The sequence below is a fragment of the Nelumbo nucifera genome, chromosome 1 (genome assembly GCF_055504915.1).
Source record: "Nelumbo nucifera cultivar China Antique chromosome 1, China Antique-T2T, whole genome shotgun sequence".
Taxonomy (NCBI): Eukaryota; Viridiplantae; Streptophyta; class Magnoliopsida; order Proteales; family Nelumbonaceae; genus Nelumbo; species Nelumbo nucifera.
The window spans coordinates 129567677-129630017 of record NC_142649.1 but is presented as its reverse complement, the minus strand read 5'-3'; the positions used below and the strand labels follow the sequence as shown (position 1 = coordinate 129630017).

The 62341-nt window shown below is 40.2% G+C and overlaps 1 protein-coding gene across 1 annotated transcript; it reads right to left on the bottom strand.

The window, feature by feature from the left end:
- Positions 1–7186: 7186 nt before the first annotated feature.
- Positions 7187–44101, bottom strand: LOC104613189 (acyl-coenzyme A oxidase 3, peroxisomal-like). Its single transcript, XM_010280913.3, has 13 exons — positions 43411–44101; positions 23664–23781; positions 22946–23053; positions 22676–22848; positions 22456–22555; positions 22127–22201; positions 21863–21993; positions 15236–15371; positions 15036–15155; positions 12941–13087; positions 12752–12856; positions 10849–10950; positions 7187–7754 (listed from the first exon to the last, which is right to left on the bottom strand). The coding sequence occupies exons 1-13, from the start codon at positions 43899–43901 to the stop codon at positions 7506–7508; spliced, it is 2055 nt and encodes a 684-aa protein (XP_010279215.1). The 5' UTR covers positions 43902–44101; the 3' UTR covers positions 7187–7505.
- Between the last annotated feature and the right edge of the window lie 18240 nt (positions 44102–62341).

Below are 62341 nucleotides of genomic sequence, written 5' to 3'. Positions count from 1 at the left end.
GATAATATTTACATTTTATAATTATATATGTAATTTAAAAATAATTAGATTTTTTAAGTTTTTGGTGATTTAAAACAAGATAATTGCGGATTAAATTTGAATCTATTCAGAAATCCAACATATCGGATACAAAACAGATGCAGATCAGGTTTGATAATTAGATGCCGGATCCGATCCAAATCCAATCTTCTCAAAAACGTCTAAAATACAAAAGTTTTTGACAATTATAAAATTAACAAAAACTTCCCTTAAATTTTAAAAAAAATTAAGCTCAGACGGAAAACATTTACCGATGTATAACTTTTTTTCCAAATGTCTATTTTACCTTTTTATAAACTGGCCATTCAAATCAACGATGGAGTTAGTGGTGGGCATCGAAGATGGATGCGATTGCTTGCCTCATGGCCACGACCACGACGACGATATACTATCAGAGTGTAAAGTGTAGTCTTAAGCTGAACTTTATTGCTAAGTTTAACGTAAACAAGGAATTCCCGATCAATGGTATTGGCTCCAACAGTGAACAACCATGGGGAAACGTTGGAAACAAAACCAGTGTCGGGTCTTGAATTGCCAGCAAAGGTGACCACAACGATATGCTGTTCTTGATGGAATGGAAGGCTCCAATTGAAATGCCGTCCTGGAAATAGTCAGAAGGGGCTCCGCTGAGAAAGATGGAAATGAAATCGACGCCATCGTAGATGGCAGATAAGATATAGATGGCTATAGAAACTTTAAGGGAGGTTTTTTGTATTTTACCCAAAAAAAAAAAACTAAAGAACATTGTCTGTTTTCAAAATAGAATTGGATTAGATAACATGATAATTAATATCATGTTTAAAAAGATCATATACAATGCATGTATTCCAAAATATGATAATTAATACGCCCCCTTAAGTTAAGTTGTAGCATGTGGATTAACAATGCCCAATTTAGAAATCAAAGTCCGAAATTGCTCATGTCCCAGTGCCTTTTTAAAAATGTCAGCTGGTTAGGATTTTATAAGTATGTGGGTAGTAGTAATGAGTCCAAATAGAAGATGGTCACTTATGAAATGACAATCTATCTTGATGTGCTTGGTCCTTTTGTAGAATACTGGGTTGGCTGCAATGTAGAGAGAAGCTTTGTTATCACAATACAATTCCATGGGCTGAGAATGGATTAGACTCAAATCTTTGAACAATCGTCGTAGCCAGATTAACTCACTAGTAGCAGCAGCTATGGATCGATACCTTGCCTCGGCCAAGGAGCGAGAAACGATGTTTTGCTTCTTGCTTTTCCAAAAGAGTGGTGATTGACCAAGTGTGACAAAGTAATTGGTAGTAGAACGATATATGGATGGGCAGCCAGCCCAGTCCGAATCACAATAAGCCCGTAAGACAAGGTCACTATTGGTTGATAGTTGGATACCTTGATCAGGACACGACTTAAGGTATTGAAAAATTCGTAATGCAGTATCCATGTGCGGCTGGCAGGGCTTGTTCATGAATTGACTGAGAATATGAACCGGATAAATAATCTCAGGCCGAGTGGTAGTCAAATAAATGAGTCTTCCTACTAGCCGACGGTATTGATCAGGATGGCTAATGAGTGTACCCATATCAGGTTCAATGCCCAAAAAATATTTTAGTTGGCCTAGATCTTTAATTGGAAAACACCTTCAAAAATATTGTTTAAGACCTACAATTTGAGCATGATCTCTTCCCATGGTGAGTAAGTCATCCACATATGCCAATACAGCAAGAGTAAAGTTGGGACCATGTAAAGTGAAGAGGGTATTATCAGCTGATGACTAACTAAAACCCCTTTGTTTGAGTTCTCAAGCCAATGTAAAGAACCAGTTCCTTGATGCCTGTTCGAGCCCATAAATTGATTTGTTAAGTTGACAGACCCCTGGATCTTGTGTGGACAGTAATCCAGGAGGCAGAAGCATGTAGATTTCCTCTTGAAGTTCCCCATGAAGAAATGCATTGTTAGCATCCATTTGATGAACTTCCCAATGATGAGCAGCTACCAAAGTGAAAAGGCATCGAACTATGACAAGTTTTGCAATTGGGGCATAGGTTTCAATGTCATCTATTCCTTCAGCTTGGGTATAGCCTTTGTCCACTAAGCGGGCTTTTAATCTCTCAACTAATCTATCCGGGTTAAGCTTGACTTTATACATCCACTTACAACGGATAACTTTTTTTCCTGGAGGTAGTAAAGTTAAGGTCTATGTATTGGTCTTATTAAGAGTATCAAACTCATTTTGCATTGCTTGTCTCCAACATGCATGTTTCTTGGCTTGATCATAAGTGGTGGGTTCAAAAGGGATGCAATGCTTGTATCCAAAGATGAGTAGTTGGAAATGGGATAACAAATTGTAGGGCACTCAATGTCAAAGAGAAGAGTCGGTGCTTTTTGAGTGTGAGTGGACCTTAGTAAACAATTTCATGTGCATAGATTGAAGGTTGTGTGTTTGTTAGACTTGGCTCATTGACATGAATGGGCAGGGTTGCTTCAGGTTCAAAGTTGGATTCATGATTAAGTGGCATGGACCTGTCATAGGCTAACGAAGAGGTATTAGTCTCACAAGTAAGAGGGAAGAGGGCTGCCATGTGGAACTGTAGATTCAACTATTGGTTCTGAGACTGGTAAGGGAATTATTGGACTTGATTTTGTAGGTTCAGCATGGGAAAGGTATGTTGCAAAGGGAAAAATATGACAACTTTGGAAACAAAAAAAAAATCTTTGGTTTCCAAGTTGTAGAGACGATACCCCTTTGGATGATGAGGATACCTAATGAATGTGGATTTAATGGATCAAGAAGCAAATTTTTCACACCCCTATATAACGTGTGGACATAACACAAACATCCAAAAACTCTTAGATGGTTGTAATCCGATGGCTTCTTGAATAAAACTTCATAAGGTGTTTTGTTGGACAGAACTAGAGTCGACAGATAATTGATTATGTGTGTTGCTGCCAATATGCATTCTCCCCAAAATTCTATGGGAGGGTGGGCCTAAAATCATAAACTCTTGCAACTTCAAGCAAATGTCTGTGTTTTCTTTCTACAATCCCATTCTATTGTGGAGTTTCAACACAAGATCTTTGATGATCAATGCCATGTTCACGTAGATAGGCTAGCATTGGTTTTGATAAGAATTTTGACCCATTATCAGATCTTACACACTCGATATTGGTATTAAACTGATTTTGAACAATCATAGAGAACGTGATAAAGAAAGGATAAGCATCTAATTTACATTTAAGTAGGTATACCCAAGTAGCTTGTGAAAAATCATCCAATATGGTTAAGAAATAGTGAGCACCACTATGTGACGGGGTACGACACCCCCCCCCCCCCCAAATGTCACTATGTACATTTGGTATTAAGGATAATATACTATATGAGGCATGCCCTAGCCTCGAATGCCATGTAGGAGAGCTAACAAAGGTGGTAGTGGACTAAAGAGCTACGGTGGGTGACAAAGTTGGTTATGAGGTAAAGTGATAGAGTCTATTATGCATTGTGCTCACCCCCAAACACTTTCTTGGTAGCTAGGTCCTATAGTACACAAAAATCAGGAAAAAAATAAGAGCACACAATTGCATTTTGATGCAAGTATGCTTACAGAAATCAGGTTGCACTTGAAGCCATGTATATGAAGACTTTATGCAAAGTCATGTTTAAAGAGAGAGTGATTTCTCTCTTAGAAGTGGCTGGTACATGGGAACCATTAGGTAGCAAGACAGGATTGCAAGTTGTAAGGTTGCTAGAATTAGCCATGTCTAGGCAGGTCATATGGTCTGAATCTCCACTTTCAAGGAGCCAAGACTTTGAATTGATAGATTCTTGAAAAATCAGTGACTTACCAGCAAAATTTTCTACATTATTCTAGTTGTTACTAATGAGGAAATTCATGAGTTGACGATAATGCTCATTTGACAATCTAGGGATAGGTAAGGCATCATCAATAGTTGTAGAGGATGTAAAAGCCACAACCTAATTAGAGGAAGATCTCTATTTCTTGTTGACACCATTCTTGTATGAATTCTTACTTCTCATTTCTCAATTTGGTGGATATTCCACAAGTTCATAACACTAGGCTTTGATATGCCCTATTTTCTTGCAATGGTCACACTGGGGCCTTGAATTATCCTTCTATTGCATTGATCCATTTTTCTGTATGTTCCCGATGGCTTGAAATGCAACACTCTCAACAATAGGTGTAGTTGATCCAATAAGAGAAAGATGTTTCTCTTCTTGACTGTAGGTAGTAGATCCATACTTAGGATGCTAGATCTGATGGTGTTGTATTGTTCATTGAGTCCTAACAAGAACTGATAGACTTGTCCTTTCTCTTTCTCGATCATGAACTCTTTTGTAGCATCAACACAACTGCAAACTGGAGGAATTGTACAAATTGCGATTTCATCCCAAATGCCTTTCAATTTGGTGTAATAAACAACAATGGAGATATTTTCTTATCGCAGCATGGCTAATTCCCGCTTCAACTGAAACATGTGAGGTGGATTGTCCTGTGAATATCTCTTCTAGGTCCTTCCAGATATCCCTGGCTACACTTGGATGTAAATCCCTGGCTAAAGCATTAAAGATCCATGATATAACCATGGAGTTACATTTGGACCAAGCGGATATTTCTACAAGGCTAGAATGATCAGGCTTCAAGATTGATCCATCACCAAACCCTGTTTTGTTCTTGGCGTAGAGCGCATTAAGCATTGCCTGCCGCCAAGTTGAGTATATGTCTTCGGTCAGTGAGCAAGAGACGGGGACGACACTTGGATTATCCGATGGATGAAGATAATATTCAGAAGATGGATCTGAGAGTGAATCCATTCTGACAAATCCACCGGATCTGGTTTCAAACGCCATGAAAAAGATTGCAGAGGAGTTTAACAAAACAGAAAAAACAGTTACCTAGGCTATGATACCATCTAAAATTTGGAATACAACGGTACAATTTGAAATTCATTCATGTCTTAAATAATATAAATAATATAGATGGAAGCTTCTAAGAAACAAAGAAACACATGTCGAATGCAACTTGTATAGCTAACTAACTAACTAACTAATTCAATAGCAGTCAATAACAGATTCTAGAACTTAGTATTGTAATAATGCATGTATTCCAAAATTTGTTTCTTATTTCAGATTCTGTTATTTGGTGGTTTAAAAAAACATGGATGGATTTTTTTTTTAAACAAAACCGATTTATTTTTCTTCTTAAAACAAAATATAATTCGATAATATTTTTCATTTTTTTGCATGTAATACAATTTTAAAAGCAAATGAAAACAAAGACAATAATGAAGACCCCCTAAAATTTCGGAATTTAATTTTGGCAAATGAATCTAGAGGCCAACTATGGTGGAGAACCTGCACAATAAATTTAAAAAAAAAAAAAAAGATCACTATGTGCACGATCTACATTTCATTGGTTCACAATTCTTAGGGTGTAATTAGTAATCATGTTAAAGATGTAACCTACGACGTTTCACTTTATCACTAATTCATTGTTTTACTTCAAAATGCAATTTTTACATTATTGATTTTGCAATAAATTAGATAATATCATGTTTACTGCAACTAACAAATTACATTCAATTACATTATGCTTAACACATAATTCTTTTCAAAGTACCATAGTCATCTTTTATTCCTCTTTTTTTCCTGATTTCCAAACTTAATTGTGGTATAAAGAATTCAAGTCCAATAAGGTTTAGGGCCATTTGATAACAATTGAAGTAGCTGCACTAGATGACTTATTGCTTTAATTTTTAGTGAATAAGTTATTTAGGAGGTTGAAAGTTCTTTAATGGTGGAAAATGAAGTTAGGTTAGTTACTCTACCCCCAAAATTTTCAGATAATTTGGCTATTTTTTATAGTAATAATTTATTATATGTACTTATTTAAGTATATATTAAGATGTAAACCCCAAGAAAATTAGTGGGGACTTGGGGCCTAATAAATCGACTTAAGCAATTTTCTTTTTCATCCTCATCATTGTAAAAATTTTAGAAGATAGCAGAATATAGACATATCAATAAATATTGCATGTGTTTCTTAACTTCTTATTTGAATTTTAACATAATTACATGAGAATTTCAGAGGGGAAAACATATGGAATTGTTTTAGATTGAAATTCATCATCTACTCTAACAAAATCATAATTTTTTAAAACAAAAAAAAAAGATCATGAAGAGTTGAAAAGTCAAATGAGAACCCAAATAAGATCTACGCCTTCTAGTTTAATGAATAAAAAAAAAAGAACATACCAGCTTTAAAATAATTATTTGTAGCAGTTTTTTACACAAAAATGGTACTGTATTTTGAGCGACTTTCATGATGCCAGTGAGTTTATTATTTTGAAAACTTTTGTACTATTAAATATATTCATGAGATTCAATGCTACATGAGATGAATTCATCTCTAATCGAGGTTACATCTTGGAGAATAAATTTAATAGCTAAAAAGAATTTTTTTATTGGCTAAAACTAAATTGTTCCGGTTGTTAACAAGTTATTGGAATGGGACTATTTCGGGATTTTTAAAAATCAAGTAATCAACACATCTCTCGTGATACAAATTTACAAATGCTGCATCCAAGCAGGAATATAATATTTATAACATTTTGGTGCATCACCACCCTTAAATACTAATATTCAAGTTCACATATTACAACGTAATTACAATTCTTTGTTGATTTTCACTCCAAATTTCAGCTTTGCCTGCTTTGGAAGAGTATTAAACCCAAATCGTCCAATTTAAATTGAGATATGATTCCTCTGACAAAGTACAATATCTTCTTTATTTTTCTTGATTTGGTGGCAGAGAAATTGTAGTTTAACTATTATATTTAACACGATACATCCATGGAAAAAAAAAAAAGAAAAGAAAAAACAAATGACGAAGTTTGCTAAACTGATAAAATCAGTTATGTTTCCCATTATGGTACCGGTTAGGTATGGTACCTGAAAATTTAATAACCATTCATATGGGGTTTCTGATTGATTAAAGTTTTTCAGGTACCATGTCTTTCCCTAAAATAAAGATGGAGAGCTTTCCTTGGAAAAAGAATTCTAAAGTCTAAAAAAGGCACGCATCTCCTCCAGAAGTGAGGATATGTTTGACCAAATGGCTCTATATTTCAAGAATTTTCCCAAATAAATGACTTGTAATAACAACCCATCAACATGATTATACACAACAAACTTCATTATTGTCTTTTTCCAATGGTACGATCCTGTATAAGTTGGGCAGAATTTCCATATAAACACCAATAGAGAACAAGAAAGACCCCCATTTGGATGGGCCTACTTCAGATAATGCCAATAAAGCATTGGGTTTATTAAGTGTATGGTATAACTTTACAGTAGAGTAGCCTTAGCCTTGAACAATTGGAAGCAGAAAATCAACATAGGCACCTTATTGACACAAGCCTATAAGCAATTTCTATTCTGCTTCAAGCATGAGAAATATGTCGGCCCTTATCTAGTTATGAACTGAAGACCATGAATTAGACTCAATCCAGTTGAAAGCTATTGGGCTGAGAAAAGCATCAGGAATACCAAAGGAACTGACCAAAGAAAGTGCGTGGGATCTCAGTTCACTGCAGAGCTTCATCACTTCTTTCCTCACAGCAGCATCATTTTCAGTTGACATGTAACCATATCGGAGGAATGATGCATCCTCTTCCAAGCTAACCATGGCATACATTGACCTCAAAAGACCCAACACATTCTGCAAAGAAAATTTAGAGGTGAACAGTCAGTTTCTTCCCTCCCCTGAGAGCTGAGATGTCCAATAACAATCACGTGCAGCAAAGGAAAATTCCAAAATACATGGCCTTTTTTTTTTGGCTCCATGGACTAAACTACAGGGGTTGCCCATCACCATACCCACAATCCCCCAACAATGGTGAAGGTGGAACTTGATCCCAAGTCACTGCTACAATCAGATAGGGACCTTATCAACTGAGCCAGTTGGCACCTTCTAAAATACATGGCATTTGAACTAACAAGATCACATCCAGTTAATACGAAGACTTTGTCGTCTTTGCTAAACAAGCCATCATTATTTAACCTTAAATAGTAACTGAAGTTTTCATACTCCTTAAGGGTCGCATCGAAACACTTTTCAATGGCTTGTGAATAAGTGTTTGATGATACTAAAAGCAACCTTGTTCCCTATTAAAACACACCAATTTGGTGCTCTTTTTTCTTAGAAGGTGGATTCAAGGCTTAAAATATTGATATGATACACCCAATACAGGGAGGGCATATTGTATCAGTTTACAAGGTGAGTAACATGTGGCACAGGTGGAATGGCCCAACATTGATGCATTCTTCCTGTGATCTCTATTACCCGTATTAGGCTTGTAATGGTTTGTATCCGCCAATACATAGGTACATATGGTGCATTGGTGCTGATGCAAACCATGCTCTTGAAATTCAAGATTGTGTCATTAGTTTTCTTTTAAGTTTAACCTATTTAATCTCACTATTTACTTCTCATTAATTGTGGCTTTTTTCCATCTTTTCATACCCCCATTAATTTGGTGCTTTTAAATTTCTAATTTAAGATCTTAAATCTTACCACTTAATCCCATTAACTGTGGCTTTTCAAATCCCGCCATTCAATCTCTCTCATTAAAGTTTTTTTTTTTTTTTTTCTTTTTGATAATTGAAGAGGAATTTTATTAAGACAATATGATAACTGTTACAATCATCTTACTGAGAGGCACGAGGTGCGACCTCCCTTAAAGAGTGAAAATCATTTAGCACTATAGATCAAGATTACAAGGTAGCCCAGTACAAATGTTCCCTCAAAACCCCTTGTTTAGCAAGATAATCTGCCATAGCATTTGCAGACCTGCCAACCCACTGTATATTAACTAACATTCATGTTTCTTAATAACCAGCTGGCCTTCTTTGAGAGGTTCTTGTAGCACCAAATGACTAAGCTCGGATCTGTTAACCAACCTACAACAATCTTGGAGTAACTTTCAATTTGAAAGTTCTCAACACCAAATTGATTAGCAATCTGAATACCTTGTAAAGCTGCCAACAACTCAGCCCTATTTGACTCTCCCATTCCCGCTGGACCCGAATACAAGGCTAAGATATTACCATCCTTATCTCTCAAGATCCCTCCTATACCCTGAGGAACTCTCTCGTTAAAGATTAAACACAGACTTAAAAAATTAAATATTTTTAATAGGGTTTAAACCCAGGTCTTCCATTTTAAAGGTATAACTATTCACTACTGAACCATTGCCCAAATAATGTGGTAATAGCTAAAATAACAGGCTTTATTTAACTTGAGGACCACATTCAATTCAAATAAATAGTTTTATATATGATTGTTCAACCAGAAAAATTGATCATTAAAATCAGTATTTATAGATATTAATGAAATATATGATATATGGATGATCTCAGAAACTGTTTTTTTTTTTAATTTATTGATAATTTACAGGAATAAAAAACCATAAAATAGAATAATTATTTTAGTAATTAAAATTTATGAACTGCATATAATATGTATCTTAGAAATTCTAATGGCTTTGATATATTTTTTAAATAAATATTATATAGGTCTGTAACTTATTAAGTAATGATTTAATTTACAATAAAAAGTAAAAACAACATATTTATTATTTACATAAAAAAATATTATTTACAAAACTAACTTAATTTACATTAATAAATAATAACTTTTAAAAAGTTATATAGCCATTATCTGGAACATTAAGAATTTAAGATAAAGCTGAGCTATTATTATGGTATCATCCAAAAGTAAAATTAATAAAATATAGAATAATTGATTTGGTAATTAAAATGTAATAGTTACATAGGATTTTTGTATTGGACTCTTGGATTTATGGATCTTCTACATTCTCATTGATTTAATATATTTTTAAATCAATTATATATTGTCAAATTATTAATTAATAATTTATCTTAAATAAATAACAGCATATTAATGGCCTCATACATGTAGTAATTTGTAAATAGCAATATTTGTAAGTCTATTGGACCCATGGTTGAGGCATTATTACTGTAGTCATTGTATCATATCTACATGTCATGGTATGTTGATTATAATCTATTTTCTTCATAAACCATTAAAGTATGTTTTTTCTTATGTGTTTTTACCATATTCATAGTCATTTCAACCTTAGATTTAGTGTTATTAATGTATTTGTGAGATTTTTGAGAGCTTTCTTAATGTTTCCATGTGTATCCAAAATTTTCCACCATATCCATACACATCCAAAGCATATTGTAATACACATCCATTTCCTATCTTAGTGATATGCTTTCTGATACCAATATTTTGAACCTTGGGTAGATTACCAGTCTTCATACCAAGATGGGAAGAAGAGGACGATGGGTTTGGTTTTAATTAATTTAAAAGTCCACTTTTCCTCTTTCAAACATCAGCAGTAAAATTGAGGTCCGAGTGCATTATCAAGGAGGAAATTGGCGGTGGTTAATAGTTGATGGGTATTTAGGATGTGTAAGATTGAGGCTTCAATAGCTGGCTTAAAGACAGGCAAACAATTTCTTCTTTTTTTTTTTTTTTGACAAAGAGACAGGTAAACAATTTCTTAATCCATATTTATTTTTTCTTTTTCCAGTGACCAGACTTTATATCAATTTTTACTCTCTTAAAAACTTGATTTTGTCTCATTAACTATTTACACCAAAAATCTGTTATCCTACTTTAATCCAAATGGCCCACTGGTGTTTAGATATTCAGGAAACAACCATTTAACAGCCATTTTGACTGAAGCATCACACATATGACAAGAAGTAGTTTTAACAGTTACCTTTAGTGAACCAACAGATAGGCTGGCCTCAGATTCTAAAAAGTTTTGTAGTATTGCTCGTTCTGAGAAAGCTCTAGCCAAATCTTCTGCAAGTTGATAGCTCTGGTTGCACAGAAGTGAAAGAAAATTGAAATAAGATTACAGGAAAAAAACAGAAAGAATAAAAGAATAAATTGTTGAATATATTGAAAGGCTCAGATCTGGGGCTAGATGACCCATAGATCAGTTAATCTGTAATATGCCACCTGTTCCTTTTTTTGGGAAACTTATGGTTTGCCCCACCTCATGAACTTTTATTGTTTTCTGGGTTTTATTCACCCAAATCCCCACCTATGATAGAGTACCCCCCCCCCCCCCCCCGCCCTGTATTTTGATAGATTCCACCACCTGTCACTGTTCCCAACTGTACAAACTACAAACCAATAAAAATTTACGAGGTGGGGGAATCAATAAAAACCGTTTTTTTAAATAACATTGAATATTTTATTAAAGGAAACATCATGCTGCACACAGGAAACATGCAGCAGGCCACAAGTACAAAACAGGACTCCCAACAAGGATCTGGAAGACTGGAACACCATTAACTAGATTTTGAAATGAAACTTAACTTGGTCATGAATATTAATTAAAGGAAATGAAACTTAACATTGAATATTTTATTAAAGGAAACATCATGCTGCACACAGGAAACATGCAGCAGGCCATAAGTACAAAACAGGACTCCCAACAAGGATCTGGAAGACTGGAACATCATTAACTAGATTTTGAAATGAAACTTAACTTGGTCATGAATATTAATTTTGATGGTAGTTCTCTAGGGACCCAGCCACTCAGGCCAGTCCAGGGTCAGGGGAGCTTTCAGAGATCACTGCAATAATATATTGTTGAGATATTCAGGTCCAGCAAAGGTTGGGAATTTTGTAAGAGCTGAACTCAAACTCATAGCTCTTCTTTATGGACTGAGATTTTCAAAGGAAAGGGTGTGAAATGGTTTGTTTGTTGAAGGAGATTATCTAGTAGGGATTAATTGTCTGATATCAAGGTGGAAGGACCTTAGCGTTTAAGACATGAAACAAGAGAAACTTCGGCATCATTTACTAACCTGAACTACCTAGGTCTGCAAACACCTTAGCAGAAAGCCTAGCAGGATTGGGAGTCAATAGAAATAAACTAGAGTGTGAAGTACCAGAGTCCAGAGGTTCTCAGAAACCTACTTCTCTATCTAATTGGATAGTGGGACATCTGTATGTTCTCTTTTTATTATGCAATAAACTAATTGTTAATTTAATGATAAAAAAATGAGACAGCCTATGTGATTATGCACTCTCTTAGGTAGAGTTGTCAGTGGGTCTGACCAGGTCCGGGACAGGGTTGAACCAGTCCAATTATAATTGGGACATAAACTTAGAACCAGAACTAAACCAATTATTAATCAGGAGAATTGGATCTGACATGATTATACTTGACATATATAATTACCTATAATATGATAACTTGAGACTTCATTTTTGAAAATATAACCTTAATAAAAATGATAGTAAATAGTAAACTGTTTATATGTTCATAATACACGTGTTTCAACTAAAATTATCTTATATACTGTGTATGAAATCTACCCTTTTAGACAAAAAATAACAAAAATTACAAGAAAATCATGAGACCTTTATAAATTATTAACTACATAATTGGTTCGGAATGGAAAAACCCAGTCCCAACACAATTATAATCTAGAGATTTAGGACACAAAACTCAAACCAGAACTGGTATAATCAGTTTAGTTCTATCAGGTAGACCCAACCCATTGACAACTCAACTCTTAAGTAGGACCTCCGAATGGTGAAACTTGATTCTTTGAATAGGTAGAACATGCAGATGGATTAATGTTGGATGTTCTTTTACTTACCATTAGGAATGCATACTCTCTGCTTTCTCCCTGTGCTTGACGCTCTGCTACTTGAGAAGCTAAACGGTTCAATAAATCTCGCTCTCTCAAGCAAAAAATGTCAACCTGATAATAATCAGATGGTCAAATATTTCTACCTTTCAAGACATGTCAAAAAAGCATCTACTAATAATTATATATTTATATTACCTGGAACTTGCTGCTTCTAAGGACAGAGCTTGAGAGTTGAGCTGGAATTACAGGGCAAGAATCATTCATGTGTTCTAATCCCAACCCTTTAAATGGCTTCTTCTTTTTCTTAGCTGCTATATATTCAGATAGGAGTGCCTTACTGACCTGATTTTTTACAAACCATAAAGCCCATATGGATCAGACCAATAAAAAAGAAATATGAAGCTTAATATGATTTTTGTCATTCCAATAATAGTTTTGCCTCCATCTATAGATGAAATCATTCCACGTTCTTATCAAGAAATCACATCACGTCTCAGATGGATTACAGCACAAAAATTGACAATTATAAAGGTCCAAAAATTGAACCATTCTGCCAAGTGCCAACTATTATTCCTACTATGATTTAATATCCTAGTCTACATGGACACTTCACAATGGGGGTCCTACCAATGTCAGATACATGCATACATCAACATGACACTTTAAGCAACTTTTCTTTTTGTCAAGTTTGTAATGCGTGACCAAATCAAAAGATAACTTCCATAATTTATCTCCCATCTCCCAGCATGAATTTAACATAAGAGTTTGAAGTTACTTAATAGATTATGGAAAAATTTAAGGAATAGAAGAGAGATCTCCGTTTGGTATTTGTTGACTTAGAGAAAGGCATAGTCTATATCTTTTTTGCACTAGTCATTGATGAAGTAACTAGACATTTACAGTTGAAGGTCCCATGGTGCATGTTATCTTCTGACAAGGCTAAAAATGGGTTCAATGCAAAGTTATAACCATGGAGAGATGCTTTAGTATCAAAAGGTTTCAATATAAGTAGAACAAAGACAAAATACATGCATTGCAATTTTACTAAAATTATTAGCAAACTTGGGGCAATCAAGACTGATGATCAAGAGAAACTCCAACTAATCACTTATAGTATCTTGGATTAATCATCCATAATGAGGGAGAAATTAATGAGGATGTTTCCTATAGGATTAGAAAGCAAGGTGGTTGAAGTGGAGCAGTGCATCCAATGTGCCATTTGATCAGTATATACCAATAAAACTAAAAAGTAAATTCTATAAGACAGTTATAAGATCAGCATTGTTATATGGGACCAATGTTACATGGACATGGACATGACAATCAAAATTTGATGTGCATCTGGGAGTCTGATCGGAAAAATGAAGAAATAAGGATTAATTAATATTACTTGTTGAATTTTAATATTACAAAACTAAAAGAGGTCTAAAAGATTTCTTTGTTACTTAATTATGGAAAAAATGACATCCGTGTACATTACCTGTTCATTTATATAGAATAAGCAAAGAGAACAGAAAAATGTTACATAGAAGTTTCCTTTAAGAATCCATGGAGTGTTGGAATCTCATGCATATCTAACATAGACATTTCATCCATTTAGGAGAGTCCATGCAACACTGTATGGGACAGATTGTTTGGCAATCAAGAAACATATACAAAAAATGAATGTATAAGATGAGGATGTTGAGATGATTGAATGAAAGACTAAAATGGAAAAAATCAGAAATGAACACATCAAAAGGACTTATGAGAAGCTCCAATTAATGACAGGATGAGGAAAAGTCGACTAACATGGTTTGGTAATGTGCATAGACAACCAATGACTACACTAGCGAGGAATGAATTGGCATGAGTACAAAGCTCTAAAAGAGCAAGAGAATGACAAAAGAAAACGTAATCTAAAATGGTAAAAGTGATTTAAAGACTTGTAATTTGACAAGAAAACATAGATGATTGAAATAGTTGGGTTTAAAGCTGAGTTGAGTTTTATACATGATAATTAGTACAATCAATTATAAATTATTTTGTTCGCTTAGTGTCATTTCTTTTGGTCAACAATTCTATATTTAATTTATTTTTATTTTCAACAATTATTCCATCATCTAAATAACGTAAAAATTATATCACTTAAAGATTAAAGTATAGCTAGTTACTACATGAATACCATTTTTTGCACTTGCCAAATTTGACATACACACATTTCAGACTCTGATTCCGTTATTGATACTAAAAGAAATAACACCAAATATCTATTTCTTTTTCCCTCAACTATACGTATTTTTGACATTACCTGTTGCATCAGCACATTGTTGTCCCCCTCAAAGGTGGACTTCACATCATTTTCACTTTTCAACTGACCAATACGGTTTTCTGTCTTCAGGCCCTGCCCTCCACATGCTTCACGACATTCCTGATGTATGTATTGTTAAGGTAGAGTGAGAGCAAAGCCCATAACTAATCAACTAAATATTAAATTTCATAGCATCTAACCTGAAGAGTCTTCATGTCATGCCAAGTGAATGTAGCTTTGTATGCACTAGAAAGAATATGGATGGTTTTGTTTGCTGCAGGGGTCCTCTTCACATACACTGCTTTCAAGTAATTTGCTGCAAAGCTCATAGCATATCTGTAGGACAAATGAAAGAAATATCTAGGAACAGAAACTCCATTTATCTAACAAATTTCATGCATTAGAAAATGCAGCAGCATAGAAGTGGTTAGGACTGTTAGATTTAAAGATCTTATATACTTCACTCATTTATCAGAAACACCATTTTTTCTAGGAAGAAGATTTTATCCCAGTTAATGAGCAAAATCTAAAAGGGCATATCAGGGATAACCTTACACATCCAAGTGTTAAAAAAAAAGGATAATTCTCAAGAAAGAGAGAGAGAATGCCTAAACAACTAATCAAATTTTATAAATATCAGTATTTAAATGTGTTGAAGATTAATCAGTTTTGTGTTGTTTTATGAGTAGATGTTTTATGTTAGTTGTTAGATAGGTGGTGGGGACCACAGTAGTTATGTGAGTCCAAATTTTATTATGTTTTTGAGTCTTATATATGCTATTTTATGTTATGCCGCCCTATAAGGGCATAGTTGTCTTTGTATTGCTCTTATATTTTTAGTATAAATAATAAGTGAAGGGGGTGGCCAGATTATTGCTCTCTTTTCTTTTCAATATCTCTTCTTCTCTTCTTCTCCTTCTCTCTTCAAGAAACTACTTTTTCTGTTCATATTTTTGAATTCAGCAGATTTCTACTTGGTATCAGAGCCATCAGCTAGGGTTTCTTGAAGCATTCTCATGCAGCCCTAGATCGGCCGACTGCATGAAGTAACAAAGGGCTGATCGATCTGCTATAGATTGCCCAGTTCTTGGATTTTTTGGTGGGATCTAGTCATCAGCGGCATCAAAATCAGGAAGAACTGGAGTATGGGGAAGAGTCCTAGAAAAGTTGGACTCTTTGTTTTTTATCTAATCTTGGGCGCCCAGGTATTGTTAGTTTTCTTTTGTCATTCTGAAGAGGGCAGTTAAGTTTCTAGATTTTTCTGAGCCTCCTAGAGTGATCGATTCACTCTTCTCTCTGTTGGGAGGCATGGGAAGGAGAGAGATTTCTCTCCAAATAGGGTTTTCTTCTTCCGAAAGGGTTGGTTTTTGTATGTGTGATATTGAATTGCTTTTGGAAGATCTCCAATCTATTTTTTCCTTTCTATTGAACTGTTTGAAGTAAGATGGAGAGTTGGAGTACCAAGGTGAAATCCACTGGTACCATGGGACTGGGCGTTGGAGGTAGTAGTGATATTTTTGGGTCTAGAATCATTACTACAATAAAACTTGATGGTACAAATTATTCAGAGTTACATCACTGGGGAGGAGAAGAAACCTTATACAGATTCTTCCCGATGGGTGCAAGAGAATTATATGGTAATGTCTTGGCTATGTAATTCTATGTTACCTCGTATTGGAAAAAATTTCCTATGGGCTAATACTGCTAAGGAGATTTGGGATGGAGTGACTGAAACCTACTCTCATAAGCAAAACGTAGCCAGAGCCTATCAGTTAAGGAATCAGGTGATTAGTATAAAACAGGGAGAAAAACCCCTTGCCATGTATTTCTCCATGCTAAAAACCCTTTGGTAGGAAATAAATCACTTAGAAACTGTGGTATGGGAAAGTGTAAATGATGCAACAACCTATCAAAAACTGGTAGAGAAAAATAGGGTTTTTGAGTTCTTGGCAGGGTTGAACCCTGAATTTGACATTGCTAGGCAGCATATTCTTTCTAGGGAGAGTGTGACACTCTCTCAAGCTTATGCCTTTGTTTCTGGAGAGAAGAGCAAGAGGAATGTCATGCTGAGACAACCTGGGATTGACCAGTCGACTATGGTTAGTACAACCAAACCTAAGTCAAATGGAGACAGGGGGAGCAGTGAGACTAGAAGGGAGGATAAGGACTTGGTGTGTGATTATTGTAAGAAGCCTAAGCATACCAGGGATACTTGTTGGAAGCTTCATCCAAATCTTATGCCTGCCCAAATAAGGAACAAGAAGGGAAATGCAAATGTGGCCACTACAGGAGACTCTTCGGCCCCTCTTTCCCAAACTGATTGGGAATCCATTGCAGTAGTAGTAGTGAGAACAGAATTGGAGAGGTTTGGACAGATTAGGAGTAAGAAAGATACAACTAGCTCTAGCCTTCCAGATGGACAACAAAGTGTAGGAGCCAACTACACCACTTCTTTTGCACATACAGGTAATTCATATGCAACTGCAAATCTTGCATCCACTTCAGATAAGGAGGGACCTCCCTGAATTATAGACTCAGGAGCATTTGAGCACATGACTAATGTTCCTACCCTTTTCAGTTCCTATCAGTTGTGCTCTAGTAGAGACAGACAGCAAATGGTTCACATATCCCCATTGTTGGGAAGGGGACAGTCAGAGTGACTAATGATATTACTTTATCTTTTGTCTTACATGTCCCTAGACTTCATACCAACCTACTTTCTATTAGTTCTTTGACAAAAAATTTGAATTGTTTAATGACCTTTCTTCCTGGTAATTGTGTTTTGCAGGATCTGTAGTCAAAGAAGATGATTGGGAGTGGTCGTGAGGTGAATGGAGTCTACCTTCTGGATGAGATTCCGAGACATCAGAGCCATCATGTTAGTAGCAGCAGTAGTAGTGGGTCAAAGTCAGTGAGCCAGATTATGCTTTGGCACAATCGCTTGGGACATATTTCTTTTAGTTCATTGAAGTTTCTTTTCCTAAAGTTATTTAAGTCTGTTCAGTTATCCACCTTAGAGTGTGAGAGTTGTCAGTTAGGAAAGCATTGTAGACATTCTTTTAGACCAAGTAATAAAAGAAGTACTTTTGCTTTTAATATTGTTCACACTGATGTATGGGGGCCATATCATATTACTTCCATGGGAGGAAATCGTTATTTTCTCTTGTTTGTGGATGATTATACACGGTATTCTTGGATATATTTGATGAGATCACGAGATGAGGTTCCTAACTTAGTATGACAGTTCCACCGAATGGTTCTCACACAATTTGGAATGAGAACTAAGACCTTTAGATCGGATAATGCCAGAGAGTATTTTGAGAAGGACCTGACCACATATTTCTTGGAGCATGGTATAATCTATCAGAGCAGTTGTACATATACACCGCAACAAAAATGGAGTAGCTGAGAGGAAAAACAGACACATTGTGGAGGTGGCAAGAAGTCTTATGGTGTGTGCTTCAGTTCATGTGCATTTTTTGGGAGATGCAGTTCTTACAACCATGCATTTGATTAACAGTGTTCCTTCACGGACTTTGGGGTTTAAGGTGCCATTTAGCCTTCTTTTTCCATATGGAGAAATATTTCACATACCTCTGAGGGTTTTTTGTTGTGTTTCCTTTGTTCACATTCTTGGCCCCTATCGCAAGAAATTGGATCCTAAGGCCAAGAAATGTGTTTTCCTTGGGTATGCTCAGAACCAAAAGGGGTATTGCTGTTATGATCATGTGTCGAGGAGCAGATTTGTCACTATGGATGTTACCTTTTTTGAATCCACCTTCTTCTTCTCGAGTGGTTCTCCTCAGGAGGAGAGTTTTGGGGAGGAGAACTTACAGTCTGTTCCTCTTCCTGTTTCTTTTGTGCCTCCATCAATTCCATCAGCACCTCCATCAGTTTCATTGCCTGAACCACTACGGGTAACCTCACAGAAATATCAGCATCGACAGACGATGGTTGACTCCACACATCCTCAACCCACACCACTCTCTATCAGTCCTTCTAAAGCTCCAGATTCAACAAATACATTTCCAGGTATTCCCCTTGAGCCTAAGCCTGTTATGTTTTCTAATGATAATGTTCTTATACCTAACACCATTGTTGCAGCTGATCCCACTGACCTTGATCTTCCATTGCACTTCGCAAAGGGAAGAGAAAGTGTACAACCCATTGCATTTCACACCATCTTTCCTACAGTGCCTTATCACCCTCCTACCGAGCTTTCCTTTCTTCCCTGGATTCTGTGTCTATACCCAGGAATGTTACTAAGGCTCTATCCAAAGCTGAGTTGAAAGCAGCCATGCAAGAAGAGATTGAAGCCTTGGTTAAAAACCAAACTTGGGAAATTGTTGATCTCCCTCCAGACAAGGAGACAGTCGGATGTAGATGGGTATTCACTGTAAAGTACAGGGCCGATGGCAAGATAGAGAGGTACAAGGCAAGGTTGGTAGCAAAAGGGTATCCTCAGACCTATGGTGTTGATTATCTAGAAACCTTTGCACCAGTAGCTAAGATGAGTTCAGTTCGTATTCTTTTATCTCTGGCAGCCACCTATTCATGGCCCTTGTTTCGGTTTGATGTTAAAAATGCATTCCTCAATGGTGATTTATAGGAGGTATATATGGACATTCCAGCAGTTTTTTATGAAAATGTTGGTAAAGGAAAGGTGTGCAAACTCAGAAAATCATTGTATGGCCTGGAACAAGCACCTAGGGCTTGGTTTGACAGGTTCAGAGGGGCACTTATCCGTTTTGGGTACACTCAAACCCAATCTGATCACACCCTCTTTATAGAGAGGAGAGATGCTCTGGTGTAAATTCTAATTGTGTATGTGGATGATATAGTGGTTACAGGAAATGATTTGGAGGAGATTGATGATCTCAAAAAATCATTGTAGCAAGAATTTGAGATCAAAGATCTTGGTAAGATCAAATACTTCCTAGGGATTAAAGTTGCAAGATCCAAGCATGGGATCTTCATCTCTCAAAGAAAGTATGTACTTGACCTACTACAGGAGACTGGGAAGCTGGGGACCAAACCAGCAGACACTCCTATTGATCCAAATCATAGAATTAATGTTGTGGATGGTGAGCTGGTAAAAAATGTGGGAAGATATCAAAGAATGGTGGGCCAACTACTATATTTGTGTATGAACAACCATCTATTTCCTATGCTATCAAGTATTGAGAGAATACTTGCATATTTGAAAAAGCACCTTGGCAGAGGGATTCTTTTCTCAAATCATGAAAATCTGAAGCTAGAATTCTATACAGATGCAGACTGGGCAGGGTGCTTAGATGGCAGGAGGTCTACATCAAGGGTGTGTACCTTTGTAGGTGGAAACTTGATCTCATGGAAGAGTAAGAAACAAGCGGTTGTGGCAAGGTCAAAGGCTAAGTATAGATCCATGGCTCATGGTGTCTCAAAACTTCTTTGGGTTAGATCTCTTTTGAGTGAGATTGGGTCAGAGGAACTTATGATGTTGTACTATGACAATCAGGCTGCAATCAATATTGCCCACAATCCAATTCAGCATGATAGGAAAAAGCACATTGAAGTTGACAGACACTTCATAAAAGAAAAAGTAACAACTGGAGAAGTCTACTTGCCTTATGTCTCTTCAGAGTTGCAGTTGGCTGATGTCCTCACTAATGGCAAAGAACAAGCTTGAACATGATCTATGCAAGTTGGGAATGTGTGACATTTACTCCCAACTTGAGGGGGAGTGTTGAAGATTAATCAATTTTGTGTTGTTTTATGAGTAGATGTTTTATATTAGTTGTTAGATAGGTGGTGGGGACCACAGTAGTTATGTGAGTCCAAATTTTATTATGTTTTTGAGTCTTGTATATGCGGTTTTATGTTATACCACCCTATAAGGGCATAGTTGTCTTTGTATTGCTCTTATATTTTTAGTATAAATAATAAGTGAAGGGGCAACCAGATTATTGCTCTCTTTTCTTTTCAATATCTCTTCTTCTCCTTCTCTCTTCAAGAAACTACTTTTTCTATTCGTATTTTTGAATTCAGCAGATTTTTACTAAATGGCACATGGGTGACTTATCTCAAGATGGTTCAAGGTCAACCTCAGTTTGGTTGACTCTGAAGCTTTGTCATTATCTGATTCTCAACTTAATCAAGGTTCTGGAAATTACACTTCGAAAAGAAATTAGATGGCATGCTACTAAGTATCCATTATGTGAACCGTAATTAACATTTACTCGTAAAGACCCATTAAGCTAATAATTGTTTTTCTTTTTCTTTAACACTAAGCTGGGAACGACCACACAAGCTCCTCATTGCCGCACAGGAAGGTGACCAATTAATCCAATCAAGTAAGGTGAGCAGAACCAGAAATAATCTAGCAAGAAAGTAGTTGACATAAATGTATAGCAGATGTAGTTCAGAAAGAGTACAATTCTTCAAGTAATGCCAGCCAGGGAGAGAATAATGTGCATCACATACAAACAATCAGCAGAAAAACCAATTTTTTATGCCAATCATGGAGAAAACAAATACATGCAGAAAAGTCACAATGTAAAAGGACAATTATAGAGAAAAGACATCATCAGCATTCCTTACTCATACCCTACGAGATGCACAATTAAAAGCAGGTTTGTTAAATCCATCATTAAACATCACTAGACCATTGTCACATGTTCAGAAATATATAAAGGGAGACAAGGAGGTGAAAAATATTATAAAATAAGAAAATGTAAAACTTAACACATATAGAATAATATAATATGCAAAGCAACATCAGCAATTCTAGAAAAAAAATCATTAACAAAATTTTTAATAGAAGAAAATTCTCTAAGCAAGATAATTACGTCTTTGCCAGGAGAGGTAAGAGTCGTCGCTGATGACTTGGATAATCAAGCAAAAGGATTTCAGGCCCATTTGGTGATACAGAGAAAGCACGTCTTGTCAACGAGTACCTTATAGCAATTGCTAAGCTAATCTGGAAATATAGTAAATACCACAATGTATTAATAACAAACTGAATTTGATATAAATGGTCAGCATCCTGGTGCTACTCCAAAAGAAAACTACATAAACATCCAACAAAAAATTGTTGGCAAAAAATCCTGTACCTTTGTTGAGTAAATAGAGCTGAGTGCAATGGTTACTCGACCAGATGTTAGTGGAGACAGAAAAGCAGCAAATCTCTGAAAGATAAACATGTAAAGCATTTGCTTACAGTCCATACATTCAATAGATGAGGAAAGTAAAACCTTCATCCTGAGAATCATTTCATTTTCTTTGGTGCATAAGACGAGGATAGACAGGAAAGAAGTCACCAAAATGGCTACACTAAATCAGAAAAATAAAGAAATTCACACCATCTAATATCCTTGGCAACAATCCTAGAGAGAGAAGGAGAATAGCAAAAGAAAGGAAGAATTTCAAAAGCCAATTCCACCTGATCTGGATCTTTTATTGCACTCAGATATTGTCCATCTTGAGAGACATCAGCAACAGAATTGAGCAAGTTCTCACGAGGGATCCGGACATTGTCAAACCTGAAAACAAGTTTTTGCAATACCATGTAAAAACAGAGCTTAAATATATAGAAAGTTGTCGTGCCCAATATGAACTGGTAAAAGCAGGGGACAAAGGGGGGTTAAAAATGATAATTTTACCATATTCTACCATTATCTACACCATTTAATCCAATTTTATGGCCACAATCAGCTATACGTATGTTTGGGCATATATTTCCGTTTGCATCTCTGATCTGGGTGATGAATGCATGAACCCCTTCACTTTTCCCATTTATATGGAGCTGTGAGAAAACTATTGTATATGTGGCATGCTACATATCATTACAAAAAAGATATTTCAGTACAAAATTGAAGGAACAGAAAACACAAAAGCAGGAAAATGTCTTTATAATCAAAATATTTCCTTACATTAGCGGCTCCTCCAATCCAGTACTTCTGAGCTGATTCACAAGGAGTGTTAATGACAAATTCTCCAGTACTAGTGTCATAAGTGGTGATGGTTTCAATCCCTCGAACCTGAAGAAATGGGCCAGGAAGCAAAGCAACCACTGAATTCTTTTGGTAGTAAAATAAAATTTAGTAAAATAAAAGAAAATTAAAAGAAAGGTGACCAAAAGTCACCCATGACCGTGAGGAGAAAAGAAAGATCCACTCCACCCACAATCCTACACTCCAGAATCTGAAACACTACCACAACTGAGAAAAAGCCCCCACATCAACTGATCCAACAAACCAGAAAACATAAATCCTACCCTCCCAATCCAACCTTACCACAGACACAGGGAATCTAACTTGAATAAACCCAAAACAAGACAGGTCCAGTCCATAGAGTATATCTCATGTATTATGAAATAAACTTGTGAACTTAAATAATTTAAGCATATAATAAAAGCATAGAAAGAGCTCATTTCAAGAAAATTATATGTGGAAATTTGGTAATAGTTGAAAACAAGAAACTTGTGATAAAATTAAGAACTTGATAGATTTTTTAAGAACTGAATAGATGGGGTAACATGTTTCTGATAAGGCCAAACTTTACATCACAGAAGAGGTGGGGTGCATCTGATAAAGCCAAATTTCAGATAAAGTTAACCCTTAATTCATAGCTTGAAACCCTACTACATACATTACTTCCATGGCCCAACTCAGTCATGGCAAAGCAACCCTTTATCACATAGCTTTCAGTATCCTTCAGCCACTTGTCGTGATGTCGCTTTGTTCCAAAGAATTGGATAGCACCACCCCTGAATCAGCAAGGAAAGAAACCACATAGTTAAAAACTTAAAATCCACCCTCTTTAAGACAGTAACCACACACACTACTAAAAAACATAATAATAGGCAGGATGACATAGGTTTCTGAACACACAGATTGCATCATTAGAATATATCAGTAAACTAGCATGATATTCCACAGAGATCCACAGCAGGAAGCTCGGTGATGAATAACAATTAGACAAAGGGTTTTCTTTTTGATAATTGAATAAATTTTATTAGATACCAAAGGTAAGAAGTACAAGCATCCCAAGGAGAGGCACGAGATGCTACCTCTCCAGAATATTCAGATACAGCTTTCCCTACTTACTAGAATAAGTTACAAAGATGCCCAAAAAGACCTTCCCTGGATACCCCTTGCTTGGCCAAAGAATCAGCCACAGTGTTTGCCGACCTGCTTACCCATTTAACATCCACTCTCATAGTTTTAGTCAGCCACTTCACTCTTTTGAGATCTCTATATCCCCATATGGCAGTGTTTGGATTTAACAGCAACCCTACTACCAGCTGAGAATCTCCTTCAATTAGAAGATGTTCCACTTCCACCCCAAGCTGGTTAGCAACCTGAATCCCTTGAACAGAAGCTAGTAACTCAGCTCTTGTAGAGTCTCCCACTCCCACCGGTCCTGAGAATAATGAGATAATGTTGTTGTCCTTATTCCTTAGCACACCCCCTACTCCCGAAGGCCCAGGATTACCTTGTCTGCTCCCGTCAAAGTTCAATTTAATGACACCTTCTGGGGGAGGTTCCCACTCTACCACACTTCTATTCTTTCTAGTGGAAGTGTTAGCCACTTCTAGCCAGTTTCTCCAAAGATCATTGAAAGAGAATTCAGCAAGCAGGGACAAGGCCTTCAACCAATGGATTACTCTAGTTAAGATACAGTCCTTCACTTCAGCCAAGCTTCTTTCCTTCTCTAGGAAGGTTCTAGCATTCCTTTCCTCCCAAACAGTCCATAGTATAGCTTCCCTGATACACTTCCACATGATTTTACCTCTTCTTGTGTGCCACCCAAAGGTAGATGGATTAAACAACATACTTACATCAGACAGTGGGTTCCACCTACACCCAAATAAACTAAAACTCCAACTCCATAAGGCTGTAGCAAAGGAGCACGAAATTAGTAGATGGAAACAGTTCTCATTCTGGGCCTTGCACAGGAAACACCAATTAGGGGAAAGGCATAGAAAAGGTCTCTTCTTTTGCAAGTTTACCAAAGTATTGATTCTCCCGTAGAAAACTTCCCAACAGAAAACAGCAATTTTGGGGGGAATAGGCCTTATCCAAACTTCTTTAATAGGGAACACCCAAGGGTTAAGGTTGGCCAAGAGGGATTTTAGAAAGAAAGCACAAGTGAAGGTTCCTTTTGGAAGGGGGGTCCTAACTCTTTGATCAAATTTAGTGGGGTCCAAACAAACCGATTCGAGTAAAAGAAGCAACTCAGAAACACAAACCAGCTCATCATCCCTTAAACCCCTACAAAAGCCAAAGTCCCAACTTAAAGACAAAGGAAGCATTGGACTAGGGAGAAACTCGGAAATTGGCTCATTTTTGTAAAGGGAGAGAAAGAAGAGAAAGGGGAAAAGATCCTTGAGAGGTTGGGTACCCACCCAAACATCCTCCCAAAAACAAATAGAAATGCCAGAGCAAGCTTCGTACCTGATAAACTTGAGGAAGCGAGGGAGAATACCATGTATAGCCTTCCAAGGTGTTTTGAGAGTCGCTCGATGAGATATCCCAGCATCCCAACCATTCTCTGAGCAGCAATGTATGCTTGACACCACCTCATTAATGCCATAATCTCTCTCTCTCTCTCTCTCTCTCTCTCTCTCGGCCATCTCCATAGCCACTTCCCTAAAAGAGCTTCATTCTTCTGAACTATGTTCCCTATCCCCAAGCTCCCTTCTTCTTTGCTTCTATTGACTATCTCCCATCTGATTAGATGATCATTCTTCGCCACTCCTGGTTTCCACAAGAAATCCCTCATTAGTTTTTCCAATTTCTTAGCCTCCCTTGGGGGATCCTAAAGACTAAGAGGAAGTAGGTTGGAAGGTTAGCAAGTGTTGCCCTAATCAAGGTTACTCTACTCCCTATAGAGATGTAATTCTTTTTCCAGGCCGTCAAACATTTGCCAAATTTCTCCACAATAAGGGACTAGAAACTACTCTCTTTAGGGTTTGCACCTAAGGGAAGCCCTAAGTATGTTAAAGACCAAGAAGAGATAGCACAACCTAAGCACACTACAATAGACTCTACCTCCCCACCCTCCAAGTTTATTCCAGCTACACTACTTTTATCAAGGTTTATCATCAAATTTGATGCATTCTCAAAATCCCTTATTAGATTCTTAAGATTTTCCACCTTCCTTAAGTCACTCCCCCCACAAAAAATGATAATATCATCAACAATTGAAGGTGGGTCACCGAAATGCTTCTTCTACCCAGTCTCCAACCCTTTATTAGCTCTTGCCCATTTGCTTTTGAGATCAATCTACTAAACACATCAGCAACAAGTGTGAAAAGCAAGGGAGAGAGTGGGTCACCTTGTCTTATGCCTCTACTGGCTAGGAAGAAGTCCTTAACCACCCCGTTCACTAGGATTGAGTAATGATAGGAAGTTAGACAACCACTTATCCAATTACACCATTTGTCCCCAAAGCCTCACCTTCTTAACACCTCTAATAAAAAACTCTAATCCACTAAATCATAAGCCTTTTCTAAATCCAATTTGCACACAAAACCATGATGGCCCAATCTCTTCATTTCCTCCACACTTTCATTTGCTATGAGGACTTGATCTATAATTTGTCTACCCTATACAAAAGCTCCTTGTGCTTGAATAATGAGAGTAGATAAAACTACCTTGATCCTCCTTGAGAGCACTCTTGCCAATATCTTATAGATACCAGTCACCAGGCTAATCGGCCTAAAATCTTTGGGATGTTTAGCACCAGTCTATTTGGGAACAAGAGCTAGGAATGTAGCTGTAGAGAAGATGGGCCAAATGGCCCATAGGTTGTTTATTCTTTCTTGTTTTTTATGTTTCTTTTCTGTAATGGGCCTTATTCTGGGCCCATTCTGTCAATATTAAGTTCTTTGTAAATTCTTGCCCAACTAAGGGCCTCCTTGTAATTATTCAAATATATCTAAATAAAATAGTGTTAGGGTGCTGAGAGAGGGTATGTTCGAAACTCTCTTCTCAGACCCTCATTGCCGAACTCTCAGCTCTCCTCTCTTCAGTTTTCTTCATGGTATCAGAGCATACCTGAACTTCAATATCCTAGGGCTGGAAGCTTAACTCGTGTTGCCTGATTCTTGGAGGTCATTGGAAGTGCCCAAGACTCGAATCTCTTGGAGAAGTGGTTCGGTGGCCAGGAGGAATCAGAGAAAAGAAAAGAAGGGGAAGGGGAACAGCTCGGTTCTGGTTTGAAGCTCGAAACTGTAAGTTGTGCTTAGATTTCTAGGTTCAGTTTTCTTCTGGTTGTTCTGTATTGCTTTCGAATGTCTTTGAACTGTTGAAGTGTCCGAAAATTCTGGTTGTTCTGTACTACCTTCGACTGCCATTGAATCTGGTTTAACCCAGAAATTTCTGGGCTGTTTTTCACTCCTTCTTGGACTGTTAAAACTGCCGAAACATCCTTGTAACAAGACTGTGGATTGTTACTTATACTTGGCTGTTTTAGGGGGGGCTGTACGAACTGTTCTTGAGGCCTGTTTTTTTTCTTTTTGACAGTGGGGTTGTCTCTATTGCCCACACTGTGTTTGTAAAAAGGGCTATTTCAGCAATACCAAGTGGTATTTACCTTGAAGTCCAGATTTGGAAAGGTACTTCGACTGAGTGCCTAGAAGTTTCTGTTTACTTCTTGAAGGCTGAACTCAGTGTGTTGCCTTCTTGTGGTCGGCTGAACTCAGTGTGTTGCCTTCTTGTGGTTGGCTGAACTCTGTTATTGCTTGTCTTTATTCAGTATACTTGTAGAAGTCATCTGAAATCATATTTGGAGTGTTTACATGATGTACTCCTCAAAATTTGAAAACAAAAGTGGTGCTGAATATGGACTGGTTCAGGGGACTCCAAGTGATTCCTTATTGACTGTGACCACAGTTAAACTAGATGGAACTAATTATCTGGCATGGTCACAATCAGTAAAGATTCATGTATGTAGTAGAGGAAAGTGGGGGTTCATTTTCCAGGAGTAAGAAGGTTCCCCCAGAAGATGATCCATCCTACGAGAAGTGGATGCAAGAAAATTACACTGTCATTGGGTGGCTTGTGAACTCAATGCAGCCACAAATCAGTCAACGCTACCTATGGATGAATTCAGCAAAAGAAATTTGGGACAGTGTTGCAGAAACCTATTCCCAAAAACTCAATGTGGCCCAGGCATATAAATTGAGAAGTGATGTAAAGAATTTAAGGCAAGGGGAGAAACCTCTTGCTGTATATTTCTCAACCCTAAAGTCCCTATGGCAAGAGATTGACCTAATAGAAGCTGTAACTTGGGACACCACCAATGATGCAGAGACCTACAGAAAATTGATTGAAAGGAACAGGGTATTTGAGTTCTTAACTAGACTATACCCAGAATATGATATCACAAAACAAAATATTCTTTCCAAGGAGTGTGTCTCTTTGTCACAAGCTTATGCATTGGTGAGTAGTGAAGAGAGCAGAAGGGTTGTCCAGGTTCAAGGGGCTGATATTAATGATCACTTTGCCAATATGGGAATTAAACCTAAAGGGAATGCTAGAACTTCTGGTGGCATAGGAAAGAAAGAAGTTGTTATATGTGAGTTACTGCAAGAAGCCGAAGCACACCAAAGACAAGTGCTGGAAATTACATCCTAATCTTGTTCCCATTCGGTTTCAAAAGAAACATGATAGTAAAAGATCAGGAAGTGCAAATGTAGCTGTCGGGCTAGATAGTGAAGAGATGTCTGCTTCTGCACAGTTGGCAGCCATGAGAGCAGAATATGAAAAGTTTGGGAAGATGATCAGTCAGCTGAGTGATGTGACCTCTCCTTCCAACCCTTCAGGAAATTTTACTACTTCAGCATTTGCTCATTCAGGTATAAGGGCTTCTACCAATCATGCTACCACTTCAGGTAATCTCAAGATCCCTTGGATTATTGACTCAGGTGCTTCTGACCATATGACCAATCTGTCTACCTTGTTTGTTTCATATGACTTACTTCCTGGACGTGATAAAATCACTTTACCTGATGGCTCACTTGCCCCTATCTCTGGTAAGGGAACCATCAAGGCTACGGATTCCTTGTTCCTACCTTCTGCCCTCCATGTACCTAAACTAAATACAAATCTGTTGTCTGTGAGTAGTTTAACCAAGTCACTAAACTGTTGTGTAACCTTTTTTCCTTCCTACTGTGTTTTTCAGGATCTGGAGTCTCAGAAGGTGATTGGGAGTGGCCATGAGGCGAATGGAATATACCTGCTTGACACTCCGGGACAATGCACTGATCATCTTGGGAATGTTGCTCTCGGATCTGTCTCTTCAGAGTCTGTTAGTCGGATTATGTTGTGTCATTGTCGTTTTGGTCATCTGTCTTTTTCTGCCTTGAGTCATTTATTCCCTGAACTGTTTAAGGGAATTAGTTTGTCCAGTCTTCATTGTGAGTCTTGTGAATTGTCAAGGCATTGTAGAAACAGTTATCCTTTGAGCAATAAAAGATCTTTTGTTCCTTTAAATATTGTGCATTCTGATGTGTGGGGACCTTACCACTTACCCTCCATGGGTGGCTACAAATATTTTATCCTGTTTATTGATGATTTTTCTCGGTTCACTTGGATATTCCTGATGAAATCCCGTGATGAAGTTCCAAGACTTGCAAAACAATTCCATGAATTTGTCCTAACCCAATTTGATACCAGGATTAAAATCTTCAGATCGGACAATGCAAAAGAATACTTTGAGAAAAACCTATCCTGCTATCTTTCTGACATGGGGGTTATTCACCAAAGCTCATGTGCTAGGACCCCAGAACAGAATGGGGTTGCTGAGAGGAAAAATAGGCATATTGTTGAAGTTGTAAGAAGTATCTTATTTGCCTCACATGTTCCTACCAGGTTTTGGGGTGATGTTGTTCTTACTGCTACCTACCTTATAAACCGTATGCCATCCAGGGTTTTGGGGTTTAAGTCTCCCTTCACCCTTCTTCATCCGGACAAGGACCTTTTTCCTGTTCCTATTCGTGTCTTTGGCCGCACCTATTATGTTCATGTTCCAAGTGTCCAAAGGCATAAATTTGAACCCAAAGCTCAAAAGTGTATCTTCCTTGGTTATTCCCCCACACAGAATGGTTATTGTTGTTTTGATCCAAAGTTTGGCAATCGGTATGTCTCAATGGATGTCACCTTTGATGAGCTTTCCCCCTTTTATGGTTCCTCTCCAGAAGGACATTGTCCACAGGGGGAGGATTTGTCACAGGTGTTTGCTCTTCCTCTTCCTATCCCTGTTGAGTCTCTTGATGTGTCTGCCTCTCCTTCAAATGCATCAAGGGTGGATCAATCGTTCCATTCTCCTTGTCCCAGTACTCTACCTCCTCGTCCTATCCTCAATTCCAAGGTGTATCAAAGGCAAAGATCCAGAAATGTGCAGGTTGTTTCTTCTACAACACATGAGCCTCATACACTTTCATTCACAGAAGAGACAACAGGTACTGTTTCAGCACGTTTGATTCATCCTTCCCTGACCTTGATATTCCCATTGCTGTTAGAAAAGGAAAACGGAAGTGCACTGCACACTACATTTCCAAGCACCTTTCTTACAGTTTGCTTTCACTTTCATACTTTGCCTATCTCTCTTCTGTTGCTTCTCACCCTATTCCCAGGTCTGTGTCAGAAGCTCTTAAGATTCCAGAATGGAGGGATGTTATGAGATCTGAAATCGATGCCCTACACAAGAATGACACATGAGAAGTGGTGGATTTGTCTGAAGGGAAGGATCCAGTTGGTTGCAAGTGGGTCTTTACTATCAAATACCGAGCTGATGGCACCATTGAAAGGTACAAGGCCAGGCTGGTTGCAAAAGGCTATACACAGACATATGGGATTGATTATTTAGAGACCTTTGCACCTGTTACCAAGATGACATCTGTGAGGGTTCTTCTATCTTTAGCTACTCACTTTGACTGGCCCCTTTACCAATTGGATGTGAAGAATGCATTTCTGAATGGTGAATTACATGAGGAGATTTACATGTCTCTTCCTCCAGGGATGTATGGAACTGATATGAAAGGGAATGTATGCAAGCTGAAGAAATCTCTTTATGGACTAAAACAGTCCCCTAGAGCATGGTTTGAGAGATTTAGAACAGCACTTGTTAACTTTGGTTATGTGCAGACACAGTCCGATCATACTCTTTTTGTGAAGAGGAAGTGGACCTCTGGCAGTATACCTCATTGTGTATGTATGTAGATGATATTGTAGTGACTGGTAATGATGTTTCAGGAATTCATGATCTAAAATCTTTTCTCCATACAGAGTTTGAGATTAAAGATTTGGGGGAATTGAGATACTTTCTTGGCATAGAAGTGGCTCGATCCAAGGATGGGATTCTTATCTCCCAAAGGAAGTATGTTCTTGACTTGCTCTCTGAAACTGGAAAGATGGGTGCTAGACCAGTTGCTACTCCTATTGATACGAGTCATAAACTCTCAGCCTCAGAAGGGACATTGTTAGAAGACAAAGAAATCTTTCAGAGACTTCTTGGGAAACTTTTGTACCTGAAAGCTAAATTACTGTAGCCGAAGTAGCAGAAAAGAGAAGAAGAAGAAGAAGAAGAAGAAGAGATGCTGGAATGTCGAACTGCACTGCTCTGTCGACAGTACTATTATTTATATTATGATGTAGTACAATGATACAGGAAGTTACTAGAATGCCCCTGATTAGTGATGGGACACCTAGACAACTTAAAACATTAAACAGGATTAGGCCCATTAACAAAGGCCCAGTACACGACAACTTAAACTTAAGTATAGGTTAATAAGAACTCTTATCAGCCGAATACTCATACATACAAAGACTTCAATCCAACACTCCCCCTCAAGCTAAGCATGGATATCAATCATGTTTAGCTTGCCAAGCATGTCCCTAAACTTTGCTGCTGCCACCCCTTTAGTCAGTACATCTGCAATTTGTATCTCAGATGGAGTATAAGGCACACAGAGTTCACCCGAGACAATTCTTTCTCTAACAAAGTGCCGATCAATCTCAATATGTTTTGTCCTGTCATGCTGCACGGGATTGTTGGCAATGTTGATGGCAGCTTTATTGTCACAATACAGCCTGAGAGGACCTTCAGCCTTAATGCCAAGTTCATTAAGAAGAGTTCTGAGCCATAAGAGTTCAACAACCCCATGGGCCATAGCTCGATACTCTGCTTCTACACTTGATCTAGCCACTACATTCTGCTTCTTACTACGCCATGTGACCAGGTTTCCTCCCACAAATGTACAGTAACCCGAGGTTGACTTCCTATCTCCAACAGACCCAGCCCAATCTGCATCAGTGTAGGCTTCAATTTCAATTCTATTGTTTTTCCTGAAGAGAATTCCCTTCCCTGGGCAAGTCTTCAAGTACCTGAGAATCCTTTCAATTGCTTTCATATGAGGGATCTTTGGAGAGTGCATAAATTGACTGACAACATGCACAGCATAAGCAATATCTGGCCGAGTGAGGGATAAGTATATCAGCTTCCCCACCAATTTTTGGTATCTCACTTTATCACAGTAGTCCTCCCCTACTGATTCCTGCAGGCCATGATTCTGTTCCATTGAAGTATCTGCTGGTCTGCACCCCATCATGCCTGTTTCCTCTAGGAGGTCAAGAACATACTTCCGCTGACATATGTAGATTCCCTCTCTTGACCTGGCAACTTCAATCCCAAGAAAATATCTCAAATGACCCAAGTCTTTGATCTCAAATTCAGAAGCTAGAAACTCCTTCAGTCTTTTTATCTCTTCCAAGTCATTCCCGGTAATTACCATATCATCCACATAAACAATGAGTGCAGTAAGTTTGCTATCCTGTCTCCTTATGAACAAGGTATGGTCTGCATCACTCTGAGTGTACCCCACCTTCTTCATGGCCCCATAGAGCCTCTCAAACCATGCACGGGGAGATTGCTTCAACCCATATAATGCTTTCCTCAGTTTGCACACCTTTCTACTAAAGTCATAGCCTAGTGGAGGTTCCATAAATACCTCTTCATGAAGGTCACCATTTAAGAAGGCATTCTTCACATCCAGCTGATGAAGTTCCCATGAAAAATTTGCTGCTAGTGACAATAGAACCCGAATTGTGTTGAGTTTTGCTACTGGGGCAAAGGTTTCTTTGTAGTTAATTCCTTCTTTCTGAGTAAACCCCTTTGCCACAAGTCTGGCCTTGTACCTTTCAATGGACCCATCCTCCCTGTGCTTTACAGTAAATACCCACTTGCACCCAACAGTGGTCTTCCCCTCTGGCAGATCCATTAATTCCCAAGTTCTTGCTTTCATTAGGGCTTTCATCTCTTCATTCATAGCTTCTTTCCACCTTGGATCAGACACAGCCTCTGAGTACCTAAAAGGAACACGCATAGAGGAAAGAGCAGACACAAGGGAGTGATAGGCAGGAGATAAATGCGAGTAAGAAACAAAATCAGCAACGGGGTGCCGGGTGGTGCAAGAGTGGATAGGCTTACGGAGAGCAATAGGAAGATCCAAATCAGAAGTATGAGAGTTGAAATTACCATGGATTGTAGAGACAGATTGATCCGAGTCCAACTGGTTGCTGTCATGAGGTTGAGGGCCCCTTTTTCTTCTGTTGTATGTAAGTATCTCTTTTTGTTGCCTACCGGAGCCTTCAGGAACATCTGCAGCATCAGGAGAGGTAACCGGCATAGTGGGAGCCTCACTGGGTTGACCCGGAATGTCACAACAAGGAGTAGGAGGAGAGGATGGAAGACCCGAGGCAGATAGGGGAACAAAAAAAGAGGGAGAATGAGAATCCTCTTCCATCCTACTAATCTCCCCCTGAAGAGGATTCTGAGAAGACTTAAAATAGGGTTGAGACTCAAAGAAGACCACATCTCTGGTGACATACTTTCTCTTGGAGACAGGGTCATAACACTTGTAACCCTTTTGTGTAGGAGAGTACCCCAAGAATATTCCCTTTGTAGCCTTAGGATCCAGCTTGGTCTTCTTTGGATCCTTCACATGTATGAAACATATACAGCCAAAGACCCGAGGAGGAAGGGGAAAGTCTGGAAGAGTGGGGCACAAAACAGAGAAAGGGGTTTTCATACCCAACACCTTAGATGGCATCCGGTTTATCAGATATGATGCAGAAAGTACAGCTTGAGACCAGTATTGCTTGGGGACTTTGTGCTGGAATAGTAAGGCTCGAGCTGTCTCCAATAGATGTCTATTCTTGCGCTCAGCAACCCCATTCTGCTGAGGAGTATAAGCACAGGATGACTGATTGTAGTATGCCAGCATCTTCCATGAATAAGTTCAAGGTTTTTTCAAAGTATTCAACAGCATTGTCTGACCTGAATTGCTTAATCTTCTTATTAAACTGTGTTTCAATCATCTTGCAAAATGCCATGGTTATCCGTGGTACTTCATCCCATCCTTTTAACAGGTAGATCCATGTACAACGAGAGTAGTGGTCAATAAAACTGATAAAGTACTAGAAGCCATCAAAGGAAACAATGGGTGAAGGGCCCCAGACATCAGAATGAACCAAATCAAAAGGAGCACAAATTTCATTGGTGGAAATTGGATACACAGTTCTACATTGTTTTGACATTTGACATACTTCACAGGTTAGACTCTGACTTGGAATGCCCTTAAACAATTCGGGAAACAACATTTCTAATGAGGAGAAAGACACATGACCTAGCCTAGCATGCCAAAGATGCAGCTTAGCTATTGACTCCACACTTTCCGGATTACTAGCAGCAGATGCTTGTAAGGCTGAGCCGATGTCTGCATCAAGGTAGTAGAGGCCTCCATACTCATGACCGCACCCAATCGTTCTCCTTGTCAATCTGTCCTGGAAGACACAATGAGTAGGAAAAAAGGTTATACTACAGTTCAAATTTTTGGTAAGTTTTGAAACAGATAAAAGATTTGAGGTAAGATTGGGAACATGTAAAATTGATTTAAGAGAGAGGTCCTTGCTTAGGTCAACAATTCCCTTTCCAGAGATAGTGGAGAAAGACCCGTCAGCAACTCTCATCTTACCCTGACCAGACAACAAATGATATGAAGAGAATAGGGAAGACATATGTGTCATATGGTCAGTAGCACCGGAATCAATAACCCAAGAAGTAGAGTCAATAGAGCCAGTGGCACTAAAGGCAGAGGCTGTACCTGATCTAGCAAGAGATGTAGAAGCAAAAGAATTATTTCTTGGACAGGCTAATGCCCTGCTAAGGACCTCAACCTCACTAGCAGTGAAGCCCAAAGTACCAGTTCCAGAGGAATCAGCAACCTATCCCATAGTAGAAGAAGACACTGTTGGTGTATTTTGTGAGTTGTCATCATTGTTGCTGGTGACAAAATTCCCACTTGCCGCAGGCCTGTTATCTCTAGAAGAAACATCTCTGGGTATTGAAGACATCTTGACTGCAGCCACTGTGTAGGTGACACTGATTAAGACTAGCCGAAGCAGTTCTGAAGGTTCTGAACCAGTTCTGGAGCAGATCTGATTAGCTGAAATGATCACAGCAGGTTCTGACAGCACTCGACACAGTTTCAGACTTGCCAAGACTGTCACAGTTCTGAAACAGTTCAATTACAACAGCAAGCAAGGAGTTCTGGGCTGGTAACCGACCTGAAGCTAAGGGTTCTCAACTATGGTGCTATGCAGACTCCACTTGAACTTCGAGTACTGCAACTGTAAAGAGAGTGCCCTTCCTTGCAGCCAATACTAGGACTGCTGACATCAGTCCTCAACTAGGGTTCACAGTGCTGAACAATCTGGAGCTGGCAGCTCCCTAGGTAATCTCACAGCAGTGGTGAGGGGTTTCGGACTGATAACCACCCTGAACTTGGAGCTGTTTGCCACATTGCTATGCTGGTAGAAGTGTTCACAGTGCTGGTAGAACACTAAATAGACTTCACTTGGGCTGAACCAAAAACTGCAACAGTTCGGGTACAGTAGCGAGTGAACAGTTCGAGGCTGCAACAGTAGCAAGTGAACAGTTCGAGGCTGCAACAGTTCGGGAAAGAAGCTAAGTCTGTGCGAGTCTTGCTGAAGCACCGAAGCTGCAACTGTAGAAGTAGCTAAGCCCCTTTCGGCTAGTGCTAGGACTGCTGAAATCAGTCCTCAACTAGGTCTATCCTACACAAACCTCTCTTAGTAGCCAAATAGCTACTATTTGCTAGAAATAACCTAGTAGGACATCTACTTCTGGGTCTTACTTCCCTTGAGTCCTACAACCAAGAGAAACCCTAGGTTCGAACTTGCTTTACTCTCTTACACCCCTAGGTCTTCACTGCAGCAACCCAGAAAAGGAAGAGAGAAGATGAAAAGACAGCAAGAGAAGAGAGTGCGTGCCGGCTGAAACCAGGAAGAAGCTAATGCTCTGATACCATGAAAGCTAAATTACTGTAGCCGAAGTAGCAGAAAAGAGAAGAAGAAGAAGAAGAGATGCTGGAATGTCGAACTGCACTACTCAGTCAACAGTACTATTATTTATATTATGATGTAGTACAATGATACAGGAAGTTAATAGAATGCCCCTGATTAATGATGGGACACCCAGACAACTTAAAACATTAAACAGGATTAGGCCCAGTACAGGACAACTTAAACTTAAGTATAGACTAATAAGAACTCTTATTAGCCGAATACTCATACATACAAAGACTTCAATCCAACAGTACCTATGCATGACTCGGCCAGATATTGCATATGCAGTCAGTTGCATTAGCCAATTCATGCATGCTCCCCGAGACACTCATATGGCAGCTGCAGACAGAATCCTATGTTATTTGAAGGGCTCCCCAGGAAAGGGTATTCTGTTTGCCAAGCATGGTCATATGAAACTTGAAGCCTACACCGATGCTGACTGGGCCGGGAACATTGATGACAGAAGATCTACTTCTGGGTATTGCAGCTTGGTAGCTGGTAATGTTGTTTCTTGGAGAAGCAAGAAACAATCGGTTGTTGCTCGGTCTTCTGCTGAAGCAGAATACAGGGCCATGGCACATGGAGTTTCTGAATTATTATGGCTCAAATCTTTGATGGAAGAACTTGGAGTTGAATATGACAAGCCAATGATGCTGTACTGTGATAATCAGGCTGCCATCAACATTGCTCACAACCCAGTGCAACATGATAGAACCAAGCATATTGAAGTTGATCGACACTTCATTAGGGAAAGGGTCTCTTCGGGTGAAGTGTGTCTTCCTTTCATCACATCTGAAGGACAGTTGGCAGATTTTCTCACCAAAGGCATTCCCAAGGCAAAACTTCAGCATGATACCAGCAAGCTTGGCATGATTGACATCTATGCTCAGCTTGAGGGGGAGTGTAGAGAAGATGGGCTGAATGGCCCATAGGTTGTTTATTCTTTCTTGTTTTTTATGTTTCTTTTCTGTAATGGGCCTTATTCTGGGCCCATCCTATCAATATTAAGTTCTTTGTAAATTCTTGCCCAACTAAGGGCCTCCTTGTAATTATTCAAATATATCTAAATAAAATAGTGTTAGGGTGCTGAGAGAGGGTATGTTCGAAACTCTCTTCTCAGACCCTCATTGCCGAACTCTCAGCTTTCCTCTCTTCAGTTTTCTTCAGTAGCATTTACTCCAGGACTCACCACATGTTTTTCCTCAAATTCCCCTATGACCCCTATCAAATCTTCTTTGAATATACCCCAACAATCTTGATAGAATGCCATTGTAATCCATCTGGTCCTGGAACCTTAGCTCTATCCATAGAGAAGACAACCAGTCTAATCTCTTCTTCCTCAATAGTTCTTACTAGCCATCCCCTGTCCATCTCATTTAAGATTGGCCAATCCTCATTCGCCACTCTCACTCGATTCTCCAAAGGTCTTTGAAAGATTGATTTGAAGTGAGCCACAAAGCAACTAGCAATCTCCTCTTGTAAAGTTATGTCTACTCCATCAACCTCAAGATTTACTATCAAGTTTTTCCTTCTTCTCCCATTGGCCATAGCATGAAAAAATTTGGTATTCCCATCCCCTTACTTGATCCACTTATGCCTAGACTTTTGTCTCCATAATATGTCCTCCCTCAACAGGACCTCTTCTAATTCCTTTTTCAGTTTCCATCTCACTTATCAATCCTACCCATTCATTAAAAAGATTTACTATCAATTTTTTAACTTTTTACGAAATATAACCCCTTTCCATTTCACCCCCCTCATCTCTTCACTCCACGATCCTTCACCATATTCATGAAATCCGGATGTGTTAACCACATATTCTCAAATCTAAAGGATCTTGCTCCGGTTCCGAATGGTTCTTGTCCTACTTCTATAGGACAATAGTTGGAAGTAACACTAGGTAAAGCCTTAGCCACCAAACCTCTCCAATGATTCTCCCAACCTTCATTGAAAAGAAATCTATCTACCTTTGAACAAGTTGGGTTTTCCCAAAAGTTGGACAAAGTGAAGATTACTTGTGGTAAAGGAAGCTCCCGTAATTCATAGGAATTGATGAAATCATTAAACTTCCTCATACTAGTTGTAATGGGCTGTCTAGGATTATTTGACTCTGTTGTAAATCTTATTACATTAAAGTCCCCCCCTAGACACCAGGGGCCTTCTCATAGGCCTTGGATGCCATAATGCTCCTCCCATAACTCATTTTTCTCTCTATAATTATTTGGCCCATATACATTTGTTAGCAGCCATGTGAAACCATCTTCCGCCATCCTAAATTTTAGGGATACGGAGAAATTACCTATGAGCTCCTCTATTGGCTCTACAACATCCTCTCTCCATAGAGTTGCTATTTCCCCTAATGCTCCCCATGAGGGAGTTGAACACCAATTCACTCCTCTTTATCTCCAAAACCCTCTAACCCACCTTCTATCTGATTCTGATAGTTTGGTCTCCTGTAGCACCACAATATCAGGTCTTTCTCTTCTAACCAACTCCTTAATTAATCTCCTTTTTCTAGCACTTCCCAACCCTCTTACATTCCAACTGATGAGCTTCATAGAATCATATCGCTTTAAGCCCTTAAGGACATTAACTTCCTATCAATTAGGGGCTTTCTTCCTCTCCCCTCTACCGTTGAACTCAATATCCCTTTCGATATCTGAAATTAGTCTCTCTACTTCAGATGTTTTCTTCTTTTTCCTACCCTTAATGTCCACAGACATCCTAGAAAGCTTTTTATTTCTTGTCTTCTGCTCCATTTTATTGATACTTGCATCCGGTTTGAAATTCTTTGGGGTTACCTCCTTCAGTTCCTCTTTCTGTTTGTATTCCTCCAACAAAGTACAAATATGCTCCCAAATCCTTTCCAATTCCTCCTCTTCTCTTTTTTTCTAAAGAAACCCCTTGCCCAACTTCTACCCCGACACTCTCCTTCTCCTCTCCCCTTCTACCACTTGCTTGTTCTGGTTGTGATGTTGGGACATCTGTTACAGGCAGAGAACCCAGATTAGTAACTGAAAACAAATGGACATCCATACCTAAACCTAATGGAAGTGAGTGAAGTGAGGTGCCATCTACAAGGGTCGAGCCCAAGACCTTTCCTTGTTCCTGATTCCATTGTGGAAGTGGACTAGTTTCAACCAAAATTTGTTCACCCCTGCAACCGAAGTTACCTCTCTACCCTTTCCTTTTGTTGGTATCCTTGTGTTAGGTGTCAGAGTTGATTTACGTTCCTCTGGCCTGATAACCTGCGTAGGCTGGTTTAGTGCAATGGGCTCTTTTATTAGATGAGGTGAGTTCCGTCGAACCTCAGTAAGAGCTTCTAAGTCCATCTGATCTTTATGCAACACAAGTTCTAAAGGGGAGAAATTTTGTTCGTCGTTGTTGGGATCTACATTAAACACCTGTTCCTTGATGCCGAGGCCACATGGATCCAGCACCTCCTCTGGAAACATCAACTCAGTGTTCAAACTTTCCTCCTCGAAGATACCTTTCGAGTTTTGTAGATCTATACTTCCCATACTGAGAGTTTCTTCAATGTCCGAATCAGAGCGCTCTTCATCATCAGTTAGTATTTCCAGCTCCAGGTTATCTATCTCGCTGCGCTTAACGCATCTCGGATTAAACGATCTGGTGAAAGCCGAGCCAGTTTCTTTGAAGGAAGCCACTGTAATGAACAGTTCACTTGAGCAAGGTTATTCAACTGACTGGAGGAGCTTAAGGTAGAAGATGGTAGACCTTGTTTCCTGTCTACCTGAGATGCTCCCTCAATCACGTGCTTTCTTAAGTCACCACGTGCCAGCTTAAGGCTTGGAATAATTGGTTCTGGCCCATTTAAAACAGTGTTGGGCCTGTCAAGCCCCAAAGTCAGCTTCGACTTTAAAGGCCCATCATTCTTGGATCCAGTTGGCAAGTGATCTTCAGCAGCTACAGAGTCCCCGATTTTTTTTATGGAAACCGAAATGTGCTACACAAGCCAGGGGGTAGCACGTCCCCACTAGTCCGTAAAACAAATGAGAGACAAATTAGGGGGAAGATTAGAAGGGTCAAGAGAGAGGGAGTCCCCCAAGTTCTCTAGCGCTAAGTGAGTTAAAAGATTCACCGCTTGATTTGCCTCCCAGAAGACATGTCCGCAGGTTGAAAGCATCCACTAGTTCCTTAAAGCTAGAAATTATGCTCCTTAAACACCACAGGGGGGGGGGGGGGGGGAAGTGGACCGCTACAGACAAGAAATGACTAGCTTCAAGTCGCCTTCGATGATGATGGGGGTGTCTCTGAAGTTAAGTGCAAGGTTACGCGCTTCCCATGCAGCCTAAGCCTCTGCAACGTTGATGATGATGCAGCCCAATTTATAACCTTTAATGTCGAGAACATTTCCGGAGAAGTCTCTGGCAATGCTTGCAATAGAACAACTTCCACCCACACAGGAGGCGTCAAAATTAATTTTAATGGTTCCCTTCTTGGGGCTCTTCCAAATGACTTGCCGCCATGATTCGGTAGGTTTATCAACTTGCTTAAACTAAGTACTACTCCAGAAGTCATTTAAATGATCAAGAGCCCTCTTAATGACCAAAGAGGGAGGAGTTGAAAATATTAGAGAAAGTTTTCTGGTTTCTGCATTTCCACAAATTTCCACAAAACCCAAAGCATAAAGGCATTTTTTTCCAAGATTAAGTTCTCATCTCTGCCTTGACTTTCACATAGCCCAGCCCACCACTCCCAAATATTGATATTTTGATTGATCGGCCCATTAGGAGAGGGGGGGGGGACTAAATGCCAAACCTGATGAGCAAAAGTACACACCCTAAAGGTATGATCAATGTCCTCTTCTACACCACAAAAACAACAAGAGGTATTTATGGTAAATCCCCTTCTTTCCAGATTGAGTTTCGAGGGGAGCCTATTATTCATTAGGAGATATAAAGGTTTCTAATTCCTATACCACCCCATTTTTTGGGGGTACAGACTATTTTCCAGTTGATGAGATGAATTGGCTTTTTGCCTTCTAAGTTAGTCCACAGAAAATTTTTCTAAACCCTGTTTATTTCATAGATAACTCCATCTGACATCTTAAAGGACCCCATAATGAATTGGGGCATAACATTGAGGGTGGAGTTAATTAAAGTGATCCTTCCAGCAAGTGAGAGGGATTTTTTTTCCATCCAGCGAATCTAGTCTGTATCCTCTCACTAATATTCTTAAAAGTATCCATAGTAACCCTACCATTAATTATAGGGGCCCCTAAATAGTGGGAAGAATTGCTATCAATGGGGATACTAAGAATTCTGGATAGAGACATTCTTAGAGAAGCAGACCATAGATTTTGCAAAATTTGGGGCTTGGCCAGAGGCTTCCGCAAAGCCAGCAAGGATCCCCTTGATTTTAACACAGGCCGATATGGTGGTTTTTGAGAACATGAGACAATCGCCTACAAATTGTAGAATTGGGATTGTAGGGCCATCTTTTGGAAATTTTGCAGCCAATCGGATTACCCAGATCATCAACCCCTCTAATTAATTTTCTCATAAAAGCCTCATTACACAGTACAAAAATATAGGGAGAGAGAGGGTCCCCTTGTCTAATTCCTCTAGAAGGCTTAAATTCTTCTGTTGGGATTCCATTAATTAAAATATGATAAGAGATAGAGGTAATACATTCCATAACCCAAGAAATCCATCTAAGAAACCCAAATTTCTTGAGGGTTTCTTCTATATACTTCCACTCCAATCTGTCGTAAGCTTTTTCCATATCAACTTTACAAGCCATGGTTCCAGATTTGCCTTTCTTTTTTCTCATTACATGAAAGATCTCATGTGCAATGAGAATATTGTCATTGATCTGCCAATTAGGAACAAACGCACTCTGCATGGGGGGGGGGGGGGGGATAAGGCTATCTAAACTGTTTTACTTTGCTTGCCAAAATCTTTGCAATGATTTTATAAACTGCATTGCAAAGACTAATTGGACGGTAGTTATTCACAAATTCCAGATTTTTGCATTTGAGAACAAGGGTGATGAAAGTTTTGTATAGGATGCCACACATCCTTCCAGAGTGAAAGGACTTCACCACACCACAGATTTCGGTCCCCACAATATGCCAAAATTTTTTAAAGAAAAGGACATTAAGACCATCAGGTCCCGGGGCCTTTAAATCTTTAATTGAAGAAAGTTCTTCGAAGATTTTCCTTATTTGTTATCTCTCTTACGAGAAGATTATTTTGCTCCTCATTAACACAGTTTTTGATATCCATTAGGAAACTATCAATATTAGCCGTACCCTCTGTTTTGAACCTACTGATGAATTTCTCTTTGAAGAAACTCACAATGTCATCCTGTTCTCTTAACCAAACACCCTCATCATTTTTTGTCCCCATTATCCTATTTCTTGTTTTTCTAATAGTAGCAGACGTATGAAAGAATTTGTTATTCTGGTCTCCCAAACTGAACCTGATTTGACTCAAAGGTTTACCTCCCCCTATCTGTGGTTCAACGTAAACCGCAAAACATTCTCAAACTAAACAAGAAAGAAGCATGGATTAAAACGTTTCTGTTCTCCCTTGCTAATGTGTTTGATTTGAAAGAAGGTAACGAAGCACCCTAAAGGCATTTTCAGAAAACAATTACTTCCTTATAAAATAGCAAAATCATCTCTGATCTCCCCCAACAAATCATCATATGTACTTTGACCACATATAAGCAAATAGACTGATGCTTCTACCAGACAATTCAACCAAATTCTTAGAAAAAGATATCGACCCACCACTTTTTAATCATGAAAGCCACACTCCCCACTGCCCAGTACCTCTTTTGGTTTAAATTAAGAAGATATGCACTGTGAACGCGTCTTATCATGTATTAAAAGGTGCTATCAGTAGAGTCGAGGTGTTTCCTGTTAAACAGGAAAAAGAAAAAGACAAGGAAAAAGAAGGCAATTTTAACAATTTTAGAGGAGATGAAATTACCAGAGGAAAAAATGCACACCAAGCTTAACAGCGAGTGAGTGATCAAAAATACCGATGACCTCAAAGAAAGCGAACTTCCGCAGCTCTGCTTCAGCTCCTTTTTCCGTCAACCAGCCCTCGAAAACTCCTCGATCCAAAAGATAAGCAATTCTTTTCATAGTCATCTCCCTCTGCTGTTCCATCGACTGGTTATAATCCGGCGAAACGAAAACCTTTCCACCGGAATTTCTAGGGCAAAATAGCTTGCTTTGAATCATTAGTCCGAACAACCAGTCCCGGTCTTCGATGTTATGGCCGTCCATCAATTGTCGCATCTCTCTAACGTCAAAATCGAACTTCTCTGATAGCTCGGGGGGAGCGTATTGTAGACAAACAGATGACTCGAGAACAGGAGCAACGGAAGAATGTGAGCTCGAAGGTTGTTGAAGGTGTCTAGTTAGAACTTGAGCCCGCCACGAGACTCGATCCATGGATGACGAAGACGACGCCATTGATAGAGAAAAGCTCGAGCTCGAGAGTTACGGTTCTAGTAGGTGACTTATTATTACACAGATGTTCTGATCGGTAACAAAGATTGTTAGCAGGGAAGAGGAGAAAGAGGGAGAGAGCGAGGAGCCTTGAAGGACAGTTCGCAGGGAAGTTGGTAAACGAAAGCAATTTTTTTTTCCTTTTTTTAAGGCACAACGAAAGCAATTTTTGGAAGTAAGCATGTCGTTAAAGTTCTAACTTCTAGGTTACGCAAGTTAGCAGGGATCGGATGATCTGCTCCTCACTTAGACGCCTCACACCGACTTTACACGCACATCTACCCTGCATTAAGAACATCTCCGTACTTAAATATATTATAAGACGGGGTGCCTCACACCAATTTTTAATCATGATAAGACGCGTATCCACGCACCTTCTGTTCTGGTCAATGGCCGCCCTGTAGGAACAGATGTCTCCTGGTCAATGATCATCAGTTAACCACCCATCAAACCGCGCGAAAGGCGGATGACTAAGACCTGTACTGAACCGCACGAGGCTTTTCCTAAACCTTAAAAGTTTAAATTTGGAGAGCCCGGATGTCCTGCACTTATACCTCTTTTTATTTGCCTACACTAAGTTTGTGAAATGTGAGAAAGAGGTATGTTATTCCACGATTGCCGGTTGATGAATGATTTGTATGAGGAAGAAGATGAATTGTGTTTTTGTCTTTATTTGATATTTAAAAAAATAATTTATTTGAGAAATATTATTAAAAGTATTATTTTTATTAATATTATGGCTCAAAAGTTGTCATTATCAACTATAATCCCAATATTTTTAGCCATATATGATAAGGGTGCTCTCTCCATGTAGGAAATGGAATCTACTCGTGAGAGCAACCTAGTATACTATCATATAAATAATAGTAATTATTGATTATTACAATAATTTAATAAATATATCTTAATTAATGATTGTTACGGTAATTTAATAAATATGTAATTAGTGATTATTGATGATACGCAATCTGCTTGCTCTCTCGTGTCCAGTGACTGGACTCGAACAAGGTTCTGATCTGGCAGTGCCAAGCAAGTAACTATACGTCTGAGCTGTAAAGAACTGTAAAGAAAGAAAAATTGGAGTGCCTAGGTAGGTTTTACCCAAGGGAACACTCCGATGCTTAAGTCAGAATGGGGATTTCGTAGGAATGTATGAGAGAGCTTAAGTGCTTCAGTGTGCATACCTTTGTTTTGTGGATTTGGGGTCCTTTTATAGTTATTTAAGGCTCAAGTGCCATTAGGCAATGTCTCTGAGTCTCTAGTGAGGCTGTTTTTGCAGTTTAAGGTGTGCTAGCGTGTCAGTTGCTAGATTCGCGCAACGGTTATAGGTCTCCTGCGGGTCTTGTGGCACACGGTTCGACGAGCTGCTCCTATGGTCATAGTAACAGTTAGTGCCAGCGGAGGCATGGCGCACGGAACGGTTTAGGCAAGCTCATGTTGGCAGCGACCCAAGCTCGCCCATCTCGGCCACCCACCTGATGTTGGGTGTCACATGTTGACTTGTCGAGCTATCATGTTGACTTGGACGTTGTGTTGTCGACAACGTCCGCATGTCATTAGTTGAGCGGGGTGAACAAAATGCCCCTCATCAATTGCCCTCCACTCTCGAGCCGCTGTTTAGCTGGCAAAGAGAGTAGGACCTTCGAGGCGTTTTTTGTCTGCTCGCCTTTGCCGACAGATCAGCTCGCCCGGTTTGGGCTCGGTTTGAATCGCTTCTTCTAGAATCTTCTAGAGTTCTGAAGGAAAGGAGGTGACTTCGTGCGCACTGTGTCCATGGCGGGTGCTTCAAATTTAAATGTGTGCTTAAATTTGAATTTGAGTGCCATGCACTCATTTTTGAAGTTTTCAATTAGCGCGCTTAGGGGATGAGCCCGTACGCTGGATTCTTGATGTTGCCAGGCTGTCTCGCACCTATGCCATTGGATTCCTAGCAACGCGTCTCTGCTAGTTGCAGTTCCCATTTGGTCGTTGATTCCATCTTCTGCGAGCTATAAATATGGGTCCTTTGGTGAGGTCCCCACATACTTTACTGTTTTTGGATTTTTCCAAAGGAAGAGAGTGGTATGCAAGTTGGTCTCCAATGTTGATCTGCAGAGGCGAGCTCCATTTTTTTGTTGGCGAGCTCTAGTTTCTCCTTACCTCGAGTGTTGTCACTGTCATGCTTTGTTCCCTTTCATTTTTCTGGTGAGTATTTTTGTTTTTTTGCCATGTCTCATTGTTTTACTGAAGATAGGCCGTCCGGTAGTAGGTCAGATGATGAATTGAGCTCCTCTGGTGAGGGTTCATACGAGGTCTATTTTGATGATGCCCTAGTGGGCAAAAAGGAGGAGGTAGAGGCTGTAGTAGGTATGTCCAAGCCGACCTAGCTGTCTGGAGAGGAAATAGTTGAGATATGTCAGAGATACGAGATTTCCAACAAGTATCATTGGATTGAGCCTGTTGCTAGTCATTTCTCTTGGGACTATAGCCGAGAGGGGCTGTGCGTCTATGAGGAGTCATTGGCGGCTGGTCTCTGCTTCCCCCTTCACCCATTCATTACTGTTGTGTTGAGGCGCTACAGTAGTATATCACTGGGTCAGCTCGCCCCGAACGGGGTCAGAATGCTGGTAGGGTTGATCAGTTTGTGTTACCACCAGGGCTTTCCTTAAAGTCTTGAGGCCTTCTCGTGCTTAGTTCAGATGAAAAGAATTGCTGGCCCGTTCTGTTTCTACCTTCCCTTCCGCTGTGGGAGGAAGATCTTTGAATCCCCCAACAAAGTTAGGGGCTGGAAGAAGAGGAGGTTCTTTTTCCTTGAGAATGATGGCAGTTGGGGTGTTGTCACTGCCTAGTACAATAGTTGCCAGAAAGTTGTAGAGATGTCGAGCTGTAGGCTACTGTCCAACAACTCGTCTAGGAATGGGTTAGGATTGAGGAGTTTCTAGTCGATCCAATGCTTGTGTAGGCAGAACTGAGCCGTATAGGTGAGTCGGTTGTCAGGTCGCATATTGCATTTTTTCTTTAGGTCATACATCTACTTATTTCTTTTTCTTGTTAGCTCGGCTGCTGATAGTTTTGTCTTTATCCACAAGTATGGCGAGCTTGTCTTCAATCATGTCAGCTGAAGAGGAGTTGAGGTCTTCTCGTAAAAAGCACCGAGCTGAGCGCAGGTCATCCAAGAAGAAGGTTTCTTCATCTGGAACCCCTCCAATCGTCGATCTGGAGGGGGAAGGGGACCCGATGTGCACCAAGCAGCACCCACCTGAGCCCCAGGTCGCCCAGGAGGAGTGGGAGGTTGACACTTACGAGTTTGACATTCCCCCTTTATCCCTAGTATTCTTGACGTGTCTGTGATTGACCGGTCGAGCGATGCCTGCGTAGCTCTTCGGTTGGGTAGGGGGATACTTCTTCCTGAGGACATGCGGCAATTCAACGAGATGGACCTTGTTGAGATTGGGGCCCGATTGACCCAGTGTATCATCTAGGTTTGTTTCTTTTTATGCTAAAATCTCTTGATTTCTTTCTACGAGGCATCTTACTTCATTCTTGGTTTTCGTAGGCAAACACCTATAGCCAGGTCTTGTTGGACCGTGCTCACTCTGAGAAAAAGGAGAGGGCTAATATGCAATCTAACATTGGCCTACTTAATGCTGAGGTGCTGAGGTGCAGAGGCTCAGGATCGAATCGAAGGGGGAACGCTAGGAGCGCTAGCGCCTTTATCATGCGAACCTAAGTTTGTAGCGCGAGCTGACCCAATCCTGGCGCAAGTTAAGCGAGTCGTAGTCTAGGCATGCCCAGGAGGTTGACCGAGCTAGGGAGGAGGCTGTTACTTCTTACTTGTAGTCCCTCACATATGGGAAGCAGAGGGCAATGGATGGTATCCCTTTGATGAAGAGCAAGTTCAATTTGTCATCGTCATCTAAAGTCCCTGTATCCCAATCTCGATGTCAGATTCGTTACTACATGCAAGGTCTCGCGCGAGCTTGTTACGTAGGTGGATGAAGATCCCTTGAACCCAGAGGAGGAGGAGGAGGAGGAAGACAACAAAGAAGGGGTCAAGGAAGGAGGCGAGGCCCAGGATGATGACGGTGGTGACGAGTAGCTCGACGGGTGGTCTTGGTGGAGATGGTGGTGGTTTTCCTTACTGTTTCGGGGGCTTCATGCTCCTGTAAGATTTACGGGGCCTGCGTGCCCTATATTGTCTGAACTTATTGAACTTTTTCTTTCTCTTTTTCTTCTTCTCTCGTTTTTTTTTAGTGACCACTTGGTCCGCTTTCTTGTAAGGCCATTTGGCCCTCCTTTTTGTTAATAGAAGTAGTTGTTCTTTGTAGTACCTTCTTTTTGTTTTGGCTAATCTCTACGTTGTTCAGCTCGCTTCTGTTGAGGAGTATAACTCTACTATTCTTCAATGCTAAACTACTAGGTGTTTAGCTCACACCTCCTTTGCTAGTGCCAAGCCAGTCAACAGTGCCTCATATTCGGCGTCATTATTCGAAGCTCGGAATTGGAACCGGAGCGCGTACTCCAGCTTCATATTGCTAGGTCCATAAAATATTAACTCAGCTCTGCTCCCACCCTGGTTGGACAAGCCATCCACATGAAGTATCCAGGGCTCCTCGTCCTAGCTCACTATCTCGTGAGCTAGAGGTGGTGTTGGACTCGATGAAGCTTCTACTTACAGCTTTGTCGCTTTGGGGGTAGCGAGCTGAAGGTACACTCGACAATGAAATCTGCCAGGACCTGTACGTTTATTACCGTATGCGGTTCGTATTAGATATCATATTCACTAAGCACAATTGCCCATTTAGTAAGTCTTCCCGAGACCTCAGGTTTCTGAAGAACTTGCTTTAGAGGTCGATCAGTCAAAACTATAATTTGGTGTGGGCCTGGAAATATGGCCTTAGCTTTTGAGCGGCTAGCACCAGTGCAAAGGCGAGCTTCTCTATGTTGGGGTACCTTGTTTCTGCCGTGTGGAGGACTTTGCTTACGTAGTACACCAATTGTTGTATTTTGTCAACTTCTTTTATCAGGACTAAGCTAACCACCTCACCACTTGCAGAGAGGTAGAGTTTGAGTTCATCTCCGGTCTCAGGTCTAGTTAGCAGGAGAGGCGAACTGAGGTATTGCTTCAGCTCGTCAAAGGCGAGCTGACAATCCTCAGTCCACTCGAAGGCTTGGTTTTTCTTTATAGCCTTGAAGAAGGGAAGGCACTTCCCAGCTGATTTAGACATAAATCGGTTCAAAGCTGCTACCCGTCCGGTTAATCTTTGGGTCTCCTTAACCAAGATAGGTGGTCTCATGTCTAAGATAGCTTGGATTTTTCGGGATTTGTCTTTATACCACGTTGGCTGACGATGTAAACCAGGAACTTACCCGAGGTCACACCGAAAGCACACTTGTTTGGGTTCAACTTTAAATTATGCTTTCTCAAAACATTGAACACAAGATCTAAATCAGAAATCAAATTCTTTGAAAAAAGAGTCTTTACAACCATGTCATCCACGTGACATTCTACTTTATCACCAATTAAATCGGAAAAAACAGAATTAACAAGTCGTTGGAAGGTTTGCCCCAGCATTTTTCATACCAAAGGGCATGACCTTGTAATAGTACAAGCCCGTTTCAGTAATAAAAGCAGTCTTCTCCTGGTTTTTTGGATCCATTAGGATCTGGTTATAGCCTGAATAGGCGTCCATGAAGTTGAGCAGCTCGAATCTTGAGGTCGCATCCACCAGGCGGTCTATGCTAGGTAAAGAAAAGCTGTCTTTCGGACAAGCTCGGTTCGGGTTTGTATAGTCTATGCACATTCGCCACTTGTCGTTCGCCTTCTTTACCAAAACTGGATTCACTATCTAGCTCGAGTGTTGGACTTCCTTCACAAAGTCCGCTGCTAGCAGCTTTCCCACCTCCTCATCTACTATGTGCCACCTTTCCATGGCGAGGTTTCTCTTCCTCTGCCAGATGAGTCTAACTATAGATTCAACGTTTAGTTTCTGAGTTATTAATCTAGGGTCTATGTCGGACTCCACTAGAAAGTCATGCTCAAAGTGCATTGTTTGAGGAGGCAAGCCTGCCTCCACCGGTAATCTCACTCTGCCAACTGGGCGAACTACTTCCCCACTAAAACCTACTAGTGGGATATCCGCGGGTTGTAGGTCGGATTTATTGAGATCCATCCTCTTAAAGGCTTCTATAAACAAAATATCTGCCGAGTTGTCGGACTCCACTAAAATCCTCTTCACCCCGAAGTCATTTATCAGTTGTTTTACAACCAGTGCATCGTCGTGTGGGTATTGGATCCCGCGCATATCATCCTCAATGAAGTAGGTTACTTCCTCTTTCTGGGGACGCTTGAATGGATTGCCATCTTCTTGTTCCAACTCCCTTACTGCATTTCTACTTGCTGATGATGTGCAACCAACAACTATTGATCCTCCTGTGATTACATTAATGGTCCCTCGGACCTGCCTTTCCTGCGATTGCTGATTGTGGGGAGCTGGCTCCTGCTGTCTGCTGGCTCGGGGCACTTTCCCGCTGGTTCCCTCATCAGGTCACCGTTCCTCTTTTACGAAATGCCTCAGGTAGCATCTTTTGATGAGATCTTCGATTTCATTCTTTAAATTCCAACAATTTTCTATGTCATGTCCTACGTCTTTGTGAAAATGGCAGTATTTTTTTGGGTTTCGGGTGGTGGGATCTCCCCTCATCTTGGGTGGCCATTTCACATAGTCATTGGACTTGATTTGCATTAAGATTTCCTTCCTCTTGGTATTCAGTGGAGTGAATGTCCTATTATATGCTGGTGGGGTGGCTGATTATCTGTTCAACCCCTTAGCTGGCAACTTGCTTCTTCGGCGTGGTGAGCTGCTACACCTACTTCTTAACAACTTGCTCCTCCTGGGAGACTTACTCCTTCGTTTAGTTTTGTTTGTACTGTATTCTTCCTCAATTTGTTTCCTTTTCCCGTTCTGGTCAGACTCTAATCCTACAGCCTCTTCCGCCTTGATGAATTTGTGAGCTACATCAAGGAACGTGTCCATGGTAGCTGGTGGGTGTAAGTTAAACTCCCATTTCAGCTTGTGATGTTTCACTCCTTTCTTTGTTGCGATAAGCTGTACAGTGGGATCCAGGTCTGGTATCTGTAGACGCTCAATGTTGAACCTCCTGATGTAATCCCTTACTGTTTCATTTGGCTTTTGGACAATGTTAAACAGTCAGGTTGTCGATTTGGATTAGTCTCTTGCTAGTGGCGAATTGGTTGATGAAAAGCTTGGAGAACTAGTCCCAATTTCTTATGGAACCAGGAGTCAATATGGAGTACCAGAGCCAGACTTCTTCTTTTAGTGTTGTTGGGAATGCTATACACATGTTGGCATCGTTTGCTCCATGAAGGACCATGAGGGCCTAGAAGCTATTTGCGTGCTCCATCGGGTCTGTCTTACCTCTGTAAGACTCCAGAGTCGGGGCCGGAAATTCTTTGGTCTTGGGGCTTTAAGAATTTTAGGGGCCAGTGGGGTTTCTCGCGTCAGGCAAGGTGGTTCAGAGAGGGAAACCATCATGTTGGTAGCAACATTGTTTTCCCCGTGTTGGATTTCACTGCTTGCGTAGGCGAGCTGAATCTTCCTTCTGGCATGGTGCATGCACTTCTTGTGCTTCTTGGTACCTTCAGTCGAGCTGGCGACGTCGGTCCCAACAGGAACCTCTGTATTGTTATTGATTATTTAATAAAATATTATAATTACTTGTCATTACTGATAAATATTGTTAATTTAATTTAATTTTGGTAATTATTAATTTAATGAATATTATTAATAAATCCTATTTATAAATTTAATATTTACTGTTATATTAAAAATAATTAAATAATATTATTAAAACTATCATTAATGATTATTTAATTAAATAGTGTAATTACTTACTATTATTGATAAATGTTGTTAAAAATGTCCTGATAACCGATGGTTCGACTGTCTGGCTTGAACGGATGGCCCGTTCTGACAACAAAATTTACAAGCAAAAAATTACGGAACCATTCTCGCCACCGGTTTTCGGGTCGATGGTTTGATAATCTGATTTGAACGGATGGTCCATTTTGAAAACAAAAATTATAGGCAAAAAATTGAGTTTGCGAGGTCCATTAAGTAGTATAATACCTGTTATGTCGTTCAAGTGTGCGACTCATACGACCTAAAAATGGAACCTTTCTGGCCACTGTTTTTGGGCCAAGGATTCGACCGTTCGGTTCAAACGGACGACCCATTCTAACAACAAAAAATTACAAGCAAAAAATGAAGGAATGGAAAGATCCATCATATGGACGCCCGGATAAAGCGGAATAGAATGGGCGAATTTCAAAAATTTCTTTCCTTCTTACAACAGGGAATCGCATTCCCTATTTTAGAAAACTAATTTTTAAGGATCAATCTTGAACAAAATAGTAGGAAATGGAAATACCTGATACGAAGAATTATTATCCCCCAACGAAGGTGTTCATGCCTAGAAAAGTCACCAAAGACTACTCCCACTGAAGATGGCACAGTGTAGGACGGAGCAGAATCAACAACATTCTTCACAAGAACTGGATCCTTCGCAAAAACCCACTGGACGACAGGTGAGCACAACTTCTTTTCAGTTCTTTTACAAAGAACTGAAATCAAGAATGCTTCTTGATAATTCCCACGTGAGTGGAGATGAAATGCTAATGGCGGCAGCAGTAGGAAGGAGGCGACAGAAAGAAATTGGCGCAGTCTCACTGTACGCTGATTTCTCTCTTCTGTATTGTATCTGTATCTCAGATGAATGTTTTTAGAGGCTGCCGTCCCCTCCTCCTTTTATAACCCTAAAGGGATCAGCTCCTAATCCAATTAGGAGATGTTGATCCCTTTAAGTGATAAGGTAGAGTCCTTATCTAATCTGCAGATCATGATCAACCCTCCTAATTTGATTAGGAGTTTCCAGTTTTGAATCATATTCAAATCTAAACTCTTACTGAGTGGATAGGGACTTTCCCTTATCCTTTAAGGTTGGTTCATATCTTAGATTCGCCCCATTCAAGCCAATCTAATTAGCCCAGCTCGTATTGGGCTTTTGGCCCATTAAGTGTATGTGCTCACTTAAGCCTTCCAAATTGCTGCCTAATTGGGCTTTTTCTGTATGGCGTGGGACCCAAACGTTGATCTACACATCAGCCACAAGGGTTCGGCCTAGCCTATGTCACAAGGCCTAGCCGAATTCACTAGAAAGCCCAGTGAACCCCTTGAGCCCATCATATGGATTCTATGGGCCCAACGCTTACACTAAGTGGTCCTTGGGCCAAACCACCTTGTAACACCCAAGGACTGTGGGCAGATGCAAGATTAGCCCATCAGGTTTAACCCTCAATGGCCTTACACTTAACTTCTTAGCCCATAATGATCAAACCCTGCCCGACAAGGAAGACCTCTCCCCCAATTGCAAGGTACAATGCTGCACTCTCCTCTTACATGGACCCCGGGGATTAAAACCTTTTGCAAACAATTTTGGAAACCTATATATATATATATCGTATAAATATATTTTGCAAAACAAAATTTCAATGATTGAAATCAACTGCCGGCAGTTTTGGTTTCCATCAGAGAGAGTGCATTTCCCCGATCATTACATTTGTCCGACAAAGGGGCTGATGCTATCACTATGATTACCCACTCAGATTGGTTCATGAACCATCTCAACATACCCAGGTTTTGACCCCCTCTAAGGGTCTCATTGATTGGAATATCAAAGATGGCCCAATTCACCACCTGGTGCGGTACCATAATCGAGTCTAAGAGTCAGGTGTAACATTTCAGTTTTGCCTGCTAATCGCCAAGGTCCAGGGCAATACTGGAATTCTAGTCCGGTTCAAAGGTCTTAAGCTGATCCCACACTACATGTACCTCGGGTCTCACCCTAGTGGCAGAGACAGGCCACCCCAACCGACTTGGCAGTACATCAATGTCAGCCTCATCAGGATAGGTCTCCCTAGACCGACCCACTGGCTGTGAACATTCTAAACCAACACAAGTCTCATAAGTGTTTGGTTTTAAGGGTAGTACACAGAAACACACCACATGACATGAATCAAATATGCACTTTATTCATTTACAATAAATGCCATAAGTACATCAAACTGATTGGAGCTAAGGGCATACAAAACTGTCTAATAGCTCCCACTTGCACTTAGGTCCAAGTGGCTTAGTTAATGGGTCTACAACATTCTCCGCTGAAGCTACCTTCTGAATCAAGACGTTCCCTCTACCAACAATCTCCCGCAGTACGTGGTACTTCCTCTCGATGTGCTTGGACTTCGAGTGGGCTCGTGGCTCCTTAGCCTGAGCAATGTCCCCATTGTTGTCGCACAGCAACGGGATTGGTGATGTGCTGGATGGAACTACTCCCAACTCTTGGATGAATTTTTTCTTCCACACGGCTTCCTTGCCAGCCTCGCTTGCGGCAATGTATTCGGCTTCGGTTGTGGAATCCGCCGTTGACCCCTGTTTGCTGTTTTTCCAGCAAACCGCACACGATCCTATTGTGAATATGTAACCAGATGTAGACTTTCTTTCAAATGGGTCTGAATGGAAGTCGGCATCGGTATACCCTTGAATCTGTAGTAATGTACCATCGAATAGTAGACAAAACTCTTTTGTCCTATGAAGGTACTTAAGTATGCATTTAACAGCGGTTCAATGCTCCTGCCCTAGGTTGGCCTGAAATCTGCTTACTATACTCACCGCGTGAGCAATATCGGGGCAAGTGCACAACATGGAATACATGATGCTCCCCACGGCTGAGGCATAGGGAACATTTTTCATGTCCTCGATCTCCTCAGATGTCTTGGGAGACATCTTCTTGGAGAGAGTAACTCCGTGCTTGAAAGGAACGTTTCACTTCTTGGAGTTCTCCATGTTGTACCTTTTGACAATTTTGTCAATGTAAGTAGATTTTGAAGGGATGAGAGATCCATCGTATGGACGCCCAAATCTTGTGGAATAAGGTGGGCAAATTTCAAAAAATTTCTCTCCCTTTCAACTGGGAATCGAATTCACTATTTAGAAAATCATATTTTCAAGGATCAATCTTGAACCATAAACTGAACTAGATCTGAACCAAAAGGAGTAGGAGAGAGGTATACCTGATACAGAGAAATATTATCTCTCAATGAAGGTGTTCACGCCCAAGGAATGATCCAAAGACTGCTCCCACTAAAAATGGCGCAATGTAGGATGAAGCAGAATCAGCAGTGTTCTTCTCCAAGAACTCTGTCCTTCGCAATAAACAACAGGATGGCACTTGAGCACTACTTCCTATCAATCCTTTCACAAAGAACTGATATCAAGATCGAACCTTGGCTTTTTCCACAACTGGAGATCGAACTGGAAAACTAGGTGGCAAGAACAAGGAGGCGGCAAGAAAGAATTCTACAGAGTTGCTTAATTCTTCCTTTTGTGATTTCAGCTCTGAAGAGGATGTGAGTATTGTTAGACAGTTTTGTATGCCCTTAGCTTCAATCTGATTTGATGTACTTTTGATATTTAGTGTAAATAAATAAAGTGCATGTTTGATTCATGTTCTTTGGTATAATTCTGTGTAAGACCCTAAAACTGGACACTTATAGAGACTTGTGTTTGTTTTAAATGTTCACAGCCATTGGATAAGTCTGGGGAGATTTTTCTTGCCAAGGCTGGTACTAGTGTGCCACCAAGTGTTGGGATGGCCTGTCTCGGCCACCAGGGTAAGACCCAAGGCACATGCAGTATGGGATTACTCGAATCCCTAAACCGGACCAGATTTCCAGTATTGCCCTAGACCTTGGAGACAGATGGGCTAAACTGGAAAGTTACACCTGACCCTTAGACTCGATTATGACACTTCACTAGGTGTCGGATCAGGCTGTCTTTGATATGCCAATCCATGAGATCCTTAGTGGGGATCAAAACCTGAGTATGTTGGGACAGTCTGAGAATTCATCTGAGTGGGTGATTATAGTGATAGGATCAACCCCTTTGTCGGACAAAGGTAATGATTGGGAATGCACTTTCTCTGATGGAAACCAAACTGCCGGCAGTTGATTTCAATCGTTGGAATTTTGTTTTGCAAAATTAATATATACATATATATTTGTACGGTTTCAAAATGTTTGCAAATGGTTTTAATTCCTGGGATCCATGTGAGTGGAGAGTGCGGCACTGTTCCTTGCAGCCAAGGGAGAGGTCCTCTCTTGTTGGGCAGTGCTTGACCATTAAGGGCTGAGAGGTTAAGTGTAAGACCATTTAGGATAGTACCTGATGGGCTAATCTTGCACCTGCCCACAGTCCTTGGGTTTTTATAAGATGGCTTGGCCTTGGGACCACTTAATGTAAGTGTTGGGCCCATAGGGTCCATGTGATGGGCTCAGGGGTTCATTGAGTTTTTTAGTGAATTTGGTTCGGCCTTGTAATAAAGGCTGGGCCGAACCCATGTGACTGGTGTGTAGATCAATGCTTGGGTCCCACGCCATACAAAAAAGCCCAACTAGGCAGTAGATTGGAAACTAGTTAAGCACTGAACACTTAATGGGCCAAAAGTTCATTTCGAGCTGGACTGATATGATCACCCATATATGGGGCGGATCTGAGATTAATGTTAGCAAAACTATTGGGCCTTTAACCTTATCCACTTTGGGAGACCAAATTCAAATCACATTTGAATCAGGTAACCTCTTGATAAGATTAGGAGCAAGCTAACTTAATCTGCAGATGGGATTAAGATAATCATCTATCAAAATACTAATTTGGATAACTCCTAATTAGGAGGTTTCTTAATCAAGAAGAAAAGAGGAGAAACCCTAAGAGAAAAATATCAGATTTCGAACCAAGGATTGTAAGCAAGAAAGCATCCTGCGAACTGTGATCAGATCTCATTCTCACTGCAGAGAGAAGAGAAGCAATTCGGCCATCTTCGCCCCAGGAGTTCTCCTCCAGCCGCCGCCATTCCTTCTGGCAAGATTTGATCTTCACAGAAGGAAGAAATCAAGAAATCAATTGTTGACATCAGTCTTGCAGAAAAAGACTGAAAAAGATTTGGTGCTCAGAGTTTCCAGAGGATTCTTGAGAAGGATCCAGTGTGTAGGACGCGCTCTGCTAGTTCCGTTCCAGATACAACTGTGTCATCTTCAGCAGGAGCGGATCTTGGTGTCCTTTTTGGGCGTGAACACCAACTTTGGGAGATACTACTTCTCTGGATCAGGTATAATTCCTCCCTTCCCTTTTGGTTCAGATCTTGTTCGATTATGGTTCAAGTAGGATTTTTGAATATTGTAATTTAAATTTAGGGAATACGATTCCCAGTTGAGAGAAGGTAGGAAAATTTTTGAAATTCGTCCACCCGTTCCGCAATCTTTATGGCATCCATTAGATGAATCCTACCATTCTTTCAAGTATGTATCTCTAAAGGCTGCCGCCCCTTCCATCTTTTGTAATCCTAAAAGATCAGCTCCTAATACAATTAGGAGTTGTTGATCCAAATCATATTTGGATCAGACATCCTTTTAGGTGATAAGGATAAACCCTTATCTTATCTGCAGATTAGATCAGCCTTCTCCTAATCTCATTAGGAGGTTTCTAGATCTGAATCATATTTAGATCTGGACTCTCTGAGTGGATAGGGTTAGGACCCTATCCTATCTGCTGATCCATCTCAGAATTTGCCCATATTTAACTCATTAAATAAGTGCAGTTCGAAATGGGCTTTAGGCCCATTAAGCTTATGTGCTCACTTTGCCTTCCTAACTGCTGCCCAGTTGGGCTTCCTTGTATGGTGTGGGACCGAAGCATTGATCTACACATCAGCCACATGGGTTCGGCCCAGCCTTTGTTACAAGGCCTGGCCGAATACACTGTTGTGGACAGTGCACCCCCTGAAACCCATCCAATGGGCTCTATGGGCCCAACACTTACCCTAAGTGGTCCCTGGGCCAAGCCACCTTGTAACACCTAGGGACTGTGGGCAGATGCAAGATTAGCCCATCAGGCATTACCCTCAATGGTATTACACTTAACCTCTCAGCCCATAATGATCAACCACTGCTCGACAAGAGAGGACCTCTCCCTCGACTGCAAGGAACAGTGTTGCACTCTCTGCTTATATGGATCCGGGAATTAAAACCTTTTGCAAACATTTTAGAAACCATAATATATATACTTTTATCTCTCATATAAAATATATTTTGCAAAACAAATCTCAACGATTGAAATCGGCTGCCGGCAGTCTTGGTTTCCATTAGTGAGAGTGCATCCTCGATCATTACCTTTGTCCGACAAAAGGGCTGATCCCGTCACTATGATCACCCACTCAGATGAATTCTTAGACTGTCCCAACATACCCAGGTTTTGACCCCCGCTAACGATCTCACTGATTGGTACATCAAAGACAACCAAATCCGACACCTAGTGCAATATCATAATCGAGTGTAGGGGTCGGGTGTAATTTTCCAATTTTGCCCAGTAATCTCCACGGTCCAGGGCACTACTGGAAATCTGGTCAAGTTCAAAGATTCAATTAATCCTACACTGTATGTGCCTAGGGTGTCACCCTAGCAGATGAGACAGGCCACCCCAACCGACTTGGTGGCACAACAGTGTCAGCCTTATCAGGATGGGTCTCCCCAGATTGACCCCCTGGCTGTGAACATTCTAAACTAACATGAGTCTCATTATATGTCCAGTTTAAGGGTATTACACAGAAACATACCAAGGGAACATGAATCAAATATGCACTTTTATTCATTTACAATAAACTCATAAAGTACATCATTCTGATTGAAGCTAAGGGCATACAAAACTGTCCAACAGATTGGGATAATCCTATTATCTGCTTCGATCTATCTCTATAGAGTCGAAGACCTAGTATATAAGACGTTTCTCCAAGATATTTCTTGGAGAATTGCTGTGAAAGCCATACTTTGACCGAGGTCAACATTCCCACATCATTCCCAATGAGTAGGTATCATCCACATACCAAGAACGTAACCTTATCCCCACTGGACTTCCTATATACACAGGGCTCATCTGGGTTCTGCTCAAAATCAAACGTTTTGACGGCAGAGTCAAATCGGATGTTCTAACTCTTAGAAGGTTGCTTAAGTCCATATACGGATCTATTAAGTTTATATGTCATGTGTTCCTGACCAGCAGCAATGAAGCCTTGCGGCTGCTACATGTAGATATCTTTAATAAGATCTCCATTCAGGAACGCGGTTTTGACATCCATTTGCCAAATCCCGAAGTCATGGAATGTTGTTACAGCTAGCAGGATCCTAATGGATTTAAGCATGGCCACAGGCAAAAAGGTTTCCTCATAATCGATGCCCTCTTTCTGAGTATACCCTTTCGCCACCAAGCGAGCCTTGTAGGTCTCAACATTGCCGTCGGGGCCCTTCTTCCCTTATAGATCCATTTGCAGCCAATTGCTTTTATCCCAGCGGGCAGATCTACTAGAGTCCAGACTCCATTGGCCACCATTGAGTCCATCTCAGCTCTCATGACATCTACCCACTTTTGGGAATTTATGTCCAACATAGCTTCCGCCTAAGTCACGGGATCCTCCTCACTAGTCAAGGCTTCCACTAGGTAACTATCCTGGTCATAACCATAACGGACTGGTGGCCGGGATACCCGGGTAGATCTTCTAGGTTGGTCACTACCTGGAACATGTGGGACATCTCCCACTACTCCTAAACTCTTTTCATCAAGAACAACTTCCTGACGATGATTGTTTATGATGTAATCATCCTCCAAGAAATGGGCATTCCGACTACAGAACACCTTCTGTTCCTCTGGGTTATAGAATAGATAGCCCATAGAGCTTTTGGGGTAGCCTACAAATAGGCAACGACCGGTTCGGGATTCCAATTTGTTCGGGCTCGTTCTTTTAACATGTGCCGAACAACCCTAAATCTTCAAATGTCTGACACTTGGTTTCTTTCCGCTCCAAAGTTCATATGGAGTGTTCGGAACCGATTTGGTTGGAACCCTATTCCGCACGTAAACCACAGTCTCTAATGTGTATCCCCAAAAGGATGTGGGTAAACTCCAAGTGTGCGAGAAGTGACCGGACCATATCAAGTAAGGTCCTATTCCTCATCTCTGAAACACCGTTAGGTTGTGGTGTAGCAGGAGGAGATAACTGTGATACTATCCCGTTGACCTTTAGGTAGTCCCTGAATTTGTCAGAGAGATACTCGCCACCTCGATCGGATTGAAGGGTTTTAATTTCTCTCCCTAACTGTTTTCTCGACCTCTTGTCTAAACTCCTTGAACTTTTCTAAGGATTCAGACTTGTGTCTCATTAGGTATACGTAACCATACCGTGAATAATCTGAAATGGATGAGAGAAATACTATCTCCCAATGGAGGTGTTCACGCCCAAGGAAGGATCCAAAATCTGCTCCCATTGAAAATGGCGCAGTGAAGGATGGAGCAGAATCAACAATGTTCTTCAAAAGAACTTGACCCTTTGCAAGAATCAACTAGACGGCTTGTGAGTACAGCTCCAACCAATCTTTTCCCAAAAGATTGAGATCAAGATCGAATCTTGATTGCTCCCAAGAACTGGAGATCGAACTGAATGAATGGCAAAGGCAGGAAGGTGGCGGCAGGAGAGAATTCGCAGTATGCAAGAAATCTCTCAATCTCTCTTTCTTCAAAGAGAAGAATGTTGTTGATCATGTAAAAGGCTGCCGCCCCCTTCCCCTTTTATAATCTCAAAGGGATCAACTTCTAATCAGATTAGGAGTTGCTATTCCAAATCATATTTGGGTTAGAAGTCCCTTAGTGATAAGGGATAATCCTTATCTTATCTGCAGATCAGATCAACTATCTCCTAATATAATTAGGAGGTTTGCAGATCTAAATCTCATTTAGATCTTGGACTCTCTGAGTGGATAGGGTCTAAGCCCAATCATTTTAGCTGACCCACTTCAAAATTCGCCCCCTTTAAATGACTGATCAAATCAACCCAGTTCGAAATGGGCTTAAGGCCCATTTAAGGTTATGTACTCAAAAAGCCTTCCAAACTGCTGCCCAGTTGGGCTTCCTTGTATGGCGTGGGACCCAAGCATTGATCTACACATCGGCCACATGGGTTCGGCCTAGCCTTTGTTACAAGGCCTGGCCGAATGCACTGCTAAAGACAGTGTTCCCCCTGAAACCCATCAAATGGGCTCTATGGGCCCAACACTTACACTAAGTGGTCCCTGGGCCAAGCCACTTTGTAACACCCAGGGACTGTGGGCAGATGCAAGATTAGCCCATCAGGTGTTATCCTCAATGGTCTTACACTTAACCTCTCAGCCCATAATGATCATACACTGCCCGACAAGAGAGGACCTCTCCCTCGGCTGCAAAGAACAGTGTTGCACTCTCCACTCATATGGATCCCGGGAATTAAAACCTTCTTGCAAACATTTTAGAAACCATAATATATATACTTTTATATCTTATATAAAATATATTTTGCAAAGCAAATCTCAACGGTTGAAATCGGTTGCCGGCAGCCTTGGTTTCCATCAGTGAGAGTGCATCCCTGATCATTACCTTTGTCCGACAAAGGGGCTGATCCTGTCACTATGATCACCCACTCAGATGAATTCTCGGACTATCCCAACATACCCAGGTTTTGACCCCCGCTAAGGATCTCACTGATTGGTACATCAAAGACAGCCCAATCCGACACCTAGTGCAGTATCATAATCGAGTCTAGGGGTCGGGTGTAACTTTCCAGTTTTGCCCATCAATCTCCAAGGTCCAGGGCAATACTGGAAATCTGGTCCAGTTCCCCGTATGCGATGAATCTGTTATTCCTTTTAATAGTAATCCTATTACTAAAAAAGACAGAATAACCATCTGCACACAGTTTTGAGACAGAAATCAAATTTGTTCTTAAATTTTGTACATAAAGACAATTTTTCAGTACAATTATTCCTTCTTTAAAATATAATTCCACGGTTCCTATGGCTGCGGCTGCAACAGTTGCAGTAGTCCCCAAGTAGAGTGTGACTTCTCCTTCACTCAGCCTTCTGTTTACCTTGAACCCCTGCATGAGTTGAAGCCCCGGAGTCAATACACCAGGACGCAGAAGCTACCAACAAATTGGTTTCTATAACACAAGTTTCGAAGTTACCTTTCTTGGATTCCAGGTAGGCAGGACAATTCATTTTCTAGTGGCCGGTCTTCTTGCAGAAGTGACAGGCATCCGATGCTTTGTCTTTCTTCTGCTTCTTGCTTTTAGTGGCTTTCTTCTGAGGCTTCTTTGCTTTCCTCTTTCTCTTGCCTGTCTTGCCAGGTTCAACAAGCATGGCTACAGGCTCATCCTTTTTAATCAGTTCTTCAGCTCTTTGCAACATATTGTTGAGCTCTTGTAAGCTGACATTC

Bases quoted from the DNA above. Each gene is read 5' to 3' on its own strand.
- LOC104613189 (XM_010280913.3), bottom strand. From the start codon at position 43,901: ATGGCGTCGTCTTCGTCATCCATGGATCGAGTCTCGTGGCGGGCTCAA. The intron at 23,054-23,663 runs GTATGTAGTAGG...CCATTTCTTCAG, and splicing joins AGTTGGGCCATGGAAGTAAT to GTTCGAGGGATTGAAACCAT. The intron at 15,156-15,235 runs GTTAGATGCTAT...TACATACATCAG, and splicing joins ATGACATGAAGACTCTTCAG to GAATGTCGTGAAGCATGTGG.